At 44.3% G+C, this 72,089-nt stretch overlaps 1 protein-coding gene across 3 annotated transcripts; it reads left to right on the top strand.

Annotated features, from left to right (window-relative positions):
* Nucleotides 1-20,847: 20,847 nt before the first annotated feature.
* On the top strand, nucleotides 20,848-59,321 carry SERTAD4 (SERTA domain containing 4). 3 transcript variants are annotated; one of them, XM_072140210.1, is made up of 4 exons: nucleotides 20,848-21,111; nucleotides 35,557-35,748; nucleotides 40,564-40,676; nucleotides 58,016-59,321. In XM_072140210.1, the coding sequence occupies exons 2-4, from the start codon at nucleotides 35,574-35,576 to the stop codon at nucleotides 58,730-58,732; spliced, it is 1,005 nt and encodes a 334-aa protein (XP_071996311.1). In that variant the 5' UTR covers nucleotides 20,848-21,111; nucleotides 35,557-35,573; the 3' UTR covers nucleotides 58,733-59,321. The 3 variants fall into 3 exon arrangements, with proteins under 3 accessions (XP_071996311.1, XP_071996313.1, XP_071996312.1); XM_072140212.1 differs by lacking the exon at nucleotides 20,848-21,111 and adding an exon at nucleotides 32,733-33,230; XM_072140211.1 differs by lacking the exon at nucleotides 20,848-21,111 and adding an exon at nucleotides 32,734-33,185.
* Nucleotides 59,322-72,089: the final 12,768 nt, after the last annotated feature.

The raw sequence follows: 72,089 nt of genomic DNA, 5'->3' as shown, positions 1-72,089 counted from the left end.
CGCGCACACACACACATGGCGGCAGATGGAGACTTTCCTCATCATTTCTACCAAACACGTCTTGTTCATTTGTGACCAATTTCTTCTTCCTGGGAATTAAATACACAACGAGCCGGAGAACAAAAACAAGATGAAAATATGTCGGAATTATTTCCTTGGCAAAAACGATCCGCAGGAGACTGCGCGGTGCCAAAAAGAAAAAAAAAATGGCAGATATATTTTTATACTTCAATAACGTTCCACTATTCATGGTGACATGTGTAATGTATGTATTGTCTGGCGCCGCGTTGTCTGCTATATATAACAATTTGGAGAGTCGAAAAAACGCTGGCACGGGGAAAAATTTGTAAAAACCTCTCGGATGGCGCTATACAGTCTTCAGATAAATACAGGTGGTCCCCTACTTAAGGACACACGACTTACATACAATCCATAGTTACAGACAGACCCCTCTGACCTCTGGTGAAGTCTCTGGATGCTTTGCTGCAGTCCCAGGCTGCAATGATCAGCTGTAAGGTGTCTGTAATGAAGCTTTATTGATAATCCTTGGTCCCATTACAGCAAAAAATGTTTAAACTCCGATTGTCACTGGGACCAAAAATTTTTTTGTCTGGATCTACAATTATAAAATATACAGTTTCGACTTACATACAAATTCAACTTAATAACAAATCTCCGGACCCTATCTTGTACGTAACCTGGGGACTGCCTGTAGTGCCATGTCGTGCCCATATAGTAAAAGTACATATACATAAATGTTTCCGAAACATCTCACGTATGTCCCTATTAATTGTGAAAACCTTCACAAAAAGTTACCGTGTGAAGATAAGTTATCCAATATATCCCTGAAATGCTGCCATCGGTGTCGCTCCGTTGATTCTGGCACACTTCGATTTTTTTCTCTAGCCCTCACCATTCCCGAGTAATTGGTGTCATTAATTTTAGCACCCGATAAACTAGTATGTCAAGTGGGCGGTCCACACAGCAAGAGACTGCCCATCTGACCGCTATACTGAGTCCCTAAACTAACAGCACTGATTATTCAAGAACTGTGGGTGCAGGGGTAGACCTAATCTCTCTGCAGCCTGTGGTGAGCTGTAGAACAGCGAACCCTCTGCCACATCCAGAAGTAATATATCAGGTTATTAATTTTAGTAAGTGGGTTCTCCATGCAGCGTCTCACTGGGGCAAATTTTTTTTTTTATAAAATACAGTTTTGACTTGCATAAATTTAACTTAAGAGCAAACCTATGGAATCTATCTTGTACGTAACCGGAGGACTGCCCGTACCATATTTTTCAGAACACATCCTGGATTTATTCAGCCAAATAAAAGGAAAAATATATTTGACACCAATAATAAAATTTACTGTTGGTCACACACATGCACAGCACACACAGCTCTGCTACAACCATTCAATAACACACAGCTCTGCTACATCCATTCACTAACACACAGCTCTGCAACATCCATTCACTAACACAGAGCTCTGCTATACCCATACACTTACACACAGCTCAGCTACAACCATTCACTAACACACAGCTCTGCAACATCCATTCACTAACACACAGCTCTGCTATAACCATACACTTACACACAGCTCAGCTACAACCATTCACTAACACACAGCTCTGCTACATCCATTCACTAACACACAGCTCTACTACATCCATTCACTAACACACAGCTCTGCTACACCCATACACTCACACACAGCTCTGCTCCATCCATTCACTAACACATAGCTCTGCTACATTCATTCACTAACACACAGCTCTGCTACACCCATACACTCACACACAGCACTGCTACATCCATTTACTAACACCAAGCTCTGCTACAACCATACACTCACACAGCTCTGCTACAACCATTCACTAACACACCACTCAGTGTAATTTTAGCTAGTAAGTCAAGTGGGCGGTCCTGGATTGGAGCAGACAGCAAGATACCTATAACAGTGATGGCGAACCTTTAATAGTCCGGGTGCCTAAACTGCAACCCCAAACCTGCTTATTTATCCCTATCCCTTTATCCCTAGGACCCCAATATCGCTGACAGCAAAATGGGAAATTTAAATTGCTATTGGAGCTTCTCTTGGGAGCCCCCTAAGTGAGGATTCTCATGGGGCCCAGAGCAGGAGGTCCAATGATAATCTGACCCTGTTCACAACTTCTCTCTCTTCCTGCAGTCTTAGGCTACATTCACACTGCCGCATGGGGGATGTATATAGGGCCGACGTATAAATGGCCGTTATATGTCCCCCATAGACGGCAATGGGCAAACGGCACCTTACGGGAGCGGTACCTCTCCGTAAAAGATAGGACATGTCCTTTCTTTTCACTGCATATGGTGCATGCGCCATGTATCCCTATGGAGAGGGGCGGGGGTAAGCAACGGCTGTGTGAATTCAGCCTTAGGTAGACCAGGAAGCCCCCACAGATCACTAGAACGGGGGTCCACTTAGATGGCCAGAGCAGCCGCCGTGCATGGTCGGGCTGCCCCTGGTCAACTCTATAGATTGCCGAGTATGGCACTCAGCAATGTCCGTCAGCTTCATAGAGATGCGCGACCGACTGCTCCAGCCATCTCGGTGCTTCAACGAGGGTTCTTATGATCCGTGGGGTTTCATCACGAAGGCCTTTAATGTCTGTCTCGTTAACTCTGTTCTGGGGCAACAGCCTGAGTGCCCACTGAGAAGACTCCGAGTGCCACCTCCGGCACCCGTGCCATAGGTTTGCCACCACTGACCTATAACCTGAGTAACAAATCTAAAAGCACCAATGACTCAGGAGCGATGGGGTCTACAGAAATCTCTAATTTTGTATCAAAATAAAATAATTTCTCCATAGATTTATGGTTGCCGCATAGGAAAATATTATATCATGTTTAGAATAATTGCCTTTTACTTCCTATTATTTTTTTTCCAATCTAAGTCAATTTATTAAGAAAAATGCATCCCCCCCCCCATCCATCCTCAGATAAAACGGAATATGAAATGAAACGAGTTGTCACATATCAAAGTATTACGTTCATTCCGAGTCAATTACAGCCTTTCAATCTCCCCACTAAGAATTAATCAGACGTCTCCCGACTGAAATACGGTTTTATTATCAAAATTATTTTGCCTATAATTAAAACATTTAATTTGCTATTAGAAATAATAGAAATAAGAAGAGAAATCGTTTTAGGTTTTAGAATAGCCGGACGTAAGCGCCTGACAGGTGAGATGGCGTCTGTACAGGATAATCGTATGCAAAACTTCTCAACTTTTATACAAAAGCCAAGAGGGTTTTCCCGTTTTTTTTGGATATAAGGCCTAATTACTTCATTTTTTAAATTATTTGGGGGTCATTTATCCTTATTATTCTGACTTTTTAAAGATATTTTTTGGTGCATTGCAATTTTTGACATTTGTTTTTCGTCAGTAAGACACATTTATCTTCTATTCCAGATGCGCTAAATAACATTTATCATTTCACATTGTCCAAAATTTGCAACATTTTTTGGCGCTAAAATCTCCAGACTAAACCATACTTAAGGAAAACTTAGAAAATGGAAAGAAGTTTGTTACATCCATTCACAAACATACAGCTCTGCTACACCCATACACTCACACACAGCTCTGTTACATACATTCACTAACACACAGCTCTGCTACACCCATACACTCACACACAGGTCTGCTACATCCATTCGCTAACACACAGCTCTGCTACACCCGTACACTCACACACAACTCTGTTACATCCATACGCTAACACAGAGCTCTGCTACACCCGTACACTCACACACAGGTCTGCTACCTCCATTCGCTAACACACAGCTCTGCTACACCCATACACTCACACACAGCTCTGTTACACCCATACAATCACACACAGGTCTGCTACACTAACACACAGCAATGCTACATCCATTCACTCACACACCCCTTGCTACATTCACTCTGCTGCATACATTCACTCACGCACATAGCTTTTCCTCATACCCAGTCCCTAGCATTAACTTAATAACATAATAATTTGTGAGACATTTTTGCAACATTTGTAAAACAAAATGTCTCAAAAAGACATCTCACATAGACCGGGAGGAAAATGGTGAACTCCGGCGGACCTGAGCGGGGAAGCGTCACATGCAGGAAATCGGTTGCACGATCTTAGTGAATCGCGGCAGATGGGCATTCCGGCGGACATTCCGGATCGGGGAGCGTGCAGGGACCGGGTAAGTAAATGTGCCCCATTTTCTACCTTTATGGCCCAATTGCCCCCCCCCCCCAAAAAAAAATGAGTGTAGGGGGGGGGGGGGGCTTGGTAGCGGTGTACCTGGTGTGTCACCCCAAACACGTTTAATAACTCTTTGTTGCGGTCACCTTTGTCTTCTTTCCATAATTGATTTTTGCAAAAAAAGAAATTTCCAAACCTAAAAACCCAAACGATTATTGCAAAAATTCGCTCCGACCTGCCTCCCTGTCATTCCGCACATCCGATGTCATGTCGGGTTTTTTTTTTTATTATTCCTCTTATTCTTTTTTTTTTATTTTTTATTTTTTCGCACACACTGTGCCTTCAATTCCCCCAAAAATACATTAAGGGTGAAATGCTTTAACAGTCTCTTGTGAATGAAGATGCAGCCAAGCTTTTCTTCAACAGCTGTCATACAGTTCTTATTTTCCTCCTCTCTTCTAGACATATTGCAATTAACATCCCACTCACTTTTTTTGTCTGAAAAAAAAATCTCTACAGTGACGACCGTCATGCCGCCTTGGTACAGAAATAATAGAGGGAATTAATGCCGGCTTTTAACTCCCGGGAAGTGGATGGAAGCCTATAGGACCGGCATTCATGGAGCTGTGTGAAAATTGGCTGCAGCAAAGTGTCTCGGTCGAGTCCCTCGCTGCGAGGTTGTGATCAGGACATGTTCCCGGCAGGTCCTCTGAGCCGGGGCTACTTAGAAACAGCACTTCAAGTCACTCGAGATGTATGAAGTTCCAAGTGGCGCTGTCTGTAAAGCCGTAACCCGCTGCGCCCCTCAATAAGCAGCTGTAAATTGTGTTTGGCGTTAATGTGGCTTCTAATATGCAGACGGGGATGTTTATCACACAGCGACATGACGCGGGAACGAAACATTGTCCTCATTCACTTGTTTTCTCCCTTACGAGCTGCTGATGGAAAGGCAGAAACGGGATTTAACCACTTCCCGCGCTGAGTTCATTAAAGAGAACCTGTCACAATGGGGCTCATTTACTAAGGGTTCCGCGGCTGCACTTTCGTCGGGTTTCCTGAATTTTTCCATTTCGCGGCGAATTCCGCTGGGATTTTGCCGCATCGGATCGGCTTTCACGCGACAGAAATCTGGGGGCGTGGACGTTGGACAACCCGACGGATTCAGAAAAACTGCAGAATTTAAAAAACGAAATGTGTCGCAAGATCAAGCACTCACATGCACCAAGGAGAAGAAGCTGGTGATCTCCGGCGGACCTCGGTGCAGCAGCGACACCTACTGGATATCGGACGCACGACTTTAGTGAATCCCGGCAGAACCCGAATACACGTCGGACAATGCGCCGTGGGATCGCAACAGGACTGGGTAAGTAAATGAGCCCTAATGGTTTACGCCACTAAACTACTAGGTAGGGTATGAAATGTCCTTTCTAGAATTCGTGAATGTCACCCGTTTATCGATTGAAAATCTCCCCCAAAGTCAGGCAAATATGACTCTTCTCATCTCATTTTCACAGGAGATGAGTCAAGTTTAGTGGTTGCAGGAGAAGGGGCACTTCAGCAGCCCCTGTCTTCTCTTCTATAGTACCTAAAAGCATGATGCTGGTGTCATCTTAAAGATAAGAATTTCATCTTTCAGATCAAATTACGGTTTTGTGAGATCCATTTCCTGTCTGTTTTTTTTAACTGCCTGTTTGTCCAGTTTTGTAGTGCAAAGAATTATCAGCCTGGGTTAAGAAAGATGCAATTTTTATCCTACCAGCAGGATGAAGGATTGTAAACCAAGCACACTGACATACTGGTGTTTGTCCCCTCTGGCAGAATCCGATTCTTTTAGGCTCTTAGGAGCTTTTGTTTTACGAAAAAAAAGGTTTTAAAAATTATGCAAATGGACCTGAGGGGCTCCAGGCTCCATATATGGCAATGGAACCTGGGGACCCTTAGGCTCATTTGCATAATTTTTAAAACCTTTATTTCTTAAAAACTAGGGCATCTGAAGCTTAAAGAAAAACAGTTCCTGGCAAAGGGGGAACACACCGGCATGTCAGTGTGCTTGGTTTACAGTCCTTCATCCTGGTGGTAGATGTCCTTTAATATAACACATAAAGCATGCTTCTGGGTGCTGTAGAAGAGAAGATAGGGACTTCTGAACCACTAAACATGACACATCTCATGTGAAAATGGGATGAGAAGAGTCATATTTGCCTGACTTTGGAGTAGATTGTTTTTATAGGTAAATGGGTCAGTTGTTATTTTTAAGAGGGAATTCTAGAAAGGACATTTCAACCCCTACTTCAGAGGGCTGGTAGTTTTGGTGGGGTAAAACTGAGTGACAAGTTCTGTTTAGGAAATTTTTTTGGGAGAGTGAGTTCTATCTCGGGCTTATAGGATGCCAAAAAAGTGTCTTAAGACCTTCATCAGGCTTTAGTGATCCCACAAATTATAACAAATATATTATAAGCGGAAAGTAGGTTATAGACCTGCTGTGCCACCAGACTTGGACTGGGTTTCCTTAGGACCAGCACATAAAAATATTCTAGGTGCTCATTTTCCATCAACTCCTAGGAAATAGACCCTAGTAGCCTCCAAACTCAGTTGTCTTCTACCAGATCTCTAGGGTCCAGTATTAGGTTAGAACCGGGGCCCACCGGTGTATCCCCTGGTTCTCTGGTGGGCCAGTCCGACACTGAATGGGGCTAATCCAAAATGCCCTCAATGGTTTTAATTCTTTAACTCTTGTACAGGGATCTGGTTCTCTACATTTTGGAGTAGATCCCAATACTGGTGGCACCTGGTTAAGGCAGGAAACATTGGCATCAAGCAGCAGAGGGTCAAGCTAAGAATAGTCAAAGACAGGGCGAGATCAGGGCAGCCGGGGATGAAAGCAGATCAAAATCATGTCAGGGTACCGGCTAAAAGTCAGATAAGGCAGCAAGTATTTGAAGTCAGGTCTCGTAACCAATAATCAGTAGATTAGGAACATAGAACGAAGAGTCAAACAAGGCTGAGGTCAAGAACACAGAACACATGATAGATAATCACCTAGAAAATGAATCACCTCCCACAGAACTACATATCAATAAACTCAGCAATGTCGTTTCTGTCCCATGGTGCTGTATGACATTTAAATCTCCCATCACAATCCATCCTGATAAACCGGGTACATTACTCATAGATCCAGGCCCCGGGACTGCCGTAATCTTCTTATATTTGTTATCCATGGACCCCTTCCTTCTAAAATCATTTTTTTAAATTATGCTAATAAGCCTGAAGGGCTCTAAGGATGTTAATAGAGCCCCTCTGTGCTGGAGCTTCACAGGTTGTTACAATGTTTCCTCCTCCCCCTTGATCCTGTACCACTGCCCCTTCCTCTGCCTGATATACTCTCACATAGTTGTAGGGGGAAGTGTAACAGTAAATTTAAGTCTATATCTTGCTGCATGAATACACATTTTAAAAAAAAAATGAAAGGTAAAAGTGCTATCCTGAAGAGAATAATTAAAGTTCTAGGTCTACAATGAGATGACATGATTTATTAGCATATTTTTGCCAATGGCACTTACTGGTAGGTTTCAGTTTTAGTCACAGAGATACTCGGGGGACTCAGAAAAGTGTTTTTGTACTTTGCGGTTTTATTTTTTAGTCTGTGGGTCTCTTTAAAGGCTTTGTGCTATCAAAGAAACAGAAGGATGGGATGACACCAAGGTCATCATCAGACTGCACCGGATCTCTCTATCCATCTATCTATCTATCTATCTATCTCATATCTATCTATCTATCTATCTATCTATCTATCTATCTATCTATCTATCTATCTATCTCATATCTATCTATATATCTATCTATCTATCTATCCATCTATCTATCTATCTATCTCATATCTATCTATCTATCTATCTATCTATCTATCTATCTATCTATCTATCTATCTATCTATCTCATATCTATCTATCTATCTATCTATCTATCTATCTATCTATCTATCTATCTATCTATCTGTCTGTCTGTCTGTCTATCTATCTAGGAACAAGAAAGAAATCCATAGCAGCACAGTTTTGCTGTGGGTGCAATAGCTGTTGATCCCTTGGCAAGGGTCCCAATAATATGTTCAAGCAAAGGCAGTACTCCAAAATCGGTAGAAAAGGGTGAATCTTTATTCCATCACTGCAACATTTCGCTGTGGTAGCACACCTTTTTCATGCTTGTACTACCACACCGAAACGTTGCACTGGCAGTAAGTTGGGGGGCTTCAGAGGCATTTTAAGTGGGGGCGAAAAACGAGGGGGGCATTATGCATGGGAGGACTGCACACGATCGGATTTTGTCGCATCGGCGCCAGCTTTCACACGTCACAAATCGGGGGCCGGGCCGTTGTACGATCCGACGGTTTCGGACAATGCGCGGGATTTAACATTCGTATACATCGGGAAGAAGATGGTGAACTCCGGCGGACCTCAGCAGGGAAGCGACACATGCAGGATCTTGTTTCTCCTTTTGCGTCCTGTTTTCCCTGACATAAACTTGTGTTCTGTTTTTGCCTTGACGTATCTCTATGTCCTTGTGTGAACAGTGGTCTGTCTCTGACTTCCTATTGCCTGTCCGCTCCACCGTCCAGCAGCTTCATGACGGGGAGGGTTTTCCCTCTCACCTTGCAGGGTCTATCAGGGTCTGTTAGCAGGTTCCTGATTGTGGGTTCACCCTTATCAGACAGGGCCCTAGTCTGCATGGGCCTTGCAGGATCAGTTCACCACCGCTTACCCAATCTGACAGCTTGCACCATGTCCGGTTTGCTGGACAGGTTCTTGACAAAGGGGTTGGTAGCAGCCAAAAGTTTGCTATAGGACCCGATAATTTCTAGTAACACTTCTGCTCAAACTTTAAGAAACAACATTGTGTCCAGTACTACCCCTATATTGAAGTATGGAGGGGCAACTTCATGATGTGCGGTTGTTTTCCAGCTTCCCCAGCCAGGACTCTGAGTGACACCCAACTGAACATCTCTGGAGAGACCTGAGAATAGTTTTCCAATGATGGTCCTCCTCCAATGTGACAGGACAGGAGGGGATCTGCAGAGAGGGATGGCTGAAAATCCCCAAAACCATGTGTACAGCCCTGGGGATATCAGAGGACTGGAGGCTGTGATCACTGCTAAAGCTGCTGCAACAAATACTGAGCAAATGATCTGAATACAAATGTAAATTTCAATAAATTAGCAAAATCTTTTATCATTCTGTTTCACATTCTCATTATGGGGTCTTGAGGGCGTTTTTTTTAATATTTGCACAATACCATAGCATCACAGTGCGGCACATTTACTTACCCGGCCGCTGGAGTTCACAGAAAGTGCATTGTCCGTGTATAATGCACTGTTCCGCGATTCACTAAGATCGTGCGCCCGATATCCTGCATGTGTCACTTCCCCGCTCAGGTCCGACAGAGTTCACCTTCTACTTCCTGGTGCATGTAAGTGCTTTGGATGCGACACAATTTGAAAGTTAAATCCCGCACTCAGTCTGAATCAGTCGGATCGTCCAACAGCGCACCCCCCAATTTGTGTGGCATCGAAGCAGCGCAGCTGCGCCAAAAAATGATCGCATATGACACATTCCCAGCGACGACCCCTTCTTTGGGGCTCAGTGACCATTGGGTGCTGCGTATGGTATAAGACCCCTTTTGTCTACAGATATGCATAAAGCATAGATCGATGGAGTGCTGAGTGATGGTGGATCTTCTGGCTTCTTTGGAGATCACTCAGAGTGACCATTGGGTTCTTGGTCAAATCTGTTACCAAGTCTCTTCTGCCCGAATCCAAGGTCCATGATGTTCATGTTTGGTATTGGACACCTTTGATCTACAGCTATGTCTAGTCTATCCTCAAATATATATTTTATATTCAAGAATAGGCTTTCACATCACTGCTAGACCCTTGTGACGGTGGAAGAGGGTGGAGGTCATTCCCTCGAATTTATAGATCTAAACCTCCAGCAAAACAATGAGCCAAGATGCTAATACAAGGCAGCCGTAGACTTAACATGGGAATGGAAATCTGTCCTAAGCCATTAGCGGTAATGTTTGCAGGCGGCGGGTGCAGCAGATGCTTAATAGCGAGTTAACACGGCTGTTTGTGACTTTTAATACATAATGCAGAGATTGTAAGCCGTTCTCCCTCCTGCCCCTACATAATGAACCCACTCTTATCGCAGACCATCAACATAAGTGTATAGGAAATGTGACAGATCCAACATGTGTAATTTCCGAGAGTGGGGGAAAATGAGGAGTGGGATGATATTCACTTAGTCTGCTGTAAAACCTTTGATGATGTCCTCCAAGTCTTCTAGTGCTGTGTTCTAACCACCGGAGATGCACAAAGCCGCATTCTTCTCCTTGCATTATAATAAGTGATCTGCGCACAAGGCTCCATTACCTTGTCAGTCTCCGCAGAGTGCCTCTGCTCAGCGACTGTCGCTAGAATCAAGTCGAAAGGTCCCTGACTTTTCCGTAAAGTTTGAATAACAGAAGGAGAACGTCGTAGGGAAGAGGATGCTAAAAGACTGTGGATTAATGTACAAATGGATGGAGAACCTGAAGGAGGTCCAGGTACACCTTACTGATCCAAATTTAATAAAAACAATCACAGGGTAATTTATTATTACATTATAATTATTTCTTATTATATAAAAACTAGTTAATTTTTAAAGGGATTTGCCAGTATCCAAAGTATCCATTTTTTTTTAGAAGGGTCACCAGTGGTTAGCAGATCACAGCCGATCACCAATCATCTGTGGGTGGAGCTGACAGCAAGGGCTCATTTGTGCTGCAGTGCCACCACAGGAGAAATTAAGCATTACAAGATGCCTACAGAAGGGGTTGTCCCAAGCTTCATTGTTATTCCCTATGCACAGGATCCGTAAAGTTTGAATAACAGAAGGAGAACATCGGAGGGAAGAGGATGCTAAAAGACTGTGGATTAATGTACAAAAGGATGGAGAATCTGAAGGATTACTTGGAGGTCCAGATACACCTTACTGATCCAAATTTAATAAAAATAATCACAGGGTAATTTATTATAACATTATAATTATTGCTTATTATATAAAAAAACAGTTATTTTCAAAGGGATTTTCCAGTATCCAAAGTATCCTTTTTTTTTAAGAAGGGTCACCAGTGGTTAGCAGATCACAGCCGATCACCAATCATCTATGGGTGGAGCTGACAGCAAGGGCTCATTTGTGCTGCAGCGCCACCACAGGAGAAAATAAGCATTACAAGATGCCTATTAATAGGAAAATTGTTATTCCTTTTGCACAGGATCGGTGAGGATCTGTTCTCATAGTCTGGGGGAGTCTTAGCAGTTGGATCATGAGAACGGGTTTCCATTCAATACTATAGGAGTGATGGATACTGCCAAGCAGAGCACTGGGGTATCTCTGACACTTCTATTCACTATCTTTGTGAGTTAAATAGATACCCAAGTGTTGTGCTCGTCGATTTCCAATGCTCCCTAGTAGCATCAGGACACTCCTTGGATCTGAGATGTAGACAAACTTTTAGGGCATATTCATATTCATTTTCCAGTATTATTACAGCTCTGAGGTTCTACAAAGTTCATTAGATTTAAAAGAGACAACAATAGGATCATTGTTGGCCCAGAGCCACTAGATATTTGGGGAACTGCAGTTGAATACTATGGTTGGCCGGGGAATATTGGCTCTTCCTCTAGTCTCCATTCACCCTCGTTAGGCAAGGGACCTCTATAAACTTCTATGTGGGGAGTTTTACATTCCACCCCAAAGTGTTGTCTTTCCCTAGGTGGACTGGTGGTTCTGAGTGAATCCAAAAAGGACAAAAAGTTTTGCAGACCTGATCCTGATAACTTTGATTTAAAACTTAGTTTTAAAAAAACGTGATAATTAATACAAAAACAAGACCTTGTACTTTGTATTCTTTCTCTTCCATGATAAAACCTTGTGGAGCGGAGCTTCTCAATCCATGATCATTTCTCATCGGGCCTCAGAGACCAAACAAGTAGAATTTGCCAGAACTGAAGAAAAGTTATGAAACAAGTAGAAATAAAAAGCGCCTAGGTAAGCGATCTGTACCGCGATAATGAATGCCGGCCATCTCCCCTGACCTTGAGGAAACCATTCATCATAATGTTCCCCCCCATGATGTCCATTAATTATTTATCGAGGAGGGAGGATTCATAAATTTAAGATTAATTATTCAGCTGTGACCTAATAACGGGAGAAAACGATTCCAGAATTATTTTACCTACAATGAAAAAGTTAATGTTAAAGGAATTTTTCTCATTGCCCGAGATGTACAGTGACTTCGTCAGCAGAATAGTTAGTGCAGCTCTGGAGTATAATACAGGATGTAACTCAGGATCAGTACAGGATAAGTAATGTCATGTATGTACACAGTGACTGCACCAGCAGCAGAATAGTGAGTGCAGCTCTGGGGTATAATACAGGATGTAACTCAGGATCAGTACAGGATAAGTAATGTCATGTATGTACACAGTGACTGCACCAGCAGCAGAATAGTGAGTGCAGCTCTGGTGTATAATACAGGATGTAACTCAGGATCAGTACAGGATAAGTAATGTCATGTATGTACACAGTGACTGCACCAGCAGCAGAATAGTGAGTGCAGCTCTGGAGTATAATATAGGATGTAACTCAGGATCAGCAGGCAAGAAGATGGTGAACTCCGGCGAACCTGAGCGGGGAAGCGACACAAGCAGGAAATCAGACGCACGATCTTAGTGAATCGCGCCATGATCGTCAGACAATGCACAGCGGGGATAGCGACAGGACCGGGTAAGTAAATGTGCCCCAGTGACTCCACCAGCAGTGAGTGCAGCTCTGGAGTTGAAGCCGTCATTTTATTTTTGCAGGAGACCAGGCTGCCAGATTTGGCGGCCGTGTTTAAAGCTAAGAGGGAATGGAGACACGGGCCTTCCTATTGGTCTCTTGCGGCCGAGCCGTATAGCGGAGTGGCGGTCCTTTTTACCGCACCTGTAGAATGCCGACGAGTTATTGAGTTAGAAATGGGGAGGTGCCTGATCCTGGATGTCCTCATGAAGGGACAAGAACTTCGTCTTATTAACATCTATGGTCCCCAGTCCAAGTGGGACAGGAAGTGTCTCTTTATGAGGATCAAGCCCTACCTTTTTACAAGTCGGCAGGTGGTCTTTGGAGGGGACAATGCTCTCACGAGGTCCCAGGATAGGGGAGGTTCCAGAGACAAGCTGACTTATGATAGCGTCACTCTTAATAGCATAGCCAGTGAGGCTCGCCTGGTGGATGTCCACATCCGGCACACCCCAGGCCACGCGGGGTTCACCTATTATAGGGGTAGCTGCAGGTCTAGAATAGACAGGTTTTACTTAAAGGAGGAAGCCATTTCTTCACCAGTTTCTGTTGTTGAGGTGGAGTTCTCCGATCACTGTCTAATTTTGTTTTCTCTGAATGTTACAGAGACCCCCCCGGATGGGAAGAGGCTACTGGAAGCTCAATTTGTCTCTCCTGGAAGAAGCGGAGATCGGACAATCCTTTGAGGACTTTCTTCAGAGCCAGGTACCATTGCTGGGCCTTTGTAGCAGTAAGTCAGAGTGGTGGGAGATGCTCAAGAAAAGGGTGGCGAGATTCTTCTGCCAGCTCTCGAGCCTCAGGAGCCTGGACAGGTACCGCCTGTATCAGGGCCTGAGGAGGAAACTCGAGCATCTCGTCTCGACTGGAGGTAGTCGTGAGGACATCTCCAGAGTGAAATCCTTGCTGAAGAGGTGTCAGTACGATAGACACGCATCTTTGGTTTACGGGAAAAATCTAGGGATTACGGGAAATACCGCTCGCCCGATCCTTACAGAAACTGCAAGATGTCAGTGAATGGTAAAGTTGTCACAGGACTGGTTGACAGTACGTGATCCCTGAAAAGGTCCAGATCAGGGATTCTGGAGGTCGTCAGATCCTTCTACTCGCACCTCCTGGGCAGGAAGGATCTAGATCGGGATGTGATGTCGGCTTTCCTGGCAGAAACTGTCCCTGAGCCAGGAGTAGACCCCTCTCTTGATGTTTTGACAGAGATGATCAGGGAAGAGGAAGTCAGCCGGGCGATTGAGGGGCTCGCTCTAAAGAAATCGCCAGGTACGGATGGCTTAACATCTGAGTTTTATAAGACCTTACGGGCGCCTTGGTTCCGCTCTTGACTGAGGTATTCAATGAGTGTCTTTCCTCGGGCGCTCTCCCGAAGTCAATGAGGAGGTCTGCCCTGATCATTCTGTCAAAGGGTAAGGACCGATCTCGTATTAAGAACTGGTGTCCCATAGCGCTTCTCAATACGGACAGAAAGGTTTTGGCAAAGGTGCTGTTTAATCGGCTGGTGCAGTTTGCGCCCCGGCTCCTTTCGGGGACCCAACACTGCTCTGTTCCAGGCCGCAGTACATTTAGTGCTGTGCTTTGTGTCCAAGAGGTGGTGGAGCAGGGCAAGGCTGGTAACTGGAAGGGGTACTTGCTGTCCTTGGATCAGGCAAAGGCGTTTGATCGGGTTAACCACGATGAGGGTTGATTGTGGGCCGTTGGTGGGAGTCGGGATGGATTGGGCAGCACCGGAAGCCTCTCAGAGAGGGTAGCATACAATGGGTGATGTCAGAGGTTGACCGCTACTCAGAGGCTCTGAGTCCAAGATCAACCGGGATTAGTGGGAGAGTCTCTGGCTGGGAGAGGGTGATCGAGGCTTTGATCTCCCGGACACTCTTCCAGGGCCCCAAGACTCTGCCAAAGTTGTCGGCATTGAATTTGGCCAGGGGGATTACCCCATGCAAAACTGGGACGGCAGGCTTAAGATAGCCGTTCAGAAGGTGGACCAGTGGAAGGGTTGGTCTTTGACCCTCAGAGAAAGGGTTAATCTGATATGGGGGAATAGGCTGAACCTTATCAAGAGGGAGGTTACTTACCGCACGAGGAGACAAGGAGGGTTGTGTATGGTCAACCCTGTGGTATTCCTAGTGAATACCTTTCTTAAGATCAATGTAGCAAACCTCTGGAAAGAGAGGGCTCCTCCGTGGGTATACTCCTGCAGGGGATGGTTTCGGCCTTTCTTCCAGGAATGGGAGACAGGAGGGCAAGTGAAGGATCTTCGTACACCGCATGGGAATCTTCAAGCCTACACCTCTGAAGGCAATTCGCCAGTGGGGTCTGGGAATATGGGAGATCGGGACCATTTCGAGGAAACTCCTTGACAAGAGGGTTCTGTTGACCCATTTCCAGAAGCCTCTGGCCCTCAGGGATTGCCCAAGTCGGGATCTTGGGGTGGGTTTGAGTTTATTGAATTCCATCAGGATCCCCTTGAAGTTTTGGGACGTGACTTGGCGCTGCTTCCATGGAAAGCTGTGTGTGAGGGACAATCTGAAGTGTAGGAGCTCTGAGGAAAGGGGTTGTCCCCGGGAGGAGTGCGGTGGCCTGCTGGAGAGCATGGACCACTTCCTGCTTCAGTGCCCCTTTAACACAGAGGTGTACAACCGGGTGGGCGCTTCCATCCATTGGCCCGGGTTGGCCGGTCTCTCCTATGCGGAGTGGGCCTATGGAGCATTCAGAGGCCTGGGTGGCCGGGACCGCTGCACGTTATTCCTAGTTAGTCTAGTGGTCAGGTACCACACGTGGAACGCACGGTGCTTAGTATCGGTGGATGAGGTGGTTAGGAACATTCTGGGTGACCTGGTGAAGGTGCGCTCTCTGGAGTATGAGAGGCTGGGCACGGGGAGGGCCTCTCTCCTTTGGAGGGGGTTCTCCTTTAGTGTCCCTTAGTCTGTCATCTCCTCTCCTGGTGTTGGGCTGATGCTGACACTGTAGATTTTTGTTTTGTGCTCTGAGTATATAGAGATGAGGGGCTTGCAGGCGCCGAACCTGGGCTTTATATTGTTTGATGTTGTTTGATTTGGATTTGTTGCTTTGTTTTTTATAATTCTCTTGTTTGTTTTTACTGTATATAGTATATATACTGTGGTTTTGGGGGAATAGATGTTGGGAGGTTGGGAGGGGGGTGATGGGGGGATTATTCTGCCTGCACTCATCTTGGACACTGGTCTGGACCACTTAGTGCAAACTGTTATTAAAAGGTGTGTGTTGGGGGTGGTTTATGTTAATTTGTGGGTGTGGTTTATTTTTGGTTCATGAGTTCTTTGGTTGTTTGTTTGTTCTGTGATTATCGTTTTATTCTGTAATTTTCGGTAAGTGGTGGGGGTGTTATGTTTTGTATGTGTAAAGTTATTGTTATTTACATTAATTTACATTTATAAAAAAAATTGTGCTAGGTGTGAATGGGGCCAGACCAGCAGGTGAGTTATTGTAAATGTTTTGTATGTTATGTATAATAGGGAAAGGATTAGTTATGTTTGATTTTGTTTTATGTTTTCTATTTTAAATTTTAATAAAAGATCTACAGGATGTAACTCAGAAACCGGCATGAAACGATGGCAGGCTACCACATTCCTGTATCCTGCTGAAGATTATTCGGTGATATGATTTAGGTGAGGAGGGGTGGAGTTATTATAACTATCTCCGATTAACAGGTGGTGCAGTGCAACAAAAATTGCAGTAGGTCTTTTAGCCAGGAGGTGGCAGTGTAGAGCTCTGCTCTGTGTCCATGCAGCTCATAGGCTACTTACTATAGATACAGCCTTACATAGGGACACAATGTAGAAGACTACTACAGGTACTAACTGGTATTGCAGGTCTGTTACAAGATAGTAAAATAGAAATATCTGGAATAAGCAAAATGTCTAAAAAATCTATCTATCTATCTATCTATCTATCTATCTATCTATCTATCTATCTCATATCTATCTATCTCATATTTATCTATCTATCCATCTCATATCTATCCATCTATCTCATATCTATCTATCTCCTATCTATCTATCTATCTATCTATCCATCTCATATCTATCCATCTATCTCATATCTATCTATCTCCTATCTATCTATCTATCTATCTATCTATCTATCTATCTATCTATCTATCTATCTATCTCCTATCTATCTATCTATCTATCTATCTATCTATCTATCTATCTCATATCTATCCATCTATCTCATATCTATCTATCTCATATCTATCTATCTCATATCTATCTCCTATCTATCTATTTCATATCTATCTATCTATCTATCTCATATCTATCTATCTATCTCATATCTATCTCATATCTATCTATCTATCTCATATCTATCTATCTATCTATCTATCTCATATCTATCTATCTCATATCTATATCCTATCTATCTATTTCATATCTATCTATCTATCTATCTCCTATCTATCTATCTATCTATCTATCTCATATCTATCTATCTATCTATCTATCTATCTATCTATCTATCTATGTATCTCCTATCTATCTATCTATCTATCTATCTATCTATCTATCTATCTGTCTGTCTATCTAAGACAGAGCTATATAATATTCAAGTTCTCACATAATACTAACAAATAACAGCTCTAACAAAGTAATGTAAAACCAATGTATAAATAATACCGTACTAGAATTCAGGGTGTCTGCACAGGTCACACCCCCCTGGATTTTGTAATATTCTGAGGATACAGGAAGAAGTACATCCCATCCACAGACAGCGGGGTATTTGCTTTACACTGCGCCGTGTATTCATATAAATCTGAGCATTGTTTTTAACTAAACTTCATGCGGCTTCATCTGAACCCGTGTAAGTGTAAAAAGAAAAGAGGCGCCAAGCCGAAAACAACATCTGCACATCATGAAATTATTTTAATTGCTGCCATGTTGTAGATTATGACACAATCCACTATTCAGTGTTACATCTATATGTCCTCTATCCATCTATCTATCTGTCCTCTATCCTTCTATCTATATATATCGATCCATCTATATCTATCTATATATCTCCTATCTATCTATCTCATATCTATCTATCTCCTATCTATCTATCTATCTATCTATCTATCTATCTATCTCATATCTATCTATCTATCTATCTATCTATCTATCTATCTATCTACCTATCTATCTATCTATCTATCTATCTATCTATCTCATATCTATCTATCTATCTATCTATCTATCTATCTATCTATCTATCTATCTCATATCTATCTCATATCTATCTATCTATCTATCTATCTCATATCTATCTATCTATCTATCTATCTCATATCTATCTATCTATCTATCTATCTATCTATCTATCTATCTATCTATCTCATATCTATCTATCTATCTCATATCTATCTATCTATCTATCTATCTCATATCTAATCTATCTATCTATGTTTCTCATATCTAATCTATCTATCTATCTCACAGCCTGGTGAGCTGACATCAGGGGGTGGGAGGAGCTTTACAGGAGCACAAACGTGGGGGCTGAGAGCTGAGGAGTCTGCAGCACAGACAAGTCACATGATTTTTTTTAAATGCATCCAAACCAAAACCCGACCCCTGGGACTACACAGAGGTGAAATCCTTTAATGAGAGTTGTATCAATATGGATGCGAGCTCCCCTTTATGGCAACTGCTGTCAGGCAGAATTTATTCATGTTCTTAGTATAATGGCTAGATAGGCTGAATAGATAGTTAGATCTGAGAAATAAAGATAGATAAATAGAGAAGATATATAGAAATATATGTAGATAATAAATATATATGGATGTTGTTTTTTGAAATGCATCCAAACCAAAGCCCAACCCCTGGGACTACAAAGAGGATTCTTTTAGGATGCAAGGTAAGTTATAGCACAAAATTATATTGTAATGCAAATGCTTAGAGAAAGCAGAAAGACATATTTGCAATGCAGGTGTGATGGGCTCCTGTAACCCCTCTTTAGTAAAAATGAGGTCCCAGGTGACAGGTTCCCTTTAAAGACACCTTGTAAAGACATGTGCGCCCTCTAGTGGTGTCTCCCTACAATATTTGCAAAAGACCTGCCCGGAGATTTGTCACCAAATTTCTGGGAACATCTGGAAAATTTTTTTTAAAAAAAAGCAAATATAACCCAGGCCGGAAATCTATAATGTCATAATGTGCTACAATCAGTCCCTATGAAGCAATAGAAGACAGATATATCCAGACAATATAGAGGGGAACATGAATGAATCATATGACAAATTCTCTGTATGAAGATCTGACTGGTACATCTGGTCGGACCTGGAGAAGGCATCTCTGATTGTGGGGATACGCATTATAGCAACGCTCTGCACAGGACACGCAGAACATCACTCCCAGGCCATTACCACCAAAGATCAGCAACTGCAGATGTCGTCCTGGCTGCAGGACAGACTAACAGATGGATGATCACTGGCAGCGGCTCCACATCACATCCATTACACATCCCTTATATGAGATAGATAGATAGATATATAGGAGATAGATACATTGGGGATCATTGGGGGTCATTTATCTCATTCCCCCCTTCCCTGAGCTATTTTTGCACCTTTTGTGAGTCTATTTGTTGCACCTCATTTGTCTTTGTAGTTTTGGCTCTTTGTCGAATGCAGGTTTTAAGACTTTTTAGGTGCACATTTTCATGCAAAGATCAGGACTGGCGTGTTTTGCGCAATATTTGAGCTCTTTTAGGCACAAACCATGTTAAGTACGGAGAAAATATCTGGAAGCAGGAGAAAGACAAAGACAAATTAGGCGCAAACCAGGAAACCGCTAAACGACGAACTCCGGCAAACTGCTGGAAAAAGGCGGAAAATAATACAATACAATACAAAAAAAAGACAAAAAACTAAGATAAATCTGCTCCGTAGAGCTAGACAGGACAGTCGTCAACTAGGCAAGACAAACTTCTAAAAAGTTTTAGTTATTCTACCCCACTATTATTAGAATAGGTGACCGTATCAGATCATGGGGGTCCGACTCTTGGTCCCCTGATGAGCTCCAGTGAGGTCACATCCATTCGTCCCAATAGGGGTTTTAAGTTCAGTTCTATTGAAGTGAATGGAGTTAAGCTGCAATACAAAGCGTGGCCACTATACAATGTACGGCGCTGTGTTTCAAACTGAACCCCACCGATCCTCAGAAAAGTATTGGAACACCCCTTTAACTGGTAACATAAAACTTGATACAATGGGGCACATTTACTTACCCGGTCCTGTCGCAATCCCGCGGTGCGTTGTCCGACGAGGATTCGGGTCTGCGGCGATTCACTCAGGTCGTGCGTCAAATTTCCTCCATGTGTCTCTTCCACGCTGAGATCCGCCGGAGTTTACCTTCTTCGTCCCGGTGCATGTAAGTGCTGATCTTGCAACACAAAACGTTTTTAAATTCGGTGGTTTGTCCGAATCTCTCGGGTTGTCCGACGGCATGCCCCCTGATTTCTGTTGCATGCAAGCCGGTGCATCCGATAGTGGCAATTCGGCGCAAAATGGAAATATTCGGGAAACCCGACGGAATTGCGGATAAATGAGCCCCAATGTATCAGCCTGGTTGATGTATAGTGCAGAGGAAATCCGGCTCAGTAGTAGTGAGAAGCGCTGGGGGTGATTGTATCTGTCAGAGGTCTGGGCAGTGCCATGTAGTGCCACCAGGTGCCAGCAGTCGCACCTCCTTGGTCTGGAGGAGGGAGCATCGGAGGCTTAGCGCACGGTTAAGACACGAGGTTGTCATATTTCCTTTCTAACCCTGGGGGCACACTGTGGGATCCAGAGGGAAATGTTAAACAGGATTTACTGGTTTCACACGCTCGCTGCGAGACTATAAGCCATCATTTCATTACCATAACGTCTGCTGCAAGTCACAGTGCACACACAGCAGCCAGCGCCGCAGCAGCAGATGCCAGGAAAGGACTGGGGATTTACACTCTGGTTTCCAGTGATCCATCGCTCCGGACGCAGCCAGGACAGAGCTCTGGTAAGACAACGGGCATGGGGCGGGGGGCAGAATTGGGGCATTGTATCTGTGGGGCATCCCTGAAAACTTTATCCTAGTCCTCGCATCCGGTCGTAATACTATTCTTTTAGGCGATGTTGACTCTTCTGCATCAACGCTCTTACCGTACGATCCGGAGCGTAAAGCGCACATCCATCTTACCCCTTCAAGTTCCCCCCGTAATTTTTGACTTCGAAAGGGTTCAACATTACAAGAACTCAACAGAATTTTGCGACGCGTTCCGGAGTGCGACACTTGGAGACGGATGTATCTTTACAGGAGATAATTAGTCGCCGACTCTCTAATCACAGCCGGAGCTACTGACAAAAGAGGGGGCGGGGGGGGGGGGGTAAAGTGGCGGGGCCCCTGCGTGCAGGGGGTTAACATGATAATAGTGGTAATTGCTGTTTGGAATACTAATTGTCTGTTCTGGAAGGGAGAGCATATGATTGTGTATCCAGGGATCGTGTCTGTGCTTGTGCGATGATCAGGTCAGAACATAGCCCCGGGCTGGAGGAAGGAGCAGCCTGTTCCCAGCAGTCTCCAGAGCTGCCAGAGAGGTCACTTTAGGTTGGGCAGATGAATATTTTAGTGTTTATGACACACCTGAGGGTTAACTGCTACACGTCTACCTCTCCCAGCCGCAGGGATGGAGGTGATGGATGGGGAGGCTACACCCAGCGCATCCTGACACATGTACACATCCAGCCCTAGTGGTGATGGGGGAGAGCGGTTGGAGGGGTCACATATTAAAACAAGGGGGGGGGGGGGGAAATATTACTTTTATAATTGCCAACTTCTCCGATATCTCCTCTCAAGAGAGAATCGCCCCATAGCTTCTTACACTGGTCCTAGGGATGAAATTCTTTCTGATTCTGATGGCCAAACATTGATTAGCTAGTTGTTATTATTCGAAATTATTTTCTGCAGGTTTTAACTTGATATTTTTGTTGATTATTCTTAAATGAAAAAAATTTTTTTGTAATTATTATGAGTATTTTTTTTTTAAAGAAATGTAGAATTATTATAATTATTATATATATTATATACTATATATTATTATTTGTTTACTTGTTTATTTTATTACTTGTTCAAAATTATTATTATTAATTACTTTTTTATTATTAATTACTGTTTATTTTTTTAATATCAGTAATATTATTATTACTACTTTATTTCATTATTATTACATTATTATTAATAACGTATTAGTTCATTTTATTATTATTTTTATTATTATTATTTTATTGTTATATATATTTTTACGCTTTATGGTGTATTCTGTTGTATATCACAAATGGGTTGTGTTTTTTTATATCAGGATTAGGTGTAGGAGTAGGATTACGGTAATAAGGATTTTGCACTCTGCGTTTTTACTTTTATGTTTTCGTTTTTTTTCTATACAGTGTATCTGCTCCCCAGGGGGTAAGATAAAACCCATCTCATATGTTCCCGGCTTCCCATGCTCTGAGGGCTGACTCCTGGTCATAGTCCATGTCAGGATTGATCTTTCCCTCATCATGGTGTCTGACTGCACATAATTAAAAGCGTCTTTATTCTCGTGGTTATTTCCTGATGTTTTTATGATCCCACAGGATGAGGAGCTTCAGTATTAGTCTACATGCTATGTGCTCCTCTGTGACATCACTGTACACCCCTGTGACATCACTATCCAGCCATTTACACTTGCAAACTGCATAAATGGGATATCACTTTATTACTCTCTGACATCACCATCCAATCACTGATACTGACAAGTTACAGCCCCTGACATCATTGTACTTATCTGTGATTCCATTAACACGTCACATACATGAACCTGCTGCATAGACTGTGACATCATCATCACTCTTATTAATGCTTCTCACACTGTGACATCACTGTACTGCTGTGTCATCATCACCCAGTCACACTAACATTGTATGTCTGTATGACATCGCCCTACTCCTTCTGTAACATCATCTTACTCCTTCTGTAACATCACCCTACTCCTTCTGTGTCATCACCCTACTCCTTCTGTGACATCACCCTACTCCTTCCTTGACATCACCCTACTCCTTCTGTGTTATCACCCTACTCCTTCTGTAACATCACTCTACTCATTCTGTGACATCACCCTACTCCTTCTGGAACATCACTCTACTCATTCTGTGACATGACCCAACTCCTTCTGTGACATCACCCTACTTCTTCTGTGTTATCACCCTACTCCTTCTGTAACTTCACCCTACTCCTCCTGTGACATCACTCTATTCCTTCTGTGACATCACCCTACTCCTTCTGTGACATCACCCTACTCCTTCTGTGACATCACCCTACTCCTTCTGTGTTATCACCCTACTCCTTCTGTAACATCACTCTACTCCTTCAGTGATATCACTCTATTCCTTCTGTGACATCACCCTACTCCTTCTGTGACATCACCCTACTTCTTCTGTGACATCACCCTACTCCTTCTTTGTCATCACCCTACTCCTTCTTTGTCATCACCCTACTCCTTCTGTGACATCACCCTACTCCTTCCTTGACATCACCCTACTCCTTCTGTGACATCACCCTACTCCTTCCTTGACATCACCCTACTCCTTCTGTGACATCATCCCACTCCTTCCTTGACATCACCCTACTCCTTCTGTGATATCACCCTACTCCTTCTGTGACATCACCCTACTCCTTCCTTGACATCACCCTACTCCTTCTGTGACATCATCCCACTCCTTCCTTGACATCACCCTACTCCTTCTGTGATATCACCCTACTCCTTCTGTGACATCACCCTACTCCTTCTGTGACATCACCCTACTCCTTCTGTGTCATCACCCTACTTCTTCTGTGACATCACCCTTCTCCTTCTGTGTCATCACCCTACTCCTTCTGTGACATCACCCTACTCCTTCTGTGTCATCACCCTACTTCTTCTGTGACACCATCATCGAATCCCATACAGTAGGACAACATTCTTTGACATCATTGCCCACTGACAAACATGACCCTGATACATGGAGACATAGGGGGGGGGGGGCAATTATTTAAACTTGTAGTTTTTTCCTTCTTCCTGCGCCTGTTGCGCCTTATTCATGAAGTGTTGGTACCACAATAACAGTGGTTTTCTGATACCGATATTCTCACAAATTGATTTTTTGGTACCGTTTGGGAATCCAACAATTTTCCTGCTCATCTAGTTTTCCGACTTGTTTTTTGGCGCATAATTAGAGCAGCTCAACTTGCTCCTTGGATTAAAGTTTTTTCTAGTAGAGATACTGTAATACATTGGGTGTTGATCTGCTGTGTCATAGAACCAATTAAACTTAGGTCTAGTCCGTTCTCTGGTAGTGCTCTGGTATTCACCCTTTAACCTTGTATGGGGGTCTGTATTGTACTGAAGGGAAAGCGCCAAGTTGCTACCTTTGGAATAATCTCCATTCAGTGAAAGCTGAGCTAAGTGTGTCCCAGCACCAAGAGGACAAACTGAGTAGTGGTCAGAGGATAGGCTGAGGTTAAGGCAGGCAGTGCCAAGCAGAGGAGGCTAACACAGGCAGAGGTCAAAACTCATTTGCAGTATACTGTACTATGAATTAAATAACTTATTGATCAGGATCTTTCCAAAAGGGGAAGGTGCCTTATATAACACAGGATGTGTGGTGTCCCCATGGATACAGGTAGTGCTTTACTCTGTACCGTGTATATTAATGGTGGGAGTAGTCTTTAAAGAAGACCTCTCCATCCTCCTGTTCAAGAGATATGGCCATGGAGGTTTACCCAATTTTGTGATGTGGTAAGAAAGCAAGGATTGTGGGGTGCCCTGCCCATAACCATACCTCCTAGTGTGCCCACAAAGTATAAAACCCCCACCCCTCACAAGCCCCCACGCTATACGCTGGGGCCCTTGTTGTGGCCCCAGTACTGTATAATACCCCCTATGATCCCCATAATAATGCCACCAAATGTAACCCACTACCTAATAATGCTCCCTGTAGCCTCTAACTTATAACACGCCCATGCTGAAGCCCCAGCCTTATGCCCCATTTCGGACAGCTCCCCTATTTATAATTACTCCATTTTTATAGACCCAAACTCACCTTTCCATGTTCCCCTGAGCTGATTGTTCTCAGCCGCTGCTGCATGGGGTCCCTGAAACGTGTAGGCTTAATAACGCCTGCACATCGCACCTGCCAGTCTCTGCCACACAGAGAAGCGGCAGGACCTCAATGGTGGGGCAGGGAGCCAATGAAATCCTGCTTCACCGTTGTATTCAGCACTACGTGCAACGGGAAATACCTCCGACCTCTTTGGGCATCCTCCACCTACTTCAGTCTGGGATGGTCTGGAGGTGCGGTTAATATTTGAATGACCTCAAACCATCCAAGGGGGAGGTAACCTTTTTTTCTCTCTGTGGGTGTGTCTCTGTGGGCTGTATGAAAGTGAAAGGTTACCACCCACTTGACTAAGATTCATATAAAAATTACCATATCTTTTGAATGGGTGGACAGATTATAAAAAAACCAACGCCAAATTAATCAGGGGGACAGCGGCAATCACATGGGGTGGGGCACTTAGCATTTTGGAATTGGTGACAGTTCCCCTTTAAGATCATATGATACAAACGCTGCAATGATTTATCCAAATGATAAAAACAACCATAACTGTCTATTATATGACTACAACCCCCACTATTTCCACCCCCAGTCGCGGTATATTTACGGTATGAGACCATACACAAGTCAGGCCATTAGACAACCTTAAAACTTTCACATTAAGCAGCAGGTTCTGTCCATAAACCCGCTATACCCCCAGCGAATACATTCACCAGCCAAATGTCTTCTGTCTATTTGTATGCAAAACAGGTCAATTCAATCTCTCGCCTCCGTCTGTCCCTGCGCTCCATATGTACCAGGGATCTGGGGGCCTATAGGACCTCCGGTGACGTGTATAACCTATATATAGGCCCATATTAATGAGCTCAGGCAGAGGCACCTTTGGTTTTGGGTGATCGCAGGCCCCTGCAGCTCTCTCACAGACGTAGAGCCATATGTTATACAGATCTGCAGCTACAGGAGAGAACAAGCAGAGGGGACGCACATGTTTTCTATAGGGTCCCTGAGGTGCTGCACATATCCCTATACTTGTATATATACAGTCACTCACGCTCCAGATGTTCACCCTGATGTATAACGCAGATGTACTGACCCATTGTGATGGCAGGGGCTACTGGTGGGACATGTACCATGGGTGCCCGGGGGGGGTGCTAGAGGATAGCCAACCCGCCAACATTACCTCTAACTACACCATTACATCAGCGGGGATCAGCCATAGGCACGCGAGACAACATTGTATACAGAATCTTTACCAAAGACATTTGGATGTTCAAGACAAACCAAAGGAGACCAGGGTAACAGAGGGTTAAAATCTTTACTCCAAAGTTACGTTACATATCCAGATACACCTCAGAGTAGGAACTGACCACATTTCGACTCCCTGGACTCTTAATCATAGTCTATGAAGTCTTATACAGTGACCTATGGATATGCCATACAAGGTCCCATCTATAGCGCCCCAAACCAAATGTCACAGACATGAATGGCATATCCATAAACAGGGGGAATATCCCACTAGTGATGGATTTACTATCAGTCAGGCCTAAATACTAGCCGCCTTCTTCGCTTACTCTCAGAAGAGCTTGATGACTTTTTATATTTATAGTCTAATGTAATATAGCGCAGCACTGTACAGTATGATATAATATAGTACAGTATGATATAATATAGTACAGTATGATATAGTAGTACTGTACAGTATGATGTAATATAGTACAGTATGATATTGTATAATAAAGTACAATATAGTATAGTACTGTATAGTATTATATAGTATAGTACAGTATGATATAGTCTAGTACACTATGATAAGCATAGTACTGTATTATATAGTATAGTATAGTACAGTATGATATATTATAGTACAGTATGAAATAGCATAATAAAGTACGATATAGTATAGTACTGTACAGTATTATATAGTATAGTACAGTATGATATAATATAGTACAGTATAATATAGCATAATAAAGTACGATATAGTATAGTACTGTACAGTATTATATAGTAAAGTACAGTATGATATAATATAGTACAGTATAATATAGCATAATAAAGTACGATATAGTATAGTACTGTACAGTATTATATAGTATAGTACAGTATGATATAATATAGTACAGTATAATATAGCATAATAAAGTACGATATAGTATAGTACTGTACAGTATTATATAGTATAGTACAGTATGATATAATATAGTACAGTATAATATAGCATAATAAAGTACGATATAGTATAGTACTGTACAGTATTATATAGTATAGTACAGTATGATATAATATAGTAGCCCGGGGTCCAAGCCTTCTAGGGGGCCACCCACTGAATTTTATACTGCGAAGGACCTTTACCCATGAAATCCTCAAGCATCTGTTCCTGCTCTCAGTACACATGTACACAAGAGCCATTTTTGGACCTTTAAAGGTCCTACAAAGATCTTAAAACCGTAGACTGAAAGCAGCAGAAGGGACACATCCTCCATTCTCCAAGAAGCTGATTCTAGTCCCAGATGTAGGAAGTGATTCCAGACTTGTGGGGTCTATAATATTCATACAGCCTAGGGCACATGGGGGTCTTATCCTCCCCTGGATACAGTATAGTGCAGTAATATAACATGTATAGTGTAATACAGTATAGTAATATAACATGTATATTGTAATAGAGTATAGTGTAGTAATATAATATATAGTGTAGTATATTGTGGCTTAGTATGGTGTACTATATTAGTAGCATCTCCTGCATCCCCCAGTATACATGGTTCCCCAAGGCTCGGCGTCATTTGTATGCAGTAGGTCTGGTGGTCTACCTCCTGCCATGGAGGGTCTGAGTGTTACATGACTCTAGTAGTGAAAGGGTTTCTCCTCCGGACATACAGTGCTGCTTGGCTCTCATCCCGCTCTATGTGTGTGCATTTCTCACACGCATACAGTACACAGACTAAACCCCCACTAATCCCTCTGAGAAGACCGTCTGGCAATAAGGAGGGCCATTCTTCTGAGGGCTCCTGCAAAGCTGGCCTCAATTTCTGGATGCGGCTGCCAATACATCTGACTCACTCCCATGGAATCCTACCTTAGCTCTTTAATTCCCCTAGAAGGAGAACTTGTATAAGAAACATAAAATACACATAAAACATCCATTCCCATACAGAACCAGCGTCCATTAGGAATGTATGTCCGATTCCGCTATTATCTATATATAGCAATGACTGTAGTGACCTCTTTGTAGAAGATTTGATAGACGTGACGGCATCTTTCCAGGAATAGCGCCTCTTTGTCCTGGGGGATGTGTGGGATATTGCAGCTTAGACTCATTGATAACTGAAGAAGGTTGTTACATACACTACTCTTTATGACCTATAGGGGGCACTGTTTGATGTGTTGAATATATATATATTTTTTTTACAAATAATCTGTTGATCAGGAAGTCAAAAAATGTTTACAAATTTTTACTAAAGGTGCTATGAAGTAATGGAAGTAATAAGCGAAAATAATCTGAGTGATGAGTGAGAAGACTGTGATCTCAGACCACCACTGCTTTGCCGGCTGAAAGGCCTCCATTGAGAGATGTCTCACCATGACAACCCTTCTCTAGCTTTGAAGTTTGGACTGGTAATAAGCTGATTATTGTCAGTTCAGCTTCCGAAAACCCCTGTGAGCAGCCTTTATCACTGGAAGGAGGCTCCAGACGACCGTAATCTACACTTTCAGAGGCCATCCGAGCTGTATTGTAGTATTATATGCTTATAAATACATGTAGGGTTATCCACACAGAGGTTAGGCCTCCAACATGGCGACCATAATAGGATGTGGTAGTGGTGCACACATAAAAATAAAAACACAAAATATACTATCAGCTTCTTAAAGAAGGGTTGGTCCCACCTAAACTGATGGCTTTCTCTTAACATGAGTGGTGGTTGCTTGGTCTTGGATGGTAGCACCAACAGAGGTCAGAGGATGTGAATAATGAGCTACCCAAAAAATCTCAGTGACTTATAATGGCATCAGTTGAGTTCCGAAAGGTTCGACTGACTGACTAGGGCAGTGGTGGCGAACCTATGGCACGGGTGCCAGAGGTGGCACTCAGAGCCCTTTCTGCGGGCACTCAGGCCATCGTCCAAGGATAGAGTTCACCAAACACTGAATCTTCCTGTAGTCCCAGGCAACATAAGAGATGCTGCTCTCAGCACTATTTTAAAGCGACACTTTAGCTGTTTGGAACTGCAGGGAAAGTAAGAAGGTGTGGACAGAACTGCATTGTCTTCGTAGGTCCTCCTGCTGGACCCTTCATTCTTACTGTACAGAGAGACCCTGGAGAGAAGCTACAATGATAGTTTGAATTTGCCTTCCTTCTGTCAACTGTATTGGTGGCTTTAGGGGGCCGATACAATTGAAAGATGTGGCAAAACAGGTAGCAATAAGTACAACCCATTCACCAATAGACTCTCATTAGATCAGTGTTGGCCAATACCATGACTGGCCAACCATCTATTAAGGATGTGTGTGTCCGGACCTCATCTGATGAACAATTGGGTTTTTGAGTGATTTCGATATGTCCAATTCTTTTGTTTTTGGAGGAGAAGATGTGTCTCAAAACAGCTTCTACCTTTCCGTGAAAAAAAACTTTACATCCATGTAGTTGGGGAGTCCAGAAGACGAGTTGTCAGTCGGACAAGTGTTTGGCCAACAGCTATGTAATATATATGGCCGGTTTTACTCGTAATGTATGAGACTTCTTGCCTATTCCTCAGCAGTGTTCCTTCCCCTCCTGGCCAGCCTTCACATTATCACCAGATCACGCATCCATAGATGACTCCATACAAGTACCGTCTGGTGATGTCACCTCCGCTGGAGGAATAAATGACCCCATTGTTTTCTTAACAGTGATGGGGTGAACTGAATTACCGCCTTATATTGGTGAAATTGATCACGGAGCGATGCTGTTGCCTCATTCAATAGCTAGCATTTACAGTCTGGCTTATTAAATAACAGTCATGTAATACTATCCCTCCCCGGATTAAACCGCGCTCCTAGTAAAAGTCTTCAGACTGCCGGCTTCTGACGCGGGAGATTATACAATGAAGAAAGCCAGAGGACACTACAGGAAACACATTATTAAAAAAATGCATATGCTAAACCTTCAGCAAAAAACAAACTTTACCTGATGTGCACATATACCAGGGACCGGTACATTTTATAGGGTTACCGTTATGGCTGCCTCTGGGCAAAATAAAGTCATAGAGTTCCCTTTCTTCTACCCCATCATACCTACTAGGTGCCAATTTTGGTCTAATATAGATCATTTTCTTTGGTTCAAAAATTAAAGCTGCAGATACCTGCCTACTATGTGCTACACCTCTGCCTAGTCATAGTATGGCCATGGGCCTATGAAGCCAAGGGTGCTCCATCATCTACCCTTGTTTGCCTAGTGTTAGCTTCTGTTCTTATAAGATCATCACAACTTTATACAGTAGCTTACTACATCTTCCCTAAGTAGCGAAAGCTGATCACGTGGGGTTGAACGTGGACCCATGGCGGTCAAGTCCTTATTTTGACCCTTTGTGGAGAACTAAAAATTCACAGTTGGGATGTCTAAGTTGCCCCCAGAACCAGGCTCTGGGCCGAATCCCTGAATCAGACAGGACTGGGACATACCCACATTTGCTACAACTAGTTCTGAAATTGTATTGTATGTACTGACCAATTACAAGTGAATTCAAACCTACATGTTGTCCATTCCTCATATACAGAAATGGAAAAATATAACAACCCAGCGTCTTCAACCAAGGCCTCAGGAGTACTTCTGCTAAAAGATATTGTCTAATCTCATTACATATGGTGTCATCATGAATGATTAGGTGGTGAATACTGAAATAGAAATTGTGTCAGGAATCTAAAACTTTTAGAAAATCCTATATAATGTCCAGTTCCCACATAAAACCATTGCTGGTTAGCTGGTGGTTCCAATAAAAGTCTTCACTCGAGGGTTCAGGAGCATCAAGCCACATTTCTGCTAATGTATATTGTTTAATCTCATCATATACTGTGCCATCATGGATGATTAGGTAGTGGATATAGATGCAGACATTGCTTCAGGAAGCTTCTTAGAAATCCTATAACTAGTCCAATACCGATTTATAGAACCATGAAACCTTTGCTGGTTAGCTGGTGGATCCAGAAATTGCCTACTCTGCAGGGTACAGGAGCTTTAAGACACATTTCTGTTAATAGATACTGTCTAATTTGATCATATATGATGCCATCATGGATGACTAGTTGGTGGATATGTATATAGACATTCCTTTTAAGAAATCAGATATATCGTCCCTAAATATCGCAAGATTAATCCTTTGTTGTTTCGCTGGTAGACCCAGAAATAGTCTTTACTCCAAGGCTTCAAGCTACATTTCTGATAATTTATATTATATCATCTCATCATATATGGTGCCATGGTGGACCATTAGGTGGTACATATGGAGCTTCTAAGAAATCCTGTCCCTTACGTAAATCCTTTGATGGTAAAATGGTGGATCCAGATATTGTTTTCAAGGGCTTCAAGTTTCTCCTCTACAAATAGATCCTGGATCCTGTAGCGTGATGCCATCTTGGATGAACAGGTGGTACATATGGATATAGAAATTTCTTCAGGGACCTATATCTTGTCCTTAATGTACCGTACATTCTCTGATGGTAAATTGGTGGATCCAGATATTGTCTTCAAGGGCAAGTAGATCCTGTATAGTGTGATGTCATTATGGATGATCAGATGGTGGATTTGGATGTGGACATTGCTTCAGGGACCAGGAGCTTCTAAGAAATCCTAGATTTTGTCCCTACCGTAAATACTTTGATAGTAAATTGGTGGATTCAGATATTGTCTTCAAGGGCTAGTAGTTCCTGTATGTTGTGATGTCATCATGGATGATTAGATGTTGGATATGGATATAGACATTACTTCAGGGACCAGGAACTTCTAAGAAATCCTATATCTTGCCCCCAACGTAACTCCTTTTAATGCTTAATTGGTGGATCCAGATATGGTCTTCAAGGGCAAGTAGATCCTGTATGTTGTGATGTCATCATGGATGATCAGATGGTGGATTTGGATATAGACATTGCTTTGGGAACCAGGAGTATCTATGAAATCCTTTATCTTGTCCCTACTGTAAATACTTTGATAGTAAATTGGTGGATCCAGATATTGCCTTCAAGGGCAAGTAGATCCTGTATGTTGTGATGGCATCATGGATGATCGGATGGTGGATATGGATGTGAGCCCTTTTCTTCAAATCCATCACTGTGTGGTAGAATAAAAAAGTGCAGAAAAAAAGTTACAAAAAGTAGAAATCTTAGGAGAACTTGCCTTGACTCTCTAAGATTTTGTGTTGCAATAATTTGTTGTGGAAATGTGTGGCGAGCCAGCGAGATGTAATGAGGCTGGGTGTAAGGGAAGGTGAGGATGAGAGGGGAGCGAGGCGGGGTGAGGAGCACAAAAGGCGAATGTAATGAGAGAGGGAGATACTGGGAGAAGGAGGCTGTGAGGCGGATGACTGCCTCCCAAACCCTGCTCCTGTTTAATATTCCGCCTGCTCTCTTCATATTGTGCTTGGCTCCTGTGGGATTGGAACTCACGGCTTGAAACTGAAGCCAATTTTCTGTCTTAATCTCACAATGTTTTGACTGGAGGCAGATCCAGTTTTAGTCCGAGTGGAAACTACCAAAGCATCACACTCTCTGCTTTTCATAAAGAGACGGATGGAGAGAACGGATCACTGGCTGCTGGGATAAGATGACATACAAGTGACCAAATGGAAAGAGAGAGGACGCTTAAGTAGATCCAGATAGACCTCCGCGCCGGGGGAAGAGAGAGGGGGATTTTTGGGATTATTCTGTGCCGGAATCTTTTGTACGGATCTGAAGGAAGAGCTTATTCATTATTTTACCTGGATCTTGAAAGAAAAGGTTAGTGGATGATATGAGCAGGGAATAGCCAAATGCAGGATTCCGGTAAGATACTACTACTACTCTCATCAGACACATGTTCTATAGGGTTAATACTATGCTGGTTAGTACCGTTGTCTTGCAACTTTAGGAACTTGGTTATTCTCCATGTATTTGGTGGGATTTCTCCAGCTCCCCCGACTCCTCTGACCCTCCAGCGATAATAATAGTCTTTGTACAGCGCTGCAGAACATGTTGGTGCTATATCAATATGATCCGGTGAAAACACCTGGTTAAAGTAAGGCAACAGCAAACGTGGGATGAAAGTATAGGTAGAAAAGCAGTTGATAAGCCACAGGTTGGAGAATGTAGATACAGAGTATATGTAAGAAGAAGGTACTAATGTATAGAATTCAGGGATGACTGCGGATTTACCAAGGCTAAGTTATCACTATGTACGAGCAATGCTGGGAGTTGTAGTTTTAGCAACGACTGAAGAACCACAGTTTGGTGACCAGTTCTCTACAGTATATGTAGATCAGAAAGTATTGCATTATACAAGCTATTTACTATATGCTCATTGCAACATGTAATACTGACCTAGTAAGACTAATAAAGTAGCAATGCTGGGAGTTGTAGTTGTAGAAAAAACTGAAGAGCCGCAGTTTAATGACCAGTAGTTTATATGATCATATAGCCTGGTGTTATAAAAGCTATTTATGCTCATTGCAACATGTTATACTGATATAGTAAGACTTTCTAAATGTAGAAGCAATGCTGGGTGTTGTAGTTGTGCAACAACTAAAGAGCTACAATATGGTGACCGCAGATCTGCATTGTCTGCAATAAGATAAGATAAGAATTGTTGTATAAAGATTGTAACATGAACAGGTAAGTAGTTCATATGTAGCAGAGCTATAATTATGCACAAGCAATGCTGGGAGTTGTAGTTCTTTAACAAATGAACCATAGGATGGAGAAAAGTGATGCCCAGTATATGTTATTAGAAAGTACTGCTAAAAGATAGTCATTGGTAAAGTCAGTGAACCAGTACTACAGGGAAGAATACACCAAGCAATGCTGGGAGTTGTAGTTTTGCAACAGATGCAGAGCAGGTTGGAGATGCCAGTTCCAGTGTATAGTAACAAGAAGGCGCAGATGTGTAAAAACTATTGTAGTCTCTGCTAGAGTGAATGGATAAGAACTGATGTGATCTCCATGCACAGGAAATGCTGGGAGTTGTAGTTTTGTAAGAACTAAAGAGCAACATGTTGGAGAGCAATGATCTCTCTGTATAGGATTCTTTGTATAACTCATCATCTTTGATTGAGTAGCTGGACAACTACCACAGGTGGAGCAAACCTATCACATTTCACAGACAATGATGGGTGTTGTAGTTAAGCAACTATAGGTCGGAGGCCACTTACCGGCAGTAGATTTAATAAGAACTATGATCCACCATATAAAATCAGATGAGTATTGGACAAGTATGATGTAGCAAGACTAAGACGAGTAATGTTGAGAGTAGTAGTAGTAACAATAACTATAGTACGGAGGTAATTGTTCTCAATGGACAAGTACTACTGATGTAGATGAGCAATGCTGAGAGTTATAGTTTTGTAACTACTAAAGTGCCACAAACAGAAGATCCACAGTAAAAAGTACTGATGTATATAAGCTGGTAAATCTTCAGTGCCAAAGCCAATGGGCAGGTACTACAAACCGCAAGCTATCAAAACATACAAGCAATGATGGGAGTTGTAGTTTTAGAACAATTGGACAAACCTGAGACGAAGACGTACTAAGTCCTAAGGCTGAATGGACAATTCTACACGTGTAGCAAGTTATACCCCTGCACAAGCAATGATGGGAGTTGTATTTTAGCAACGGTGGTTGGATCTAATCTACAGGATATGTAATAACAAGGTAGTATATGCAGGTCGGTCAAAAGGACAAGCCGGTCTGTGCTGAGCAATGCTGGGAGTTGTAGTCTACTGGACATGTATAGATTTATAGTTATAGCCTTGTGTAGAGTCAATAGGCAAGTGCTACAAATGGGAAAAGGCTAAGACAGTCCATGATGAGAGTAGTTGTTTGCTACAGCACTGGGGTCACAGATTGGAGACCACCGGTCTATAGTATACTATCTGTAGTAGGGTGCTATGCTATAAAAGATACGTCCATACGGTAAAGTCTGTGCTACTACTGATATACAGAGGCAAGTCAATACCCAAGCAATGCTAGGAGTTGTAGTTTTGAGTAATTCTAGGTATATATATACAGAAGGGTAAGGTATGACAATGCACATTCAGCTCTGCTACATCCACCATTAGTCACGGTAGATGGCAGTGCCCGCTGGCACCCATCCTTACACATTGTTCTGTCTTGGCAGATTACTGGCGATAAGAGATGACTGTGGTCCTGTCCATGAACAGATTCTGCAACCCCATAACCTCAGAAGGGACCGCAGAGATCGCAGAGTATCGCAGCGTCTGGGAGAGCGACCACCAGCCCAAGGCCAGCGGCTCGTCCAGCTCTCCCCATGCCCAGCACCAGGAGCACCGACTGTGTGACTCTCCTCCAGGTAGGTGTCTGTCACAGGATGGGATGATGGGAGTGATAGTACAGGTGCCGCTGCAAGTTAAAAAGGTCATTCAGGAACACTACTTCCTGATCAATCTACAATGGAAGGGAGGGTAGTGATCCCTACAGAAAGTCCAACTTCTTACTGTCCAGAGCATATCTATCCATTATCTATCTATCTATCTATCTATCTATCTATCTATCTATCTATCTATCTATCTATCTATCTATCTCATATCTATCTATCTATACATCTCATATCTATCTATCTATCTAATATCTATCTATCTATCTATCTATCTATCTATCTATCTATCTATCTATCTATCTCATGTCTATCTATCTCCTATATATCTATCTATCTCATATCTATCTACCTCATATCTATCTATCTACCATCTCATCTATCTATCTATCTATCTATCTATACATCTCATATCTATCTATCTATACATCTCATATCTATCTATCTATCTATACATCTCATATCTATCTGTCTATACATCTCATATCTATCTATCTATACATCTCATATCTATCTGTCTATCTCATATCTATCTATCTATCTATCTATCTATCTATCTATCTATCTATCTATCTATCTATCTATCTATCTATCTCATATCTATCTATCTATCTATCTCATATCTATACATCTCATATCTATCTATCTATCTATCTCCTATCTATCTCTTATCTATCTATCTATCTCATATCTATCTATCTCATATCTATCTATCTATCTATCTATCTATCTATCTATCTCATAGCTATCTATCTATCTCATAGCTATCTGTCTATCTCATATCTATCTATCTATCTATCTATCTATCTATCTATCTATCTATCTATCTATCTATCTATCTATCTATCTCCTATATATTATCTATCTCCTATCTATCTATTATCTATCACATATCTTTCTATCCCTCCCTCCCTTTATGTATCTTTCCACACAAGACGCCTCAGTGACAGGTCCATCATATAGAAAACCATAGTAATAATCTTCTGGTGTTATTCACCTCATTTCCATAGTTACCCATCATCAGATAATTCTGGATAAGGTTGGATCCTGATAGATATAATGACGGCGTCTCTTCCCTCCTCCCAGACAGATATCACGAGCGCTGGAGAACAAACAATAATAAGATGTAGGTGACATGATGGATGCCGCACATTATGTAACGCTCACATACTGTCATTATCACATTTCCCAGTTTATTTTTCTACGTAGAAGAGAACGCACGGCGAGGAATATTATAGATATTTCTAACAATATTACGGATAATCCTGACACGCCGTGATACATTAAGATTACATGGAAAGTAATGTATCCATTAATTTCTATATAAAGACAGCCTTGTGATATTCACTATAGAACATTTTCCCTTACATATAATATTAAGGCAGCCATATTAGCTTCCAGCGCATGCGGTGATAAGCGTCTGCTAGTCAGGCATGGCGCTGCTTATCATACAGAAAGAAAGGCAGCCATATTAGCTTCCAGCGCATGCGGAGATAAGCGTCTGCTAGTCAGGCATGGCGCTGCTTATCATGCAGAAAGAAAGGCAGCCATATTAGCTTCCAGCGCATGCGGTGATAAGCGTCTGCTAGTCAGGCATGGCGCTGCTTATCATGCAGAAAGAAAGGCAGCCATATTAGCTTCCAGCGCATGCGGTGATAAGCGTCTGCTAGTCAGGCATGGCGCTGCTTATCATGCAGAAAGAAAGGCAGCCATATTAGCTTCCAGCGCATGCGGAGATAAGCGTCTGCTAGTCAGGCATGGCGCTGCTTATCATACAGAAAGAAAGGCAGCAGGAAGATACAAATATATGGGGGAGTGTATCATATTCTTGTGCCAGCGTATGATCCAAACCTCACCCTGGCACCCGAAAGATATCCAGTGGCGCAGGCGCACTTGCTAGGCCACGCCCCTCCCAGACCAAGTGGAGTAGGGGGCTGGATGGGCATGACAAAATCACTGTTTGTAACCTGATTTAAGGGGTACAACCCATGATAAATGCCCCCAATAACCTTCTCCTACCATCCTGACATGATTAAACGCAATGGATCCCTTTGCAACTATTGTTAGCGTTCAAATGTTTCTTTTTTTGTCTCCTTGGTAACAGACTACAAACAAACCCAGTGTAGTCTGATCCAATCGTCACACTCCCATATATCTATTCCCTGCTTCTTACTATCACACTAAAGGGGGATATATCAGGCAGTTCTGTGAGCATACAAGCCCTGAAATATATATATATATGCACCTATATTCCCCATTATTCTACGTCCGCGCAAAGTGGGTGTGAAGGGGGCGTGCCAAGCGGCAGAGTGGACCGTTGCAGGTCGTTCCTGCCCTGTGTCTGTACCAATAGCCTGGGCAAGAGACTGGCGCAGGCTGTGGTGCAATTATATGCCAGGCCGGAGCTGCAATCCCCAACTGATTTATCCAGAGGTCGGAGCCTGCTGATAGATTTGGCGGGGGATGGGAACACATAATAGGCTAGGACTCCATGAACTTGTACAGGCAGGCCCCGGGTTAAGTAAAAGATAGGTTCCATAGGTTTGTTCTTAAGTTGAATTTGTATGTAAGTCAGAACTATATATTTTATAATTGTAGCTGCAGACAAAAAAATTTTTTGCCCAAGTGACAATGGGAGTTTTAAAATTTTTTGCTGTAATGGGACCAAGTATTATCAATAAAGCTTAATTACAGACACCTTACAGCTGATCATTGCAGTCTGGGACTATAGTAACATCCAGAGAGCTTCACTAGAGGTCACAGTGGGCAGAGGGGTCCGTCTGTAACTAGGGGTCGTCTGTAAGTCGGGTGTCCTTAAGTAGAGGACCGCCTGTATATGTTAATTCCCCCACTTAATGTATGTGTTCAAGAAGTTGTTCCAGATAGACTGGAATACGACTGCAGAATCAGACTGCACTGTGTTTGTTTGTAGTCTGTTACCATGGAGACACATAAGTCTGTAGAGAAGCTGTACAGACAAAACAATTATAAGCCAAGTTACCAAATTTTTCCTCTTTTTTTTTTTTTTTTTTAATCGATGCTTTATTGCTGCCAGAGTAGACACAAGGAATTGGCCTTGTGTCAGCGCCATTAATCTCAGTAAAGATCAGACCATTCGTAGCTTTATTCCTGCCGTGTACAATGTGAATTGTGACTGAAAGACGTTAGATCCGGATCTTTTTACTTGGAGAACAAAGTAGATTTTGAAAATTTTTTTAAAATTGTTGACGTAAATTAGAGAGTGACCTGTATGACCTTCCGGTCCCTTATCAATGTTTGATACTGATGAACCATCCACAGTATAGGTTTCCCATTGGGGGGTCCGATACCCGACTGTTGTGGGTTCTGGAACAGCTGATCGGTGCATGGTCTCTGCATCAGACCCCCAGAATCTACTAGTGAACATCATCCATATCAATAATCTATATGGGACCAGAAAACCACTTTAAAGGGGTTGTCCATTTGTAGGTATGCAAAGCTTAGTCATAGTCTACAGTTCTCATGGGAAGTACAAAAAGTTCAAGAAAGGACCCAAAAATAAAAAATAAATCCCACTCCTAATGCTGATCTATGCCCCCACATATCCATTTCTATGGGGACCCTGTGTGTTTGTCTTTCCCCATTGTTTCCTAGTAAGATGTAGAGCTCTATACAAGAATAATTGGGTGCACCCAACTCTTCACCCCATGGTGTGGCCTCTTTTTTCCATTTCTAGCCCATGATTACAAAAACATAACCTCTTACCTCCAGAAACAGCGCCGCACATGTACACGGGTTATGTGCGGCATTGCAATTTGTTCCCTTTTACTTTTCCCATTTGTTATCTGGTTTTCATTGGTCAGGAGATAACCGTCTTACCTTGGGATCACACATTATAATTCTGATGAATGGTGGGGGTCTCAGCGCTCAGACCTCTAACCTGGGGGCTGCCATAGGCACTGGGCTGTATAAAAATGATGGACCCCCACAAGTCTATTTTCCTAATGGTTTGATATTTACTGCCTACATATAGTATCAGAACCAAGTTTTTTTGGAACAGGGTGGGCTCCCTTCTGTCAACTTTCAGTTCAGCAGTTTGAGGACCTTTGGAGGACCTATAAAGGTCCTGGAAGGGCTCTCATAGACATGTATTTTGAGAGCTGGCTTACATGTAGGAGGATTTTATGGATGAAGCCCCAAGTTTGATACTATTATTATCAAACTTGGTCAGTGGTTTAGGTGGCCATGGCTTCCCTAGAAGAGGGTTGGCCTCGGGCGGCTGCACAAGCCGCCCTTGTTATAGTCTGGCAATGCTGCTACCTAACAGAAAATCCAAAAGATCTTTAACATGGTACAACCTTTATAATCCAACCCATTTAATCTGCAATACCAAACACCACCTAGAAGACTTTGGCCTCGGGCGGCCGCACAAGCCGCCCCTTATAATAGTCTGGTACTGCCACTACCCACCAGCATGTTATCCCCTATCCAAAGGATCCATGGTACAACCCATTTCATCTGCAATACCAAACACCACCTATAGACAGGTGTGGCGCTGTTTAGGGAAGTAACTCCCGACTTATCATGTTAGAACATTCCATTGGAAATTCCGTATATCTCCGAGGTACGAGGTGTATACAAAGAGGTGAATGTAAATGTGTGATAATGGCGCCATTCCCGTTATAACATTTGCGCTGTGTGTTTTCCCGCTACATAGATCAATGTGCGCCATGATATATTCTGTTGTGTGTTTTGTTTGGAGAACCTCAGGCGAACTGCATGTCATCTGTCATATCTGATTTATTACCACAGAATCACATTACAGGGGAATCTCACATCCAAAAACTGCTTCCAAGAGCACTTACTTTAAAAGGAAATATGTAGAAGAGGATTATCATCTGCCGCTCAACAGCTGTAGTCATAAAGTACGTGGTGTTTCGTCTGTTTTACTTATTCTGTTACATCACAGCGATGGCTTCTATTATGTTTGTATTATGTCTATTGTTATATGCTGATAGCTTATACCAGCCGTGTGTATATTACATGTCATCACGTTAGAGGTGATGGACTGATAGATAACAAGATATGGTAGATATGAGATAGATAGATATGAGATAGATAGATATGAGATAGATATGAGATAGATAGATAGATAGGAGATAGATAGATAGGAGATAGATAGATAGATATGAGATAGATAGATAGGAGATAGATAGATAGATATGAGATAGATAGATAGATATGAGATAGATATGAGATAGATAGATAGATAGATAGATAGATAGATAGATAGATAGATAGATAGGAGATAGATAGATAGGAGATAGATAGATAGATATGAGATAGATAGATAGATAGATAGCCTCTGCCTGCGCACACTCTATGATGTCATCAGTCGGCGCCACCGATGCATCATACAGTGAGAGCAGGAAGAGCGCACAGAAGGACGTCCATCTACCCGCACTGCTACACAGGAACAATGGGAAGAGGAAGCTGCAGGGAGCGCTGGAGGTAAGTACTGAGTTTATTAATTTTTTTTTTATGTCCCATGGGGTATTTCATTAATTAGTTTAGATCTGCTGGAAATTTAACTACTGAAGGGTGGCTACTGTACATTTCATGAAAAAGGGATGATGCTGGATATTTCATTCCTGAGGGGAGGCTGCTGGACATTTCATTACTAAGCAGAGGCTGCTGGACATTTCCTTACTGAGGGGAAGGCGCTGGACATTTCATTAGTGAGAGGAGGCTGCTGGAAATTTCATCAGTAGGGGAGGCTGCTGGACATTTCATTACTGAGGGGAGGCTGCTGGACATATCATTATTAAGCAGAGGCTGCTGGACATTTCATTACTGAGGGGAGGCTGCTGGACATTTTATCAGTGAGGGAAGCCTGCTGGACATTTCATTACTGAGGGGAGGCTGCTGGACATTTCATTACTGATCAGAGGCTGCTGGACATCACCTTAATGAGGGGAGGCTCCTGGACATTTCATCAGTTATGGGATGCTGCTGGACATTTTATTTAGTGAGAGGAGATTGCTGGACTATTTATTAATGAGAGGAAGTTGCTGGTCATATTATTAGTGAGGGAAGGCTGCTGGACAATATAAACATATATAGTATATGAGCATGGTGCTGTGTGTATGTGTGTATATGTCTGTGTAAAATATATGTGTATTCTCAAGTGAAATGTGTGGAATGGGGGTGGCAGCAGGAGTTTAGGTATATTGGGCCCTGATCCAATTCGCACCAGCACCCACTGAAGTCTTGTTACACCACTGCATATAGATATGTACATGACACATAGATAGATATGAGATAGATAGATTGACGGAATTTTGTCTTTTAGACATCTGTATGTGTATACTTGGCCTTCTCAGCTCCATGTCATGGTAGTATATAATGGTGTTAATAAGCAGTTGTAATTATCTATATTTATACAATATTAAAGGAAATTTACCACCAAAATCCATCCTGATAAACCAGGGATATTACTCCCTGATCCAGGCACCGGGACTGTAGTATCTTCTTATATTTGTTATCCATGGCCTCCTTCCTTATAAAATCAACTTTTATAATTATTCTAATGAGTCAGAAGCTCCTCTCCTCTTCTGTAGCTTCACAGGCTGTTACACTGTGCAGTAGAACTTCCAGCCACCTGCTGTCATCTCTCATAGTGAGTCAATCACGAGAGTGGGAATGAATTGGCAGATTATAAAACCGTGTTGCAAATCTATTCACCATCTTTGGGCACAGCAGGTAGATAGGGATGGGAGATAGTCCAAGGCTAGCCCTGGATATTTCAGGCAGTTCCATAGAAAATGTATGGATCAGAAGCTCAACTACAACTCCCTCCAGACAAGCAAAATATTGGTGTGTCACATAATTGGACTCCTGCTGATTCTGTAATCTGTGGATAAATCATCAAGAACTTTTATTATATCTTGGAAAACCCTTTCAAATCCATATAAATTTTTGAGAGAGGATTTCCTGGTTTTAGGAAGGTCCCACAGTTTCCTGTAGCCATTTCACAAGATCATTAGGGAGAATGTTACACAATGAACTCTGGGAATTGTATGCAAATTAATCAGGAAGGTCATACAGTCTAGTGGAATTGTTACACAAGAACATTAGGGATATTTTTACACAATGCACCCTGGGAAATGTATGCAAATGAATCCTTTCATGTGTCAGAGACATTGCAGTATGGATATGAAGAAGATAGAAATATATATACAGTATATAGATATGTGATAGATAGATAAATATGAGATAGATAGATAGACAGATAGATATGAGATAGATAGATAGATAGATAGATAGATAGATAGATAGATAGATAGATAGATAGGGGATAGATAGATAGATAGATAGGAGATAGATAGATATGAGATAGATAGATAGATAGATAGATAGATAGATAGATAGATAGGAGATAGATAGATAGATAGATATGAGATAGATAGATAGATAGATAGATAGATATGAGATAGATAGATATGAGATAGATAGATAGATAGATAGATATGAGATAGATAGATAGATAGGAGATAGATATGAGATAGATAGATAGGAGATAGATAGATAGATAGATAGATAGATAGATAGATAGATAGATAGATAGATAGATAGATAGATAGGAGATTTTTGACCGCATTATATCCCCTATCCTTTATGTGTGGCAGTGAGTTCTGGGGCTCACACACATACCCAGACTGGTCAAGGTGGGACTCCAGTCCAACCGAAATATTTCGCTTGTAGTTACTTCCCCCAGGTCCATCGGAGCACGTCAAATAGCGACTGTAGAGGAGAACTAGATTTCTTCTACATATTACAGTCCAGAAGGGGGCACCATCATTTCTGGCTCACCTACAGAGCAGCAGTCCAGATTCCTTCCACCATAAAACCTGGCAACCTGGGAACCCAGGCCCAACATGGACCAACTACAGCTGACCAAAGCCAAAATCATGGCACTGATAAACAAGGCCCAAGAGGAACATGTCAGTGACTGGAGGACCACCATAGAGCTGAGGATCTACCAGGGTCTACAGAGAGACTACAAACTGGCCCCGTAGCTGAATAACCTGCCAGACCCCAGAGACCGCCAGATCCTTAGCCGCTACAGACCGAGCACCCACAACCTGCCATGGAGTCCGGGCGGCACAGACAAATGTACGTGCCCAGGGAGAGGAGACTGTGCCAACAGTGCCAGGACCAGGAGGCCACCGAGGAAGAGGTCCACCTCCTGCTATTCTGCTGTGAATACTCAGCAGTGAGGAGAGAGACTTCAGGAGACTCTTAGATCTCCTCCCGGACCTCTGCTCCATAGAGGAGGGAGAGAAGATCCATCCTGCTGGTGGGAGAGGAGACCACAATGGGCGCACAATATGTCACTGCCGGCCATAGACTGAGAGACACGTGATACTATGAACTATAATAACCCCACAAATCCCAGGTCCTTTTTACCCCATGTCCCCATGACCCTATTTATAGAGTCTGGGGCCACTGAGGCTCATTAGCATAATTTGAGAAACCATGTTATTGTAAAAACAAGGTCATAAGAAGCTATAAGAAAAGCAGATCCTGCCAGAGGGGGCACTCACCAGTATGTCAGTGTGCTTGGTTTACAATCCTTCATCCTGGTGCTAGATGTCCTTTAATTACAGACACCTGTGATAACTGTTACAGCTGTTTATTGGAGTCTATGAATACAGTACAGTAAATTACCAATATCCAGAGGTCCGTTTGTAACTAGGGGTCGTCTGTAAGTCGGGTGTTAAGTAGGGGATAGATAGATAGATAGATAGATAGATAGATAGACAGATAGATATTGAGTCTTGTCCTTCCTTCCCCCTGGTGGGTCATTGAGTCTCCATGTGACACCTGTGGCTGCCCGGTAATAACATATAGGTGACATTATATTCACAAGGGGGCACAGATATTGCTGCCAACTTTGGGTCCTCTCAGGGACAACCATCAGATCTTCTGTAAATTAAAAAGCCAAATCAGTAATTGGACCCAGTAGTGTCTATTAGCTCGGATGTCTCCGTGGGATATCGTAGTAGCTACACTCGTATTCTCTTCACTTCTAATTGTTATCAGATTAATGAGTAGAAGAGACACTTATGTAAGATAAAACATGAAGAATATATATAATAATAGAAGTGTTTTATATAAAATACAGCAATGAAGGACAGAATTCCCAAGACTCTTTTTTTTTTTTTAAATGTGGCGGTTTTTCCGAATCCTTCGGGTTTTCGTTCGGCCACGCCCCCCGATTTCCGTTGCGTGCACGCCAGCGCCGATGCGCCACAATCCGATCACGTGCGCCAAAAACCCGGGGCAATTCAGGAGAAATCCGCACAAATTGGAAATATTCGGGTAACACGTCAGGAAAATGCGAATCGGGCCCTTAGTAAATGACCCCCAATCTCTTTAAGAGCATATGAACATGGTAGAGGGGTATCTGTCTTTGGACAAACCTTTTACCATACCCCAGAGCCTTTCAGGCTTATTAGCATAATTATAAAAGTTGATTTCAGAAGGAAGGAGGCCACGGATAACAAGTTCGCATAGATGGTGAATAGATTTGCAACACGTCTTTGTAATCTGCCAATTCATTCCCACTCTCGTGATTGACTCACTGTGTGAGATGACAGCAGGTGGCTGGAAGTGCTCGTGCACAGTGTAACAGCCTGTGAAGCTACAGCAGAGGAGAGGAGCTTCTGACTCATTTGCATAATTATAAAAGTTGATATTAGAAAGGAGGAGGCCATGGATAACAAATATAAGAAGATACTACAGTCCCGGTGCCTGGATCTATGAGTAATGTCCCTGGTTTATCATGATGGTAGATTTCCTTTAGCTGGTGGTTTGGTGCAGTGTTCCAGTAGACATGGTCCAGGACATTATCACCAATAGTTATGTTAGTTGTACCCTCCCGGGCTGGTAATTTTGTTGTCTTTTATGCTTGTATGAGTTGGTCCATATGTTATCGGTTGCCATGTCCTGCCAATGGGAACCACCTACAGGTCCTTTCCCCCCATCCACCAAAAATAATGGAACCCGAGCCCCCGCACACCGTGTAATTCTAAGAACATCTTTACAAAATTAGGGATTTTCCAAAGCAAATTTAACCACGTTTATTTTATTGACCTGTATTGATGCCCCTTTTCCACTACTTCATGTGCCAACTACACCCTAAAGTGAGGTGCGAGCCCCGCGCCCTGCCCATCCCGGGTCCACTGCCTTGAATAGACTTGTTCAATGTGCCTGGCAGCGATTCTCCAACACGAGCATGACATCATGGACGCTGACATAATAGACAGGCAACAGCTAACTCTTTCCTGCCCTGCCCATCGCCCATAACACTAAGTGGGTGGCATGACTGCACGGGATGGAAACGGAATATTCCGGAATAATATACTGCCAGATAATATACTGCACATACAAGACTGTATACATAATTCTCATATCTATGGTATATCTATATCTATGAGCACGTGATTTTGCAGTAGGAAAAAAGAAAGTTTACAAGATCAGACTACACTGGATTGTCTGTAGTCTGTTACCATGGAAATACACAAGTCTGCGGGTATAAACCGGTAGTGAAATCTTTCAATTATTTGCTGAAATGAGAACACCCCTTTAACCATAGCTTCTTCCAAAAACAGCGCCACACCTGACCATGGTTGGTGTTGGTATTGCAACTCATCTCCATTCATCTCTGTTCAATACCATCACAAACCATGGTCAGGAGTGGCGCTGTTTTTGGAAGAAATTAGCCATGTTTTTCAACCTCTAGACAACCACTTTAAGTTCCAACTAAATCTTAAAGGGAGCCATATTTTACCCCATTAAAATACCCCCCCCCCCTTGGATAGGTGATTAAATGTCCTTTCTAGAATTATGTGAAATCTCACCCATACACCTTCCTCCATAGTAATGTGAGAATGAGCAGAGAAGAGTCATATTTTACCTAAGATGAGAGGCTGCAGGGGGAATGTCAATTCAGACGCCCCTTTCTTCGATTCTATAGCACCTAGAAACATGGTGTGTACAGACAGTCACTGGGTTACGTACAAGATAGGTTCTGTGGGTTTGTTCTTAAGTTGAGTTCATATGTAAGTCGGAACTGTATATTATATAATTGTAATCCCAGCCAGAATTTTTTTTTGTCTCTTTGACAATTGAATTTTAAAAATGTTGGATTGTCATAAGAACCAGGATTAACAATAAAGCTTAAAGGAAATCTACCACCAGGATGAAGGATTGTAAACCAAGCACACTGACATACTGATGTGTGCCCGCTCTGGTAGAAGCTGCTCTTCTTGTAGCTTTGTATGCCTTTGTTTTTAAGAAAAAGAGGTTTTAAAAACTATACAGATGAGGCTTCGGGGCCCCAAGCTCCATTGACATCTGCAACATCCCCCACCGGGGCCTAGCCTTAAAGGGGAGGCCTGGAGACAGCCGGGGCCCGCGGTACCGGAGTGGCTGGCGGTTGCGGCCTAAGCACGCTGTTGTCACGGTGCTTGGTACGGGGGAACCGGAGGGCTGTCCTACAGCCTGGCAGGTCTCCAGCAGGGTGGTGTTGGCAAGAAAAGATGAGGGAGCGGCTGCTATAGCGGATCTCCCTGGGGCAACCCCTTAATGTCCCGAGTGTGAGTCTCTGGGTGATGGACAGGGTGCCGGTGATGAGGGTAGTTGTAGTAGCAGGGACCAGACGGAGACAGAGGTTGAAGAAAACAACTTACAGTTCGTTTATTGGAACCGCAGGAACATCAGCAACGTGCCTTTAACAAGATGGTGGAGTACTGGAGAGGTATTTGGAGGGAGCCACAGGATGTAGTTCACCAGCCTGGATGTGGAGGGCAGGCTGGGAGGCAGCTGTGTCCTAGAGGATGCTTCAGCTCGGTCCTGGATCTCTTCAGGTATCACCCTTGAAGGTAGGATGATACCCCTTTCCTCACTACACTAACTCTAGTCTAATCTTCCACTTCAGGCAGGGGCTAGGCTCTTCCTGCACTGGTCTGGTATGCTAGAGTCTCTGAGCTGCTGCTCAGCTAACTACTCTCTGCTTGCGTCCTGCAGACCCAGGGGGCCTGACTAGGACCGGTCTCTTCTCCCTTCTGGGAGAGACTGCTCTCTTCTCTCTCTGGGGAGAGACTCCTCCAGAACATTCTGGGCTAGGGGTTTTATTACCTTCCCTTGGTCAGGTGGTGGCTGCTCCTCCAATTACCTCTCAGTGCACAGAGACAGGATGTAACACAGACATTGGTCAATAGCATCTTGCATTATACAAAATACTTAACCTCTGCCTTGCCAGGCAGGATTAACCACTGCAATTTCCCCTTGATCCTATAAGGACCATGTAGTGTAATGTGATGTTACCTACAGATGGGACGTATTCGCAAGCACTACCTCGCCATTGCATCGGCGAGGGTGTTGCATACCCCGGGGGCAATTGAAAGAGCCGCCCTCGGCTCGACTACAGATGTTTTGAGGGGGCAGAGGTGGCTAAGGGCACTTCTGGGAAGTGCAGGCTATGTGAGGTGTAGGGACAAACCGCCCATGGTCCTGGAGACAGGCACCTGGGTTGGTGTCGGACTAAGACAAAAATATGTAAGAGCTGTATGACAGTTGGTCGCTGACGCCATTAAACCGAACTGTACAGTAGGAAAGGTGTGGTGTCATGTCCTGTAATCCACTCCTTGCACCAAGGCCTGTATATTTGTTTGATCAACGCTTCTTCCCTGGCGGCAATTATATGGTGTCTATCTGCATTGCATGAGCATATGCGACACGAGTACCTCCTGACTGACATCCTTACCCATGTATGAGTGGCGTCCAGGTGCTATCTGTGTAACACCCCCGGTCCCCGTAGGACCCGCAGTTTACGGACTACCCCCATGTGCAAACCTCAGTTTGAGGGATCAGGTAGCGGTCAGTGTTTTACACAAAAAGACGGTCCGACACAGCCACACTACAACCTGAAAAGCCTATGAAAGGGTTAATGCAGACTACTGGCAGATATGACAGTGTGCAACAAGTTAGCAAAATCACATTGGCTTAGGAGCCTAATGGGTACACATCTTATAACATAACGTTACAGAGGTGGATAGGCTACTCAAAGTAGCACGGTAGCAAATGTCTCTTTTCCTGCAAAGAAAAGGCATAAAAAGGTGCATGCAGAATGTCCGTACCTAAAAGGAAGGCATTAAGTGCAAAAATAATAGTCAATATACACAGCAACTTTTCCTTGGAATTGGCAAAAGTCTCTCAGAAGGTCTCTACTGACAAAGTCCATCTTCTGGGTACAGCCCTTGATGTGGGGAAAAGTGCAATGAAAGAAGCAAAGGGTCTCCTCTATTTGGAGAGGGACAGAGTCCTTTGAAGAAATCTCCGCTGTGGCAGAGGAAGGGTGCTATCATAGCACATAATCTCTTGACTGAGATAAATAAGGGTAAGAGTCTCAGGAAAGTCTCTGGCTCTTTGGGGAAAATGGAGATATACACAATATGTACAATGGACAAAGTACCTGGAGAGGGCGACAGCCCTTCAGGGATTAGTCAGTATCACTGGGTTCAGCAAAGACAGGATCCAGCTCCTGCAGGGAATCCTGTGCATCCTCAGCGGGAGTAGGTGCCGGCTGGGGACACCCGGTGGCAGCAGTGGGTACTGCAGGTGCAGCGACATCCTCCGGACCTTCAGGGGGAGGAGCGCTGTCGCCCGGGGTGTCGGCTGTTCCAGCCGGAGGCTCAACTGAGCCAGGGACCACAGAGGGGTCCAGGAAAAAGTAAACGGAGTCCAGCGGCCGCGCCGCGGCTCCTTCCAGCTCCGGTTCTTCCGGGGCCGGGTCATCACCCCATTGGTAACCGGCAAGGGGAGATGCGGGCCTAGATGGAACCTCCGGACAAGGTCCACTAGCCGGGATGTCCTCTCCCACAGAGGAGCCGCGGGACCTGACAATGCTCCCAGCAGGGGAGCCGGTGGGGGTGGCGCCCTGTATCATGCCCGGCCCATGGATGGCAATGGGGCCCGTACTCACGATTACCGTGGATGGGGCATTCACATGGGTCACCGCCCGGGGACTCGCAGCCGAGGAAGAGGAGGTGTTCGGGGACTCCGGCCACTCGTCGTCCTCATACCAGTCATCCTGCGGGTAGTAGCGGTCCTCATCGGAGTCGGGGATCCGGATCACACCAGCCGCCCAGGGTCCTCGGGGTCCTTCCTGCAGGGAGAACTCGATACACTCGCCTGGCTTGAGGTTGTGCAGGCTCTCCGGCAGATCAGGCCTCTTGACGGACCGGCGGGGTATAAATACTTCCCGTCCGGTATAGTCCTGGGTAGCGAAGCCATAGCCCTTCCGCTTGTCGAAGAACCGGACCATGCCGGTGGTGCGATTCTTCTCGACCCAAGCTCCAGCTGTAGATCGACCGGCCATGTACCGCTGGGCCTCCTTTTCTCGGCGTCGCTGGTCCGAGACAGCGTCTCGGAGTCGCCGGCGGGCGGCCTCACCTCGGCCTTGAGGCTGCGGAGGTTTCGGTGCTGGGGCTCGTGGCTCCGGTTCGGGTTCGGATCTCCTCGGACGACAGGTAGGTGCCGGAACAGGAGCAGGAACCACCGGAGGGTCAGGAACCACTACAGCGGGGCTAGCAGGCCGCGCAGCAGGAGGAGCAGGCCTCGGAGCAGGTGGAGCGGCAACACTAGGCCCAGGCGTTGGCTCCGCAGGAGTCGGGGTCTCCCCACGTGGCGCCTCCACGTGGACCCGCGGTACCGGGATGGTAGCCGGGATAGGGACGAGGAACCGCCCGGGTGGAATTTGATACTGCGTCACCGTTTGGTAGCATGTCCTGGTGACGAAGGCCCGAGTCAATCCTCGGTGCAGCCGATGTCCAGCGGAGGGTCTTCGGACAGGCTGCGCAGAGACCACCACCATAGTCTCCAATACCTCATAAAACTCTGGACGCTCCACAGGAGGGAAAGGCGGAGGACCCCACATGGCGTTGTCCTCGCTGCTCAACATCCACTTGAGATCTGGCGCTTCTCTGAGGCAGGGCAGGAAGTCCGCCTCGAGCCAGTGGGAGGAGTCCGAGTCCTTCCCGCCAAGAGCTGTGGCGGGCTCTAATTTTTCCTGCGCCACAGGAGGCGGGGTTCGCGCGCTTCGCGCGTGGGTGGAGCTTGATGCGTCATCTGGGTTTCCCGCCAGTGAAGGTTTTGGCGGGCTGGAATTATTTGCTGCGCCACAGTTTCTGAGGGAAAAATCTTCGGGCGCGGCAGCGCCGGATGTAGCAGAGCTGGTACAGTTCTTGCCAGGATTAACCTCTGGAGTGCGGGAGCGGCGCTCGACCGCACGTGGCAGCAGGATAACACAGTTCATTCCAGAAACACACAAGTCCTTGGGCCTAAACCCGGATGGCAGCAGGGTTAGGCAGCACAGTCTTTTAATAAAGTACAGTCTTTAGTGCCAGGATAAGGCACAGAAGTAAATATCCTGTTCGTGACGCCACTTGCAACATCCCCCACCGGGGCCTAGCCTTAAAGGGGAGGCCTGGAGACAGCCGGGGCCCGCGGTACCGGAGTGGCTGGCAGTTGCGGCCTAAGCACGCTGTTGTCACGGTGCTTGGTACGGGGGAACCGGAGGGCTGTCCTACAGCCTGGCAGGTCTCCAGCAGGGTGGTGTTGGCAAGAAAATATGAGGGAGCGGCTGCTATAGCGGATCTCCCTGGGGCAACCCCTTAATGTCCCGAGTGTGAGTCTCTGGGTGATGGACAGGGTGCCGGTGATGAGGGTAGTTGTAGTAGCAGGGACCAGACGGAGACAGAGGTTGAAGAAAACAACTTACAGTTCGTTTATTGGAACCGCAGGAACATCAGCAACGTGCCTTTAACAAGATGGTGGAGTACTGGAGAGGTATTTGGAGGGAGCCACAGGATGTAGTTCACCAGCCTGGATGTGGAGGGCAGGCTGGGAGGCAGCTGTGTCCTAGAGGATGCTTCAGCTCGGTCCTGGATCTCTTCAGGTATCACCCTTGAAGGTAGGATGATACCCCTTTCCTCACTACACTAACTCTAATCTAATCTTCCACTTCAGGCAGGGGCTAGGCTCTTCCTGCACTGGTCTGGTATGCTAGAGTCTCTGAGCTGCTGCTCAGCTAACTACTCTCTGCTTGCGTCCTGCAGACCCAGGGGGCCTGACTAGGACCGGTCTCTTCTCCCTTCTGGGAGAGACTGCTCTCTTCTCTCTCTGGGGAGAGACTCCTCCAGAACATTCTGGGCTAGGGGTTTTATTACCTTCCCTTGGTCAGGTGGTGGCTGCTCCTCCAATTACCTCTCAGTGCACAGAGACAGGATGTAACACAGACATTGGTCAATAGCATCTTGCATTATACAAAATACTTAACCTCTGCCTTGCCAGGCAGGATTAACCACTGCAATTTCCCCTTGATCCTATAAGGACCATGTAGTGTAATGTGATGTTACCTACAGATGGGACGTATTCGCAAGCACTACCTCGCCATTGCATCGGCGAGGGTGTTGCACATCTTTAGAGTCTGGATCCCCTGAGGCTCATTTGCATAATTTGTGAAACCTTTTTATTGTAAAAGCAGTCCTAAGAAGCTAAAAGAATAGCAGAAGCTGCCAGAGGGAGCACTCACCAGTATGTCAGTGTGCTTGGTTTACAATCCTTTATCCTGGTGGTAGATTTCCTTTAATTACAGACACCTGTGATAACTGTTACACTTGTTTATTGTAGCCTATGAATACAGTACAGTAAATTACCAACATCCAGAATTCTGTTTGTAACTAGGGGTCGTCTGTAAGTTGGGTGTTCTTTAGTAGGGGACAGACAGACAGATAGATATTGAGTCTTGTCCTTCCTTCCCCCTGGTAGGGCATTGAGTCTCCATGTGACACCAGTGGCTGTTCACAGGTTTCTTGTCCCATCCGCCTGGTAGTAACATACCGGCAGCATTATATTCACAAGGGGGCACAGATATTGCTGCCAACATTGGGTCCTCTCAGGGACAACCATCAGATCTTCTGTAAATTAAAAAGATTAGCATACAGCCAAATCTGTAATTGGACCCAGTAGTGTCTATTAGCTCGGAAAGTTTTCACAGTTTTCTATAGCACCTAGAAACATGGTGTGTTGTTAAAGATAAGAAACTCATCTTTAAAATTGCTTCAGGCTTGTGGTTCCATAAGTTACAGAACCAGAGATACAAATAGGTGACAACTGGATCTTTTATCTGCAGTTCACATTTCCAACAAGTCTGATATGATCTGTAATATGAGATTCTTATCTATAACATGACACCAAACTATAGAACCGAAGATAGGGGCGTCTGTAGTCAGACTCACCCTGCAGCCTCTAATCTTAACTCAGGTAAAATATGACTCTCCTCTGCTCACTTTCACATGGAGAAGATTTTTTTTTTGTTAATAAGCGGGTGAGATTTCAGATAAAAGAGTGAATTCTAGAAAGGACATTTCCTCCCATACCTGAGGGAGGTTGCTAGTTTCATGAGGTAAAACCTGGTGACAGGTTCCCTTTGAAGGTATCAATGTCTTCCAATCGAAGTAAATATACAATATTTATACAGGGACGCAATCAGGGGGGTGTTTGGTGTAACTGTGTTCAGGGGGCCCAAAGTCACAAAAACCCTCCTCCCTTTCCAGGTACAGGGGTGGATGATCATTCTGTGTGGGGCCCACACAATTTTTCCAGTCAGGGGCCCCAAACTTCCTAGTGGCGGCCCAGTATATATATATATACAGTGTCCCCCCCTCCTCACTGACTTGGCTGTTAAACTACAGACTTCTGTTTCGTGTTTGTTGAAAGAATAACAAATGAAGTGAGGACTCAGATTTCGGGGGCCATCTCCTCTATTACCTCAGCGCTGGTGTGGCCGGAAACCCTCCATGTCTGGGCCGCAGTCCTGCGAGTACTTACGTGGTGAAGAATTTTCCGTCTCCTTCCATGGCACCTCATGTGTCATCTTTGGCGCGCCGCCATCTTTCTCATAAAGTCGTCTGAGTCCAAGTCATTCGTGATATTTGCCAGAAGTCTTTGCGCTATTTTGTTTTTTTTCTTTTTGGGAAATACAATGACTTTTTTTTTCCCCCCTTAAGTCTTTTTTGTCAGGATCCGACTCCGAGTTTTAATCTTTTGTCTCCATTCAAGTTCAACGCATTGAGCGAAAGTTACAAGGGAAGGATAATTCGTAGGCCTGGCATTCATTAGACATAATGGCGCGTACTTGTCATGTATTCCAGACTCTAGGCCTTATAGTGTTCAAGGCTATGGAGGCGGGAGGTGGGGGGAGGGGACTCGGTCCTCATGGGGAAAATTTTTGTGAATTTTTTAGTCTTTTATTGCCCTCCAGACAGATATTTGTATTAGAGATGACGGATTAAGGCTCCTACGAGTTGATAAAATGTGAAACTAGCAAATTTTCTAGCATTGATTCTTTCTGTTTTGTGCAGTTCCTCTGTTACGCTTCCTGGAAGTGCATTACCGTTTACTTAGTCAAAGGGGCGTGCCTCTTCACAGTCTACTATTGTCCAATCAGAGATGACAGGGGAGTGATAATGTGGAAACGAGGTGTTATAGGACAAGCAAAGGGCCTCATTATGATGAATCGGGAGGTGATAGTAACCCCTGACTGGTGTTGGCAGATGGTGAATTTGGATGCCATTGAATTATAAGATGACCAGACCCGTTTAAGTTCGGGTTTGGCCAAACTCGTCCGAATCCGAAAATTTGGTTCACCTACCACTGGCATTTAGATGGAGTTGTCCACGCACCGCCAGCATTTCATTGATGCAACCAGCTTTTCCTGTGGCATGTTAAGAATGGTGGGGGGAAGTGGTGGTGGGGGAGGGCGAGAAAGACGGTGAAGCCAGATTCAGATTCAGAGACCCAAATACGCAGTGTTCGGCACAGGCTCGGGTCTGCTCATCACTATTTATGACCTAGAAGACTCAGGAAGAGGGTTAAGTTTGCTTAGATGCAGGGGTGAACTAGCCATGAGGCGAATTGAGCTTCTTGCCTCAGGCGGCACCACCTACAGCAAGAAGGGGGGCGGCATCAGGAGGACCGTTATCTGTCTCTTCACACTTGATGTCAGCATGGGTGTAAGACACTGTACAGAGAACCCACTTACTAAAAAAAAAAGACGTGATACATTACTGGGGCAGAGGGGGCGCCATTCTATAGCTCGCCTCAGGCAAAAGAGAGTTTGGGTTCACCCCTTCTTGCCAGTTTCTATCCTCCATCTGTCCATCTGTTGGAGGCACACCTCACTTACACGTACACGACCCCAAGCACACAGCGCCTTTTACTACTTTTCTATGAAATGCACAAAATTATCCTAAACACATAACACAGCGCAAAAACTTCTGCTGCCGCAGAGTAAATGGAGGTGACACTTAATTCCTCTGTTCCTGTCATTTCTTACCCAAAAAAAAGATACGACCTGACAGATAAATGGGTCTCGTTAAATATGGCAATTATTGTAATTGTTTAACTATTCAAAGGTTTGCGCAAGTTAAAAAAACGTTTTTCCCAACTTTCGGCGTATCCAAAAATGTCGGAAAGTAGAGACACCACCTCTAGGGCCTTGTTATTTAAAAAATGGTAATGTTGACCCTCCCTTCCCCTCTAATTCGTGGACCCTCTCTTTCCCCCCTAATTTGTAAACATGTTGGTTCTATATAATAAGTAGACAGTAGATGAATAGGTAGATATGATCGTTCATATTAAAGGGGTTGTTCAGAATTCGCCAAGTGAGATACACAACATACGTTGTACAGGAACTTAGCAGGAACCAGGTCACATAAGCGGTAGAAGTGACGAGTCTGTGAAGAGGAAGCCATGACCACAAATTGGGGAAATTGGGGGTCTACATGAATTTTTAAATACTGAAACACCCCTTTAATTTCAACTGTACAATGCTATGTGTAGTGGCTCTTACACTGTACTAGAAGCTAAGGAGCTGCCCATTCATCATCCGGTATACGATGACCGCACGTTATAAGATAAAATAATATTTAGGTTTTACGGTCCATTTGTTTTCATTGAATATCAACAGAGGATTTTTATTGAAATTCCTCAAATGCTTTCGACTTTTTAAGGAAAAGCAGATCTACAAAATCCATGCACTGCTTTGTAAGCAATGAGGTTGGTAGGATGGAACGTGTGCTCCTAATGGCAAAGGAAGGATCCTGAGGAGCATAGTGATGGAGAGGAAGGAGAGACTGTAAAGTAGAGAAGATATGGGGGCTACCAAGACTGGACTACCAGGTTACAGTAGCTGGCCATAACTATTAAACAAAAATTAACAGATAAACTGAGATCAATTTGTAGAAGAACCTTTTTGTTTTCGATTGATTCCATGTTAGAAGAGAGGTTCCGTGTACTTTACATGTCCTTGGAAAAATTGAAATTCATTGAAGACCTTGAAGTGTTCCTCGAGTATAAGCCTAGTTTTTCAGCACAAAAAATGTGCTGAAAAACCCAAACTCGGCTTATACTCGAGTCCAAAAATAAATAAATCAAAACTCGCCTTTCTGGCGGCACCCGTAGATCTTCTGTGCGATCCATCCGGTATTGTTGTGCTGCACGACGGGGAAGGGTGGGCTATATAAACTGGGGCAGGGGCTGACAGGTTATATACACTGGGGCAGGGGCTGGCAGGCTATATACACTGGGGCAGGGTCTGGCAGGCTATATACACTGGGGCAGGGGCTGGCAAGCTATATACACTGGGGCAGGGGCTGGCTGGCTATATACACTGGGGCAGGGGTTGGCAGGCTATATACAATGGGGCAGGGGCTGGCAAGCTATATACACTGGGGCAGGGGCTGGCTGGCTATATACACTGGGGCAGGGGTTGGCAGGCTATATGCAATGGGGCAGGGGCTGGCAAGCTATATACACTGGGGCAGGGGCTGGCTGGCTACATACTGGAGAGGCTGTGACCAATGCATTTCCCACCCTCGGCTTATACTCGAGTCAATAGGTTTTCCCAGTTTTTTTGTGGTAAAATTAGGGGCCTCGGCTTATACTCGGGTCGGCTTATACTCGAGTATATACGGTAAGTCCTCATCCTGGTATGTTCAAGTTTAGGGAAACACCATGACCTATAGAGGTTTGAAATTGAGGTCCACCAGGATAGTGACAGAGGGGTATTTATTAGGTATGTAAAATGTAGAGATCTAACACCAAGGTCTACCTAGATAACCAAAGAACGCCCATTGTGTGTAGAGGGGAAAAGCTTTCAATATCATCATGATAGAATGTTTTAGTTTGCTGTAGAACCAAATGACCGGCTTCATACTGTTCCTCCCAATCCCTATACACAACAAGGGCTAGGAAGTGCACGCAGGTCTTCTGGATGGAAAGATGGGGCACTTCTATCAAGATATAGAAACTCAACGGCCCACTCCTTTTTAGTTCCGAGTTCTGACATCTACTGGTGGAAAGTTCAACAAACATGGTTAGCTAGAATGTGGCCACCTTACAGAACTTTCTGCTACAAGATGTTGTGATGGTTGACCTGTAGGATAAAGTCCAGATTCCTGTAATACAGGATACCCGTCTGAAGAGTCACTGTTTGCCCTATTTTGGTCACAAAGGTGTTTTTGTCCTTTACGCCAAAACAATTGTAAATGACCTCATTGGGGTGGTTTTTGCCTCCTTATGGATCATCGCTACATGAGGTTGAACTAGGTTGACTTTCCTTTTCTAAAGCTTTTACACTATGGGGCAGATTTACTTACCCGTCCCGTCGTGATCCCGCGGTGCGTTGTCCGACGAGGAATCGGGTCTGCCACGATTCACTAAGATCGTGCGTCCAAATTCCTGCATCTGTCGCTTCCCCCGCTGAGGTCCGCCGGAGTTCACCTGCTTCTTTGCGGTGCATGTCAGCGCTGATCTTGCGACACAATTTGCTTTTTAAATTCTGCAGTTTGTCCGAATTAGTTTGGTTGTCCGATGTCCACGCCCCTGATTTGTGTTGCATGCTAGCCGGCACCGATGCGACACAATCCGATCGCTTGCGCCAAAAACCCGGGGCAATTCAGGGCAAAACGGGAAAAAAATCATGAAACCCGACGAAAATGCGGCGTTCGAACCCTCAGTAAATGTGCCCCTATGTCTTGTAACCTTGTCATGATATTCTTGCTTGCTTGTCTACATCATTTGTGTTCATCTTCCCAAAGATCTTATCTTTGTTTTCTCTGTTTTCATGATTTAGAATGTCTCCATCTTTGAAGAGAGGGCCCATGTCCTTTACATGTCCTTGGAGAAATTAAAATTCATTGACGACCCTGAAGTGTTCCTCAGAAGATCCGTCCTCATCAACAACTTGATGAAGAGAATTCATGGCGAGATTCTACTGCAGAACAACTGGTGTTTCTCAGCATGTGCCCTGAGCGGAGCATCTGCACAGGAATGGTTTGTACCCCAGGATTGCCCTTATCGGAAGCGCCTTCGTATTGCCAAGGACGACAGTAGCCTTCAGACTTGTTGTTTTTACCAGGAATGTGGCAGCCATTATCTAAACATCCCCTTCGCGGTCAACCCCAATGGAGGGCACATCGCGGCTTCCTGCTCGTCTAGTAGCTCTTTGCCAGGATGCTCTCACCATATGGATTACAACATGGCAGAGGCTCCTTTATACAGGAACAGCATCCAGGGGCCTTCTTTTGGGGGGTATGTTACCAATTCAAAGCCTCAACATAAGCCAAATTTACACGATGAATCGGCAGAAGAAAAAAGAGGCGCACACAGCTTCAGCTGCGAGACCCCCAACGGGGGCGCTACCCTTGAACGCAAAGGCCGACTTTACGATTTTTTGGCAACTGGTTGCAATGACAAGAGTAGCATAAGTGAACCGTGGAAAAAATCTCTTCGGAAAAAAGAGGTTTTTCCGGGTAATAAACTTTGCTGCAGCAAAGGAAACAAGATGTGAGCGCGGCATTAACTTTCTGATTGTTTTCGTTGGGTTTTTATTTTGTTGTTGCCTAAAAGTGGGGTTCTGTTCTGCAGTGGAAATGGGGTTTTTGTAGCTTTTTATGGTGATATCGAAAACGTTCCCTATGCAAAAGGGATTTTCTGGTACGGAACAAACGTCAGTGTTTTAATTTGTGTAATATAGTTTCTGAAATGTATTAGATCACATTTACAGTTATCAGATTTTGGTACTGTCCGTGATTTGGGCTTTTGCTATGAAGACGGATTCATAGTACTATACTGTGCCTCTTGTACGTCAGACAAGTCGTCATACTTGCCTAGAATTCAGAACTGGATACCAGATATGTGTCCGAGTATTCAGTTTGACTGTTGGTCTTCTTATTGGAGACCTCCTTTTGCCGTTGGAGGTAAGGCCAAGGGCATGAAACAAGCCTTATCTAGGTGCATCTAAGACCCGACCCTTCTAGGACATCTTTTTTTTTTTTAAGAGCATTGCCAATGTATTTTTCTCCTCATCTGCATTTCTGCTGTAGTGACCTTCATTTCACTCGTAATATTTGTATTAAAAATAAATATTGAGCTTTCAATGTCGTCATTTATTTCATATCTACAAGTTTAAGGAGAAGACCTCGTGATGACCTCTCCATGGCTTCTCGACAGAGGGGGTCAGAAACTTACGAGGACAGTATTAGGATTTTGATGGTTCACCTCATCAAGATGAGTAGAGATGAGCAGACCCAACGGGCAGGTTTGGTCGCCTGACCTGAACAGCCAGTCCGACAAATTGATGTCCCTAACAACTAGCCATGAAAAAGATTGGCGTCCCGAACCAGGCCATCGGGTCTGCTCATTTCTAGTCACAAGTTAATGTCTCACTTAACAAAGACATACAGCATATGCACTCCCAATACCCCAGATGTCGGGGCCCCGTTACACTGAAGGCCCCATAGAAGCTGCTATTGCTGCTACCCCTGTAGTTACGCCCCTACTAGCATGTAGCAACCAATGGTATCACAGCTCTCATGTCATATTCTGAACTTGAAAAATGAAGGCTAACAACTAGCCATGGAAAAGATTGGTCTGAGGGTGTCCCGAACCAGACCATTGGGTCCGCTCATTTCTAGTCACAAGTTAATGTCTCACCACCCCTTTACATCACCTCTAAATTCTTATTTTTATAGGCTTAGGAAGGAATACCATACACAGACATACAGCATATGCACACCCAATACATTCCCAATACCTCAGATGTCGGGGCCCTGTAACACTGCGGGCCCCATAGCAGCTGCTATTGCTGCTACACCTGTAGCTGCTCCTCTTCTAGCAATTAGCAAACAATCATATCACAGCTCTCATGTCATATTCTGAACTTGAAAAATGAAGGCTAATCTATGAGTGGCGATAGTTCCACTTTTAAAATGTGGCTGAGATCTGATTGGCAGAGTGTAAACTATCACTCATGGGAGCTCAGGGGCTGTATGTATTGCGCGGGGGCGGAGTAGGAACATCTGCTCCGGTTCACTCTGACACTGGCCACACACCCCTCCATGCCCACTTGTCATGGCAGTGGTATAAAGGGGGAAATAATTGTAACTATTGGCAGTTTGGTAGTATTTGTGTTTGTTTCAGGGCTTGTAGATCAGAAAATAGGCTTACAAGCCCTAGTAAATCACCCCCAAGGAGTCCTTTCTTCACCACAGAATAGTACAATAGCACAAGATGCATGGAGTCCTGTCCTGTGCACTGTAGCCCAACCAGGACATTCATTACGTAGCACCAGTCACCCGGGTGTGTAGGTCACTTTTACACGACCCCAATCATTAATGCAAAGTGAGTGGTCAACTAAAATAAATCGTCATTGTGATCCTTAATTTTGAAGATAGCCGGCCGACTCCAGAGGTGGAGTCCCCGTTGATCATAAAACAATGACAAATCCCATCGATCTGCCATCCCCTTTTAAAATATGAATAGCCACAGTTCACAAAGATATTTGGACCAGAACACTCTTTACTTGCCAGCAGGGGCGTAACTTGAGGGGTTGCAGAGGGTGCGGTCGCAACTGGGCCCAAGAAGCTTAGGGGGCCCATAAGGTGTCAATTTCCCACATGAGAAGACTAGTACTATAAACCATACATTATAGTCGGGGGCCTGGCACAGATTTCGCACCAGGGCCCATCAGCTTTAAGTTACACCACTGCATGCCAATCCTTTTTCTATGGATGAACCATCTACTTTTGGGTAGTTTTTGCATGAACTCAGAGTTGATATCCAGTTAGTGATTCCTGTGGAAGATGGAAGGAAAGAGTTCAAAATGAATGCACATTTTAGGAAGGTCACAAAAATATTGTGCATCTTGTACCCCTACTATCTATCCGTACAAGTGGGTAGAGATCTAGCAGCTTTGACTAACTTCCCCCCTCTCCTCTCTTCATATAGATAAAGCTGACCCATAAATAATCTACCATATTGCAAAAATCGGTAATCCAGTGTCTGTGTGTCTGTAATGCTCCTTGTACTGTGTATGTTGTACCCCTACTACCTCTCTGTACTGGTGGCCAGAGACCTAGCAGCTGTAACTCACTTCTCACCCCTCCCCTCTCCATCGAGCTGAAGCTGCCCCATAAATAATCTACCTTATTACAAAAATCAGAAGTCCAGTCTCTGTGTGTGTATAATGCTCCTTGTTCTGTGCAACTTGTATCCCTACTATCTATCTGTACAAGTGCTAAAACAACAGACAGAAAAAAGGGGGGAGAAGAAGGCAAAACAAGAGGACGGCGCCTCGTGTATTATTGTGGGGTAGGAGGAAATATCAATAGGCGTCAAAGTCGTTCTGTGGGAGGGTGTAAATAACACCCCCCCTATATGTTATGCTCACCTTAGTGCGCTAAAAAAGCGCATAGAGTTACATCAATAGCTGCCCATCAGGTAGCCGGTGTAGTCCGTCTGGAGGAACGGTTCACCGGTATAGTTGAGTGCAAAGTATGGTTGGGAAACCAACGGAAAAAAACTGGTACGGCGCTATTGAAAGGGTAGTCTTCACGTAGGGTAACAGGTTTATTATTTCCAAAGTAAACGCGTTTCGGGCAAACTGCCCTTCTTCAAGTACAATATGGAAGGGGATTTCTATGCAGTATTAAAAACATTCAATCAATAGTCAAACAATATTTAAAAATGGATACATATACATATACATAAAAATTATAATGTAACAAATATCCGGGTAATGTGCAGAATCTTAATGGAGCGGGATCATTTGTGAGATGAAAAAGTTTCAGTTCAAATTAATATTATGTATTTGTTTAAAAATAGTAGAAGTTCATAGGAAAAAAAAAATTATTATATAAATATATATATATAAAAACAACAGTCAATTCTTAGAGGGAGGGATGTTTATCTACTAGTAGGGGTTAAATGGCATAAATAAATATATCTAATACATAATATTAATTTGAACTGAAACTTTTTCATCTCACAAATGATCCCGCTCCATTAAGATTCTGCACATTACCCGGATATTTGTTACATTATAATTTTTATGTATATGTATATGTATCCATTTTTAAATATTGTTTGACTATTGATTGAATGTTTTTAATACTGCATAGAAATCCCCTTCCATATTGTACTTGAAGAAGGGCAGTTTGCCCGAAACGCGTTTACTTTGGAAATAATAAACCTGTTACCCTACGTGAAGACTACCCTTTCAATAGCGCCGTACCAGTTTTTTTCCGTTGGTTTCCCAACCATACTTTGCACTTATCTGTACAAGTGGGTAGAGATCTAGCAGCTGTGACTTACTTCTCACCCCTCCTCTCTCCATAGAGATGAAGCGACCCATAAATGATCTATCTAATCGCAAAAATCAGTGATCCAGTGTCTGTGTGTCTGTAATGCTCCTTGTACTGTGTATGTTGTACCCCTACTACCTCCCTGTACTGGTGGCCAGAGACCTAGCAGCTATAACTCACTTCTCACTCCTCCCCTCTCCATCAAGCTGAAGCTGCCCCATAAATAATGTACAGATACTCATCACCATCTGAGAAGATTATTACAAACTTGGAAGAGAGAGCCGTAATACTTCCCACATAAAACCGCGTCACGGTTGTGATTTTGTAGGCTGTAAATTGGCCTGATGTTGATTTGTGGTTTTCACTAACACACACAATAACCATTGTTGGTGCCTGTCTGGAATCTGCTGTTAAGAAAACCGCATATTTGTTTTATATTTTCTACATTTTTTTTACAGACCACATGTCCTTAAGCCTTTACCATACGACTTCTGAAGCCGACTTACTACGCATTCCAGCTTCTTAATGGCGGGAGACCTTGTTTGTCTTTTACTTTACCTCCATAATGGATATGAATGGGCTTTATATAAAAACATATTTACACATGGTTATATAATATTACACTCTCTAGGACTGGAAAGAACAAGATCTAAACATCTCCAATTCTTCCAGGCAACGTAAAATGGAAGGTGTTGGCCAAGGCAACCAATCATGTTCTAGATCGTTGATATTCCAGAAATTTTTTTGAAAATTGAAAAAAAGAATCTGATTGATTGATATGAGGCAGAATCTTAGATTCTGGAAAACCTTGTTGGGTCTGGGGTTTTACTAGAATTACTAGACAGATGCATTGAAGACCGGTAGAACGGCAGAGAAGCAGGAATCGGTAGCCAGAACGGGGTAAGCATGCTCTTTTTTTTTACCACCCCCCTCTGTATTTTCCAGAATTCCTGGAAAACCAGTTTGAGCTCTGTCCATTGTATATCTTAGGATTAGGTCATCAATTGTCTGATGCCCTGGAAACCCCCTTTAATAAGTGTTATCCTCCTCTTTATCCTCAATTAGAGAAGAACAGACCCAAACTGTCTGTTCGGGATTCGGGTGCGCCAGAAATATTGCCGGATCTAGGAAAATGTATGCCCCTGGCCAGCTAGACATGGCTATGATTGGTCAGAAGGGTCCACCTGACCAATCACAGCCATAACCATTGTTGGCTAGGGGCGTCAATTTCTGAGGCCAATCCAGCAATATATTTGTGTCATGCTGGACGCGTTGAAAGTTTAGGTCAGCTCATATCTATCCTCACACTTGAATTCAAGTAAACTAAATATTACTAACAGGAGCCCTGCTGTCTAAGATTGGTGAAGGGTTTAGGAGTCCAGTGGGTGGTACTATTTAGTGATTGACAACTTGTATGACTGTATATACACAGACACTCATAGGAAGGTGCCTGAACGTAAAGGCTCCTAACCTACTAGCTGACTGTCTTCCTTAACTTCTTCAACCTGATGATGTGCCTCTGTGTCAACCCCAGACAGACCTACTGATTAACCCCTGCTGCCTGTTAGGACCTTTTACTGTTTTATTCATGGTTTGCATCTCTTGATCTTTCTGGTTCATCTGAATCAGGACTAGTTCAAGAGGTAGCGACCTGGTGACCCGGCATCCCAAGTCCGGATCCCTGTATAGGAGGTTAAAGGGTGAATACTATCCATAGCCAATCACATTTTGGATTAAAATTTTGGAGTAGCAGCAAAGATAAAGTAAGACCAATGAAGAACAGGGCCAACACAATGGGGCACATTTACTTACCCATCCCGTTGACGACGCCGATCCGGAATGTTCAACGAGGATTCGGAGCTGCCGTGATTCACTAAGATTGTGCGCCCAATTTTCTGCATGTGTCGCTTCCCCGCTGAAGTCCGCCGGAGTTCACCTTCTTCTTCCTGGTGCATGTGAGTGCTGATCTTGCGACACAATATCCAAATCAGTCGGGTTGTCCGACAGCCTGCTTCTGATTTTTGTTGCATTCTAGCCGGCGCTGATGCGCCCTAATCCGATCGAGTGCGCCAAAAACCCCGGGGCCATTCAGGGCAAAATGGAAAAATTCGGGAAACCCAACGGAAATGCGTCCGACGGACCCTAAGTAAATGTGCCCCAATATGTGGCCAACTGGACCTGCACTGAAAACTAAGGTAATGGCATTGGTAAGGATAAAGGTGCACGGGTCACCTGGATAAGTGATTTTTAAATAATAATTTTAGGGGCCTTAGATGCCGGGGCACATTCTGACCCTTATTTTGCCCTTTAGTCTTAGCAGCTAGAAATGATTCGCCCTTCTAACCTTGTTCCTGCTCTTTATCTAAATGGCTTCCAAAATAAATCTCTACAAAAAGAAAAGCAAGACAAGAAACAAAGAAAAATAATTACCTTAAATTGCTCGAAGCAAATGCATTAACCCAAAAAAAAAAGCGATCACATGCCGTACCTTGAAACACCACCTCAAAGTGACAGCCGAGGATTAGACATCCATTAAATAAAAGGGGGAATTTTTTTAAACATTTAAAAAAAAATTTTTTTTGTGTATTCCTCTCGCTTTCTATCTCTATTTTCAATATATAAGGCAACACTTATTCCGGCAGTTTTTTTTCGAGTCCAAAAAAAAAAAAAGGAAATAAAATGGGAAGAAAGAAAAAAACAATAAAAGGAATTGAAGGAATAACATAATGATGTCTAATAAACATGCTCTCTCCGGGTCTCTATGGCAACTAGCTGTTGCCGGAGATATTTTATATAATGAGGATCTCAAGACAAGGGGCGCATTTTATGTCTCAAGAAAAAAAAAAATATGTCAATTTTCTTTTAACTCCTTGGCTTCAAAGAGACTAATATTCGACTTTTCTGTCGTCAGATGATTGGCATGTGTCTGGATTCTTAGGCCCCTCATCAGTAAATAAGGGTGCCTGTTGAGGACATTTGCCCTGATGGGTCTACAATTGCAGTGATGATCCGCAGAGTAATATTTGGACCTAAAGGGGACCTGTCACATTGTATAATGCGGGATGAAATATCTGAAGTGATCTGCGATGTGGATCCGATCAATATAGTGTTTGTTTGTTTTTTGTCTGTCCAAGATATGGCCCCATGATTTTATATGGGGATTAGCTATTGTTATCCAAGGGGGCAGTAACCATTTTTATACAGTACAAGGAGACACGCCCAGGCCCAGCGCCAGCACCCGGCTTACCCGGGCAAGTGCCAGGGCCCCAGGGAGCTGGAGTGGCCCACTCGGGCCCCCGGTTCAATTGTACCGGTGTCGCTTTGTACCGGTGTCCATTCGCGATCCAGTGGCGCGTTCTCTGCGGTGGATTCGGGTCTTCCGGCGATTCACTAAGGCAGTTCCTCCGACGTCCACCAGGTGTCGCTGCTGAGCTGAAGTCCGCCGAGGTCCGCCGGAGTTCACGATCCATTGCTGGGTGAAGGTAAGTGCGTGTCCAGCGACACTTTTTTTTTAAATGCGGTGGTTTTTCCGAATCCGTCGGGTTTTCATTCGGCCACGCCCCCCAATTTCCGTCGCGTGCATGCCGGCGCCGATGCGCCACAATCCGATCGTGTGCGCCAAAAACCACGGAAAATTGGCGCAAAACTGAAAAATTAACCCGTAAAAACACGGTACGGGCCCTTAGTAAATGACCCCCAGTGTGTCGTCGAGTTTCCCGAATATTACCGTTTTGCGCCGATTTGCCCTCGGGTTTTTGGTGCACAAGATTGGATTTTGGCGCATCGGTCGGCATGCATGCGACAAAAATCGGGTGCGTGGCCGTCGAACAACCCGACGGATTCAGACAAACCGCAGAATTTAAAAAAGGAATTGTGTCGCAAAATCAACCACTCACATGCACAAGGAAGGAGCAGGTGAACTCAGGCGGACCTCGGGGCAGAAGCGACGGATGCAGGAACTCGGGCGCACGAGGTTAGTGAATCGCGCCGGACCCGAATCCTCGTCGGACAACGCACCGCAGGATCGCGACGAGACCGGGTAAGTAAATGTGCCCCAGTGTGTCTACAGGGGGAGGGGGCAGTGTGGCTATGCGTGGTAGGGGCGGCAGTGTGGCTGCTGGAGGGCGGCACATGAAGGGGCCCACTGAGGCTCTATCGCCCAGGGGCCCACTAAAACCTGGAGCCGGCCCTGGAAACGCCCCTTCAAAAAAAAAGAGATATCTCAGATATAAACTTCCAGGGGTCGTATCTTCTGGATGGGTTCATGAATTGTTTAAGGGCACAGCACCGATCACATGATCAGGCATGGAAAATTAGGTTCTTTACCTAAGCTCAGAGAAGAAATAGACTTTTTGTAGAACAAGCAATGCTTCATGGGAAAAACTATGCATTGCTTCCTAAAGAGATCACACAGGGTTAAAAACAAGTAGTTGAGGAAAGCAGAGCAAGTTATTTTTACAAAGATGCATGAAAATTACTGCAATTGTTACGTCGTTGATGAAGAAGTTTATGACCGGTCGTGTTGTTAGAGAAGACCAATCACCAATCCGAAGAAAATTATATTTTCCTGAAACCCGAGAGAGTTTGCGATGAAGATATTTATATCAAACATCAAGATATGTAAGTGACCAGTGAATGAAGTAGCTATTAGGCAGGCAGTCAATCTGCATCTTAAAGGGGTTGTGCAAGATTCTCGGAACCCACTGGTGGCTCCTGGTTATGGAACCATTGGTGGCTCATTTACTAATGGTCTAGGATCACACTTGCGTCGGCCTGTTCGCCGTTTTCGGTGATTGCACGACTGTCACAGGCATTAAACAGGTGTCTGCGCTGGGATTGTGCCGCACACAATCGGATTTTGGTGCAGCTGCACCGGCTTTCATGTGGCACAGATTAGGGGGCGGGCCGTCGGACGATCCGGCTGATTCAGACTGAGCGCGGGATTTAACTTTCAAAGGAAGAAGAATGTGAACTCCGGGGACCTGAACGGGGAAGCGACACATGCAGGATATCGGGAGCAAGATCTTAGTGGAACGCGGCACAGTGCATTATACACGGACAATGCACTTTCGGGAAACTCCAGTGGCCTGGTAAGTAAGTAAATATAAGGTGTCACCTGATCATCAGATACTGAACAGTGTAACCCTAGGTCTGTAACGGCAGGTTTTATAGTTTTTGTTAAATGACGCAGAATATATATTTTGGATCAATATTTTTATTGAGTTAACAAAGAATATTTCCACATTGGACTTCGTTTATGTAGCTATTTAGATTTTCAAAGGACGCCTAGAGCCTGTGAGTCCTGCTTTCCTCCTCCCCTGCATGTCCCTCACCAAATTATAGAGAAAGCCTGTGAGTCCTACTTTTCCTCATAAAGAAAGCCTGTGAGTCTTGCTTCTCCCACCCACTTATGAATAAAGCCTGTGAGTCCAGGTGCTCCCTAACCCACTCATTGAAAAAGCCTGTGAGTCCTGCTTCTTCGACCCATTCATAGAGAAAGCCTGTGAGTCCTGCTTCTTCGACCCACTCATAGAGAAAGCCTGTGAGTCCTGCTTCTTTGACCCACTCATAGCGAAAGCCTGTGAGTCCTGCTTCCCTAATCAACTCATAAAGAAAGCCTGTGAGTCCTGCTCTCCCACCCACTGATGGAGAATGTCTGTGAGTCCTGCTTCCTACACCCACTCATAGAGAAAGCCTGTGAGTCCTGCTTCTTCCACCCACTTATGGAGAAAGCCTGTGAGTCCTGCTCTCCCATCCACTTATGAATAAAGCCTGTGAGTCCAGGTGCTCCCTAACCCACTCATAGAGAAAGCCTGTGAGTCCTGCTTCTTCGACCCACTCATAGAGAAAGCCTGTGAGTCCTGCTTCTTTGAGCCACTCATAGCGAAAGCCTGTGAGTCCTGCTTCCCTAATCCACTCATAAAGAAAGCCTGTGAGTCCTGCTCTCCCACCCACTGATGGAGAATGCCTGTGAGTCCTGCTTCCTACACCCACTCATAGAGAAAGCCTGTGAGTCCTGCTTCTTCCACCCACTTATGAATAAAGCCTGTGAGTCCAGGTGCTCCCTAACCCACTCATAGAGAAAGCCTGTGAGTCCTGCTTCTTCGACCCACTCATAGAGAAAGCCTGTGAGTCCTGCTTCTTCGACCCACTCATAGAGAAAGCCTGTGAGTCCTGCTTCTTCGACCCACTCATAGCGAAAGCCTGTGAGTCCTGCTTCCCTAATCAACTCATAAAGAAAGCCTGTGAGTCCTGCTCTCCCACCCACTGATGGAGAATGTCTGTGAGTCCTGCTTCCTACACCCACTCATAGAGAAAGCCTGTGAGTCCTGTTTCTTCCACCCACTTATGGAGAAAGCCTGTGAGTCCTGATGCCCCCTCACCCACTCAAAGAGAAAGCCTGTGAGTCCAGATTCCCTAATCCACTCATAAAGAAAGCCTGTGAGTCCTGCTTCTTCCACCCACTTATGGAAAAAGCCTGTGAGTCCTGCTCTCCCACCCACTTATGAATAAAGCCTGTGAGTGCAGGTGCTCCCTAACCCACTCATAGAGAAAGCCAGTGAGTCCTGCTTCTTCGACCCACTCATAGAGAAAGCCTGTGAGTCCTGCTTCTTTGACCCACTCATAGCGAAAGCCTGTGAGTCCTGCTTCCCTAATCCACTCATAAAGAAAGCCTGTGAGTCCTGCTCTCCCACCCACTGATGGAGAATGCCTGTGAGTCCTGCTTCCTACACCCACTCATAGAGAAAGCCTGTGAGTCCTGCTTCTTCCACCCACTTATGAATAAAGCCTGTGAGTCCAGGTGCTCCCTAACCCACTCATAGAGAAAGCCTGTGAGTCCTGCTTCTTCGACCCACTCATAGAGTAAGCCTGTGAGTCCTGCTTCTTCGACCCACTCATAGCGAAAGCCTGTGAGTCCTGCTTCTTCGACCCACTCATAGAGAAAGCCTGTGAGTCCTGCTTCTTCGACCCACTCATAGCGAAAGCCTGTGAGTCCTGCTTCCCTAATCAACTCATAAAGAAAGCCTGTGAGTCCTGCTCTCCCACCCACTGATGGAGAATGTCTGTGAGTCCTGCTTCCTACACCCACTCATAGAGAAAGCCTGTGAGTCCTGCTTCTTCCACCCACTTATGGAGAAAGCCTGTGAGTCCTGATGCCCCCTCACCCACTCAAAGAGAAAGCCTGTGAGTCCAGATTCCCTAATCCACTCATAAAGAAAGCCTGTGAGTCCTGCTTCTTCCACCCACTTATGGAAAAAGCCTGTGAGTCCTGCTCTCCCACCCACTTATGAATAAAGCCTGTGAGTGCAGGTGCTCCCTAACCCACTCATAGAGAAAGCCAGTGAGTCCTGCTTCTTCGACCCACTCATAGAGAAAGCCTGTGAGTCCTGCTTCTTTGACCCACTCATAGCGAAAGCCTGTGAGTCCTGCTTCCCTAATCCACTCATAAAGAAAGCCTGTGAGTCCTGCTCTCCCACCCACTGATGGAGAATGCCTGTGAGTCCTGCTTCCTACACCCACTCATAGAGAAAGCCTGTGAGTCCTGCTTCTTCCACCCACTTATGAATAAAGCCTGTGAGTCCAGGTGCTCCCTAACCCACTCATAGAGAAAGCCTGTGAGTCCTGCTTCTTCGACCCACTCATAGAGTAAGCCTGTGAGTCCTGCTTCTTCGACCCACTCATAGCGAAAGCCTGTGAGTCCTGCTTCCCTAATCAACTCATAAAGAAAGCCTGTGAGCCCTGCTCTCCCACCCACTGATGGAGAATGTCTGTGAGTCCTGCTTCCTACACCCACTCATAGAGAAAGCCTGTGAGTCCTGCTTCTTCCACCCACTTATGGAGAAAGCCTGTGAGTCCTGATGCCCCCTCACCACTCAAAGAGAAAGCCTGTGAGTCCAGATTCCCTAATCCACTCATAAAGAAAGCCTGTGAGTCCTGCTTCTTCCACCCACTTATGGAAAAAGCCTGTGAGTCCTGCTCTCCCACCCACTTATGAATAAAGCCTGTGAGTCCAGGTGCTCCCTAACCCACTCATAGAGAAAGCCTGTGAGTCCTGCTTCTTCGACCCACTCATAGAGAAAGCCTGTGAGTCCTGCTTCTTCGACCCACTCATAGCGAAAGCCTGTGAGTCCTGCTTCCCTAATCAACTCATAAAGAAAGCCTGTGAGTCCTGCTCTCCCACCCACTGATGGAGAATGTCTGTGAGTCCTGCTTCCTACACCCACTCATAGAGAAAGCCTGTGAGTCCTGCTTCTTCCACCCACTTATGGAGAAATCCTGTGAGTCCTGATGCCCCCTCACCACTCAAAGAGAAAGCCTGTGAGTCCAGATTCCCTAATCCACTCATAAAGAAAGCCTGTGAGTCCTGCTTCTTCCACCCACTTATGGAAAAAGCCTGTGAGTCCTGCTCTCCCACCCACTTATGAATAAAGCCTGTGAGTCCAGGTGCTCCCTAACCCACTCATAAAGAAAGCATGTGAGTCCCGCTTCTTCCACCCACTTATGGAAAAAGCCTGTGAGTCCTGCTTCCTCCACTCACTCATAAAGAAAGCCTGTGAGTCCTGCTTCTTCCACCCACTCATAGAGAAAGCCTGTGAGTCCTGATGCTCCCTCACCCACTCAAAGAGAAAGCCTGTGAGTCCTGCTTCTTCCACCCCCTTATTGATAAAGCCTGTGGATTCTACTACCTCCACCCCCTCATAGATAAAGCCTGTGAGTCCTGATTCTTCAACCCACTCATAGCGAAAGCCTGTGAGTCCTGCTTCCCTAATCAACTCATAAAGAAAGCCTGTGAGTCCTGCTCTCCCACCCATTGATGGAGAATGTCTGTGAGTCCTGCTTCCTACACCCACTCATAGAGAAAGCCTGTGAGTCCTGCTTCTTCCACCCACTTATGGAGAAAGCCTGTGAGTCCTGATGCCCCCTCACCCACTCAAAGAGAAAGCCTGTGAGTCCAGATTCCTTAATCCACTCTTAAAGAAAGCCTGTGAGTCCTGCTTCTTCCACCCACTTATGGAAAAAGCCTGTGAGTCCTGCTCTCCCACCCACTTATGAATAAAGCCTGTGAGTCCAGGTGCTCCCTAACCCACTCATAGAGAAAGCCTGTGAGTCCTGCTTCTTCGACCCACTCATAGAGAAAGCCTGTGAGTCCTGCTTCTTTGAGCCACTCATAGCGAAAGCCTGTGAGTCCTGCTTCCCTAATCCACTCATAAAGAAAGCCTGTGAGTCCTGCTCTCCCACCCACTGATGGAGAATGTCTGTGAGTCCTGTTTCCTACACCCACTCATAGAGAAAGCCTGTGAGTCCTGCTTCTTCCACCCACTTATGGAGAAAGCCTGTGAGTCCTGATGCCCCCTCACCCACTCAAAGAGAAAGCCTGTGAGTCCAGATTCCCTAATCCACTCATAAAGAAAGCCTGTGAGTCCCGCTTCTTCCACCCACTTATGGAAAAAGCCTGTGAGTCCTGCTTCCTCCACTCACTCATAAAGAAAGCCTGTGAGTCCTGCTTCTTCCACCCACTCCTAGAGAAAGCCTGTGAGTCCTGATGCTCCCTCACCCACTCAA

This window comes from Engystomops pustulosus, chromosome 3 (assembly GCF_040894005.1).
Source record: "Engystomops pustulosus chromosome 3, aEngPut4.maternal, whole genome shotgun sequence".
In the NCBI taxonomy this organism is placed as follows: Eukaryota; Metazoa; Chordata; class Amphibia; order Anura; family Leptodactylidae; genus Engystomops; species Engystomops pustulosus.
This window is presented reverse-complemented; position numbering and strand designations above follow the sequence as displayed.

Coding starts and splice junctions, on each gene's coding strand:
- SERTAD4 (XM_072140210.1), top strand. CDS start 35,574: ATGACTGTGGTCCTGTCCATGAACAGATTCTGCAACCCCATAACCTCA. Junction 35,749..40,563: donor ACTGTGTGACTCTCCTCCAG/GTAGGTGTCTGT, acceptor TTATTACCACAG/AATCACATTACAGGGGAATC. Junction 40,677..58,015: donor TCAACAGCTGTAGTCATAAA/GTACGTGGTGTT, acceptor TTCATGATTTAG/AATGTCTCCATCTTTGAAGA.